Raw genomic sequence first — 59734 nt, 5'->3', positions numbered from 1 at the left:
ACACCCTTCATGTGTTGCGATGAGCGTATATTGACACCATACAGATAGTGACGTTCACGTCAGATTTCTCTCGCTGTTAGAAGTCACTGTCCAACGTTGTATTGTGCTATTTTGCGTTTATTTAGGCAATGTAAGACTTTTGTGCGATACCAGGCTTTGTTGGTCACTTCAATTTCAAGACGGTGTTCCCACCATGAGCTTGGATTGCACAATCTCATACACTTAACATCAAATTAGTTCCCTATTAATTTGTTTGATACTGAGCTACAAAACCATCCAATGATCACGTTGATGCGTGCCGTCGAGTCGTGATGCGTAGCGGGTTCGATCTCTAATCATTGTCAAGCTCATCTCAGCCTGGAAACAAATCAGACGATGTTGACTTTCTAAAAGTTAATTACGGACACCTTCTGTTTTGTTTTTTGTGTGGTTCCCATTGTTTAAAGGTCATAATCAACGGGTTTAGAGTGCGTAGTCAGCCGAGCTCACCCTGTGATAAAATTGGTCTCCTTGATGCGGGAAATGTATTTGCCCATTTTTCCACTGCTCATTAGTCATTTTGTATCCTCATTGGGTTTTTTGCATATATTTAAACAAAAAGAACATTCTGTATGCTACCACAGTTGTACCCAACCGCGGCTAAAGCTAATACGTCTACGGCCACGGCCACACAGTTCCATCATGTTGTTCCACCGCGCCTTTATACGCGTAGAGTTTCTCTCCTGACGTCACTCAGAGCGACTGGTCATAACGTTGAGTATTAACTTGTTTCCTCCCCCAAGAAATACACACATAATAAGTCAAAAGTGATAATTCACATTGTGTCGCTGCAGAAACCTTATTCCTGAGTGACTTAAACACAGTTCACACACTCAAATCTTCAGAAAATAAAATTAGCTGTTGCAAACAACTTACCAAACAAATGGACCAATGGTATAAATGCAAAAAATAGTTAATGTCCTGACGTTTCGACCCTAGCAGAGTCTTTCTCGAACGCTAAATGAAAACACAACAAACATGAACAGGTAACTAAGCAAAACATAAACAGTGAAGTGGAAATACATGAATGGGGTTAGAAAGCGCGCAGAAAAAAGCAAGGTGTAAACAATGAATAGGGGGACAAAAGGGGGGGGGGGTGAAGGGAAGGGACTGGCTTGACCACAAGAAGATGGAAACACCCAAAGGACAATATCAAGGTTGGGAAGAGGTGGGGGAAAATGTAATTAATTAGTAAATCTTCTCAAACTTTAACTTTAAGTTGGAACACCACCGGTTCTATTCAGAATCACCATGTAGCTCAAATAAGATTTCTGTACAAATTGTTTAACTACAATGTATTGCCTTTCCCACTCTCCCCGACGCCATTTGTAGCAGTTGCACTATCGGTTTTTGTGACGTTGGCTTACCAACGGATCAGAGGTATAACGGATAATCAAGGCAGAGCAAGAGGTTATCAAGAAACCTAATCATCTAATTTCTTTGAAACCTTTTGACCAGCCCATAAACACGTCATCATCAATGGTTTCTTTTGACACAAGACCATTGTATAGACCGGGAAACTCCCTTTGCAGTTAGTGCATTGTATAGTGTGTGTGTTACACAACTTGGTAATCCAAATCGTTAAGTGAACAAAAAACACAACATAAGCCTTGTATGTAAATTGGGGCCCACTCGTTTTGTGAATCAACTTCGTTGAATTGAAACCCCATGGTTGAAATATCTACTTGCTCTATGGAGGGGTATCCACTCATTGTTCATGAGGTCTATTTTTGAAAGATTAGGGGCGAGATTGTGAGATGGTGGGGGGGGGGGGGGTTACTGTTGTTGAATTCATCCAAATTATGATGTGACTCTCGCACAAACCAAGGCTATCGGAGTTAGTGAAGATAGTAGCCCATCATTTTTAGAAGAAGACAACTTTAGGTATATGTAGGCCTATACTCTTTCTCTGGTACCTTTTCAAAGTGTCCACAGATTTACATTAAACTTACAGGGTTTGAAGATAATGATAGTGGAAAGCTTCCCTTCAAATATTATTAACTAAGGTTGTGTAGTTTTTGAGAAATGAGTAAAACAAGTCACAAAATAATGTTGGTCTCATGAGACCAAAATGATTTTAGCATGTAAAATCCCCTTAACCAGTTATGATATTATGAACAAAAACATAGCATAACTGGTTAATACGTTTTTACATGCTAAAACTAAGACGAAAATTATTACCTTTACTCATTTCTCAAAAACTACATCACCTCAGTAGGTAAAATTTCGAGGGAAGCTTTCTACTATCATAATCTTCAAACTGTGTAAGTTTAATGTAAATCTGTATACATTGTGGTTTTTGTTAGGAAAAAGTACATACTACCCTTTAAAGGCACTGACACTATTGGTAGTTAACAAAATAATTGTTAGCATAAAAACTTACTTTGGTAACCAGCAATGGAGAGCTGATGATAGTATAAAACATTGTGAGAAACGGCTCCCTCTAAAGTAACTTAGTTCGAGAAAGAAGTTATTTTCCACTTAAGTATTTGAATTTGATTTCAAGAACTCAGAATTAGATTTTGAGGTCCCGAAATCAATCATCTGATGAAATCACACAAGCGCGTGTGACAGGGGTGTTTTTTCTTCCATTGGTATCTCGCAACTTTGTATAGCCAATTGGGTTCAAATTTCCACAGGTTTGTTGTTTTGTGCATATGTTGAGATACAAGTGAGAAGACTGGTCTTCGACAATTACCAATAGTGTCAAGTGCCTGTATCAGAATCATGAGCGTGCGAGCGGAATGGACTGAAGAAGAAAAGCACTTTATTGACTGACAATGTGTTGGCCTATCTGATCTTGTTTTTTTTAACAAGGTGACTTCTCTCAATAAAGTACAGACTGACTACTTTAAAGCCCTTTCACACAAGAGCAATTTAGGAAGGGTCCCTTGATAAATTGTAGCATGGTTGTATAGTTACAAATTGTACCTCGTGTAAAAGGATAACAATTCTTTCTTTTTTGTCTTGCAAAATCTTGTCACACATTGCTGCATTTTACAAACATGGCTTAAATTAAGCAAGGGACCCCAGTTAAATTTCTGTCGTGTGAATAGCACTTAAGATGCAAGTCTGTTGCACCATGGAGCACTAAACTAGATTGCTCTATGCTTGCACTGAGGTAAGGTCGAATTAGGAGTAGTTGGGTTGTCTCGTGAGAAATGGGAGTGAGTCTTGAAATAACAAGGGACAAGGACTCTAATGTATACAACAACTATTGGGGGAATACTAATATAACGTTGCTGGGAAATATTTCTTACCATGACTTAATAACCATTATAGTTGGCCTTCAGTCAAGGCAGATCCCTGCTGCCTGTATTTCTATAGCGTACAGCACGAACAGCGCCAGCAATGGCTATAACGAAACTTGCGACTCGTACGTTTGTGTCCTAGGTTCTTTGATATTTATTGCATACTTTTTTAAACAAAAGTTGGCCCGAAACAAGGCTAAACACCACTCTTAGTATGGGGCTACAAGAAAACAAAATTATTCAAGATGAAAATAACTCAGGGGATGAAGGTATGAATAGATATTCCTCTTGAAGCCGTCCAGATTGTAGGATTTTAGGGAAACATGCACAAGGCAATGAGTTCAAATTAATTACATGCTGTAAGCTTACGTGAAATTAAGTTGTTGCAATTGCTCGTATGTTCGACATCATCAGCAAAGCCAGGAGTGTATTAAACATGTAATGGATGAGAAGAAGCAGAAAGCCTAGTTTCACGCTCAAATACCCTGAGTGATAGGAGGAACGAGGTCGGGGACACACTGGCGCATGACATAGGCCCTATTTACCATGAAAAGGTCAGTGAGGAAGAGGTTGTAACGTTGATCCAATCCCTTCACCATGGAGATGGAGGTAGACATATTTATACCAACACGATTAACAAAATAATGCGCTGCACTCTATCTACTAAACGATAACTGACAGGTAGAATCTCCTGCCGTAATGTGGCTACAGTATCTCCATTAGGGGACGTATAGTTGGCCTATACGGGGTATAGATAATACCATCGGGAGGTATAAGAACTTCCAGGTCAGATATAGACAACCAACTTGCATGGAAGCACGTTTTACTAAACCACTGATCTTAACTTCTAAAAGTGTCAGCGAAGAAGTTTCTCACGACGACCCAATTCTTCGAAATGAGCTGTGAGGAAACTTTGTTGTTGTTATGTGGGAGGTTTAAGTATCACAAGCTTACGAACTAGTTAGTCATCTTCTTTGAAGGTCAAACTTTCCCCTGTTTCTCTAAATCGTGAGAATGGAGGCTTGAATATGTTGCTGACTAATACAATGTAATTGATTTCGGAAGCAGTGGTAATCCAACCAATTAACACAATGAGCGAATTTCACTTGGCACTTGGATTCATTCTTGGATATCGCCGACACTATGGTAGATTGCTGGGGGACACAAGGGGTGTTTTTTGTTTTATAGTGACTTAAGTTTCCGTTTGCATTTCTTTCACTACATAAGCTTCAGTATTCTTGCTACGCCCTTAAATATAAATTCAGAGAGTCTGACGTGAGTGTTAATAATAAATGTGCGTTCATGTTTCAAACTGTGAAGGGGCAGCGGGGATGGGAAGCAAGGTGGGGGCGGACATCAATATGATGGCGGGGCTTCGTAGAAATATTGTACGCACTTCGATCGGTCTACAGTTAAGGTGTTATTTTGTTTGTTCTTTTGTGTTCTTGAATATCGTAATTAAATTATAACATTCATGAAACATGTTTTTAGAAATGTCTGTACTGTGAGCGAGACTTTATAAATCCAAATCTGGCGCTACCCACAATCGAACAACGGTGTGAGTGCTATATTACAGGTTTAGGTTGTCGAAATAAGGTTATCATGCTAGGGCGCCCTCTTCTTCAACAAATTATGTACAGAAAGGAAGTTTACAGAATGTGAAAAGTTATCTTGTTTAATTCGTAATTGGATTCTTATTTTTGTCCTCATAATACAATACAGAGACTTGATATTATAGGTTACTTAAAGCAAGATTTAAATTAAACAAAGGATTAAACAATTTAACATATATATTTTGTTGGCCTTACGTATTGTCAAATCTGTATAAACGTCATATTATCACGAGTAATAAGCCACTTATCATTAAAAATGATGAATATAATTTTTTAAAGAGATTACCATAATAAAAAACAAAACAAAACCGTTTTTTTCTATAAACAAATTCAGAACACAACACCTAGTAAATAAGTGTAAATTTAGTAAGTATTTCCTTTTAAATTAATGTTTTCAAGAGTTCGTTTTGATTCCATGTGGTATTTAACAAACGGCGTCGGGCTTCGAATTATTTAAAAAAAAATTGTTACACACACACATCAAAGTTTTAACGTCATAAACATATATTTTTCTAATGTTAATTGCTGTATTGTTGAAGTTTAAAGACATTAAAATTGCATTGGGTAGATTAAAAAAATTCACGATTTGCAATATTTTACATGACATTGGTGTATGTGAATAGCACATGATTCCACACAAGGGCAAATAAAGTAAGTATATGTTATTTCATGTACATGTTTACTGCACGACGACGACAAAAACAACAAAACAACAAAATAACAACAACAACAACAACAACAACAACATTAAATACAAAAAAAGTGTTGATGTTATTTTATAGAAAAATGTACAAATCCGCGCTTCATTGGCACTCTAGAATAAAACTGGAATATAAATTGTTGCTGTTCCTTAAATAGGACACGTGATATAATATCAAATACAATTCAAATCCCAAAATAGCCTTCGCTATGCAGATAATTTTGCGTAGCAGAAGCAGAGCCCAATTTCATAAAGCTGTTAAGCAGAAAATACTGCTTGACAAATTTGATGCTTAGCAAATATTGAGTTGGGCACCAGTCACAACAATGTAACCTCACAACTTCATGTAATCTTAGCTGGTAAACCTGTCTCTATTTAGCAACACTTATCTGTGCTTAGCAAGTAAAAGGTACTTATGGACTTTATGAAATTGGGCCCAGGTCATACACCCAACCTAAAGTTTGCTAACTATTTAAATGTGTACCCTGCCAATAAAGATGGCTGCAACTACAGCCGCGCCCACCATCCATGACGTCACATGGGCACCCATTCGGGCTCCCCCGTGCAGTTGAGTGGGTGTGGTTCCAGTACACGCACATTGTAACCCCTCTGTCCACTGTGGGCACGTCCCCCCGGTGCTGCACAGATACGCCTTGTCTGCCTCCCTCTTACCGCTCTGGATGGCCCCCTGGACATGCCCGCTGAACCGTAGACTGGTGTACTCCCCGGCAAAGAGTAGTCTACCGAGACGGGACTGGACCTGTAAATAAGATTTCCAAAGTTTAATACATCCTTTAGTCGAACTAAAAACTTAGGATTCAAACTGTTTCTATTGGGAAATCTCGGTTGCCTGTTGGTATCTCATAATTACAAAGGTCGTCTTGGGTTCGAATCCCACCCGAGTACTATGATTGTGATTGCTTTGTTTAAGAACTCAGGGGAGTACTCCGCACAACTCATAGAGCAATGGAGAGACAAATGCTACATCACATACTCCCAATTAGAGACATGTTTAAATGCACAGCAATACACAAGAAACAGAGTAAGAGACATAATAAGGACAATAAAACAAGCTAAATTGAGATGGGCTAGACACACTGCCCGAAAAAATTACAAAAGATGGACAACAAGAATAATGGATTGGCAACCAAGGACAGGGAAAGGGAAAAGGAAAAAAAAAGCTCGACAGAGAAGAAGATGGAGAGATGACACTATTGTTTATGCACGAACAACATGGACCAGACACAAAACATGAATGGCATTTACACGAGGACGGCTACAGATGAACACAGCCAAAATGATGATGATGATTGTATGAATGGAAATAAAACAAACAAATAAACAAACAAACAAACGAACCTTAGCGAAGCACTTGGGCTCCACAGCCGGTGACCAGAGACTATGCGAGCCCATAAACAGTGGGTTGGAGTTCCAGCCGGATACATACATGTCTAAAGGATCAGGGATTCTGAATGGGAACATCCTACGGAGAGTACGCATGATCTCCTGTTTGGTCCGGGAGACCGATTGGCCGTCAATCCGGCGGGCTTCATCTCCTGTCACCTCGACTAGGAGGACGTGCTTCTCGTGGCGTTGGAGTTCTGGAACTGTGTTTGGAAAACAAAAGTAGTAAAAACAATATTTAGAAACAAATCAAACAACTTTCCGGGCGTTTGTTTGTTCCCCCGGGGGGATGTGCCTCGAATCTTGATAACACAAAAACCATTTGATGATGCTAAAAGACAACATGACACAATAAAAAGTTCGTCGACAAGTTCCTTCGAATTGTCAATAGAGGGCGCTATTTTTATTTACTGGCTTGAATAGCATTCCATCCAAACAAACTTATTGTTAATAGTGGCAAGTGTGCAGTGATCCTGCCCCCCCCCAGAGAATCTGTCTCCGAGATGGCGAACTGTGTACAAACATATTTTCTTGATAGCGCCCTCTTTTGAAACATCCTCCATAAGCTATGGATATGGGTAAGATCATCATGGGGGCTCACTTCATGTAAATCATTGCTGCTCAGTCAACTGCACGTGTACATCTCGATATGTGGAGTTTGTGCAGTAAACCACCAGAACCAGAACCAGCCCATGTTACTTTTTTCATTATAGGGGACAGAATGACACTCCGGTATGGCAGGATATGTTTTCCAATTGTGAGTAGAAATTTCGTCTGATAGCGCTCCTTTTACTCAACTTCCTTCAGCCAATGTTAACTCCGTTTTTTTGGTGGATGTGTGAATACACCGTGTAACAAAATTGCCCGTGGCACAGGGAAAAGGGGCAAGTAGAGCGAGACAACATTGATCCAGTAATCTGCCCTGTTGCTGTTGCCCTGGGCCTATTGCACGCGTTTTAAATTATTCGTACTTTGTTAAGAACCGTATGAAAGGCAAAAAAAAACCAAAACAATTTATGAGGAAAGGAAACAATTGAATTATACAAACAATTTTTCCGAGACGGTCTAGGATCAGGGAGACTGGTTTGTGGTTTTGACTGCCAATCTATCGGGTAAAATATAATAATGAAACGTGCCCACACCCACCCCATAGTGTGGGGGTGTGGCAGGAGATTCTGTTCACAGGATAATCTGGTCCCCCTCCCCCTTACGGAAAATTGTGTACAGACTTCTTATGAAAGCGCCCTCTTTTGAATCAACGTGATCCTCCACCCCATACCAATAATTTCCTTTTCGAAACCACGGCTTCAGCTCCATAATCGGCGCAGGTTCCAGACGAGAGAACGGAGCCTTAAGCCGAATTCAAATCAGAAGCCGTGGTTTTGAAAGGGCCACAATGGGGGACAGGTTTTCTTATGACGGGGCAACTTTGACAACTCACTTCTTGTCTTGAGGTCAGTAAGCAACGGAAAGTGCCCTCTCCTCTCAGCCACACGCAGTATAAACTCCTTGTTTCCCCAAAATGTATTTGGAAACTCCAGGAAGATCTTGGTGTGTGCACCCATGACGAACCGGTTCAATTCTCGTGTCTTCCAGCCGGGGAAAGCCGGCACGAAATTGACGACTTTGTGCTGGAGGACGCCCAGGCTGAAGGTGCTGATGACCCAGTCGGCCTGGTAGACTGTTCCGTCGGTACAGCGGACTGTCACGGAGAGGGGACTTCCGTATTCTACCTGTACCACGTACTTGTTGTAGAGAATTTTACTCCTGCGATGGTCAGAAAAAATGCAATGAAGTTTGAGTTGTTTTCGGAAAGTGACGGAATTGTTGATTTGCAAGCAACTTTATTTGGAAAAGACTTAACTGGTTCCTAACGAACCGCGAATAATTATTTAAATTGCTGATTGGCTTATGGCATACCTCAAGGTTAAACACAAAGGCTGTTAACCTCTTGGCTCAACAAGCTGTAAACTGACGTGCATCCAATATGAAATGCGTTTTTACGGAAACAAGTAAATAAAATGGAGACACACACGTCACTTCGTTTTTACACGTTTCTAAAAAATCAAATAAAACATTGAAGAACAAAATAACTTGACGGGCCCCGGGACTCCCCACATTAAATAGAGTCATTGAATAATATTGTCCATTTACTGTTAAAAGCTGTGAGACTTGTAAGTATTTCTTTGTGTATATTTGAATGTTAGCATTTTGCAATGTGTGCTATGGGAGTTTATTTAGTGGGGGCAGTACCTTCAAAGAAGAAAGCAATATACAAGAACAGCGCCCTCTGTAGCATAAAATCTGCAGTGTGACAGCAACCGCCAAAGCCATTTTCTGAGTTTGTCTGTATTGTATCTGAGTGGCGAAATTACAAGGTTAATTTTCCTTCTATTTTTAACACAACGGCTCCGGCTTTAGTAAAACGCAGCCAACTAACATCTGCCAAACCTAGAACAATTCATTTCCTTATTGAGAAACTTATGTCCATAAAAATAAGTGCACGGTACTGTCACAGTTTATACTGCAACACGAGACAGCACCGTTCTCTATATACTCTTGGTTGATGAACAGTTAATATGCCAGTGTGTTGCCCAAGAACATCACGACTGCTGCTGCACGGCACTCGGTCAGTCACGACACGTGCTCACAACCTTTTACGGAGCATTGGTGGGGTCTTGCTAAGTAATCTCTTGAGGGGGTCCAGGTTGAACCAAAAACATTATATTATGGGGTACATTGTCACATTGTGTAAAAGACCCCACAAGGTCACTCCCGTAAGCATAAGGCTACACGAACTTACCTGTGAGTTGGTGTACGCATAAAGAGAAGCTGTTCGTCAAAGTATGACTTGAAACCTTTTTGATCAGTTACTACTCTCGGTGGGTCGGCGTTGGGTCCTCGCTGTATAATCAACTCTGGTGCGTCAAAGGCATGGGACTTCAATGAAGTTACCTATTACCGGAAAAAGATAAGGTTTTTATTTTGTTTAGGGGCCTAAGTGCACTTCTCAAAAAGGAGCACTTTTTGGGAACCATTAGGAAACTTACTTTCGCACGGGTCCTTATAATGTTCCAACACGCGCGAGAATCGCACGGTCTTCTAGCTGGCATAATAATATGCACAAGACATTTTTCAGAGTTACTACTACGAACTAAGTTTTTCGTTTGTAACTATCATAAGTAATAAACAGTAATACACTATGAAACACAATATTGTCAAGAATGGGTATTTTCGAACTACGCATTCGTGTTCATCTCCGGCTTAGACTCCATCAGCCGTTATAAAATCATGTGCTTTTGAAATGCTACTTCACTGTTCAGGAACGGTGCCTACACGGCAGATGCGAAGTCGAAGCCCGGGTTTTGAAAATGCCATAATCAAAGTGCCCACGAGTATTGTTTCAAGACGTCGCTATCATATACAATCTCATACTCGTTATGTAAGGTCTTGGAACCAAGACTAACCACTTACACGAGGAACGTCTCCCAACTGGTAATCAAAGTGCAGCCATTCCATGGTTCTCTCCAATCCGTTCTTCGGGAACCAGCCAATACTTTTAAGTGCTGCCCTCACCGACATGTCTGAGTCATGTGACTCCCATAATTCCTCTGCAAGGTTTAAGCTTTCGACCACGGCATGTGCAGTCTGTCAATGAGAAATCAAAAGCTTTCTACAGTTACAAATTGAACATTTTACTTAAGCATCACGATCAATAACAACAATATTAACAACTTATAATAGTTAAAACGGCCTATGCAGTGTGGTTTGTATAAGTTAAAGTCATAAAGTGTTTCTACCAGGACAAGAAGTTTAACCCATTTTACCTTCAGTTCCACTGCGTTGAGGGAAACAATTTGGTCAATTTGGGAAAATGATCAGCCAATTTAACCTCCAAGCTATTCTATTTCGCGCAAAATCGAATGCAACTGAAAAGAGTCATTTGATTTCGTTTTATGATTATTCAAATTTAGTGTTGCGTCGTTTGACTTAACAAAGTAGTTATTCAATAACAATTCATCAAAGCAGCATTCAAATTCGCAGACGCTTCTTGAGGCGTGTGTGTCACGAAAAAGAATGACTGTACGCTAAATTGAACAGAGTGTTTGAGGAATTTGACTCAACTCAAAAACGAAATTGAATGGCCGAATTCTGAATTTGAGACGCAGTAACAACTGGAGAGGCAAAACAGCTTTAATTCGAACGCACGATAATGAAATTGACTGCTGATTTGCCGAATTTGACCGAGAAAACCTATTTAAACCACAGCGGAAACATGCTGTTATATAAATGTCAATGATCTCCATTAAAGGCAGTGGACACTATTGGTAATTACTCAAAATAATTATCAGCATAAAACATTATTTTCTTGGTGACGAGTAATGGGGAGAGGTTGATGGTATAAAACATTGTGAGAAACGGCTCCCTCGAAGTGCCATAGTTTTCGAGAAAGAAGTAATTTTCCACGAATTTGATTTTGCCACTATATATTATTCGAAATACCCTCCCGCTGCAAAATTTGTCGGCATCTAAAACATCTTATGACATCATTATGTTTGGTTCATAAATTACTATTTCAGAGTGAAATGTGGCACATGACGTCGTTGGATGTAAACAATTGTAATAGATTTTTACACTCCAAGGAGTATTTGTCAGTTAAACTGTCAAATTCAAGGCCGTTTTGTTATCAAATTTTTGGAATCAACCTAAAACATCCTCGTACAAAAATACTAGAGAACGATTTTTCTCAGAATGATGTCACTAAAATGTTACGGATGCTGACAAACTTTGCACTCTAAATGTGTTGAACACAATGTCAATTTGTGACAGTTTTAGCGTGAAGTTAGACACTTTTAATATGTTCACCACTAACTTGAGGACTCAGTATCTTGGCAAATGAGTACATCACTATAATCATTGAATTTGTAATTTCCCCTTCTCCACTGTCTTGGCCCGCCACTGAGGAAACACTGTAAAACAATGGACACTAGTTACCAGTGTGATCAGTGTGGATTCACTACGTACAAACTAATTGAACCAGCTGAGATCAGAAGGCAACCCAAGTCGATAATAGCAACCCAAAATATTTCACTTGATGCTTCATGTTAAAGGAAAATCACATAATTTTGTTTTGCTAACAAAACAGTTGCTGACAGTGTGACCACTTAATGTAATCCACCATTAACATAAACTGACAAACCTGTAGAAGTTTGAGTTCGATCGACCATCTGAGTCACGAGAAAATAGTGTAAAACCGGTTACACATCTTGCATGACATCGACTAAAACACATTTGAATGAAACGTTCACTGAGCGATAAACTCCGAATGGGAACTAGCTGTTATTTATTTCTCATCAATTTTCAAGGGATAATTTATTCTATCATCATCATTAGACCGTGAAAGTTTGATGTAAATCTGTGATCTTAAACGAGTTTCATTCTGAATTCTGTAAGATACCTTTAAATGTTCGTGGTTGGACTTTGCACTTCGTTAAGGAAAATTACCATCGGAAATATGTGCGCACACCACAGAGTTATATATATAACTCTATGGCGCACACACACTACCTCACGGTGACATTTTGTGCGTCCCCAGGTGAATGCGTTCTGGGTTTCATGAGCTAGGGTTTACTGTTCGACCGTGAATTGGTACAGCATGATACGAAATAAATGGTCCACACCCTTCCTTCAGGGAACCCTGGATCTATATACAACCCGGAAGTGGTTGCCTGTCACTTAACTTTCCAGGGGTTTGATGTATATAGCTGGGCTGTATTTGCATGTAAACTGTGGTGGTTTTAATGCAGAGTTGTAAATATTTATAGATTACATTCTAGAGTGGCTTTCACAAAATACGCAGCTGTCGGTCTCGTCGAATCGATTAGAGCAAAGTTCGACTAGCAACTAAAGACAGAGGTTATTTCTATGCTTTAAACCCTGCAGGTCGACAGCCTATTTTTGACCCACAAAATCTCTCACTTTTTAATAAAAGTAAGCTGGTTTGAATGCAGAGTTGTAAATGTTTATAAATAATATAGATTCCACTCTAAAGTGGCTTTAACAAAGTATGCAGCTGGATGTCTCGATCGTCGAATCGATTAGGGCAAAGTTCGATAAGCAACTCAAGAAAGAGGTTATTCCTATGCTTAAAACCCTGCAGGTCGACAGCCTATTTTTGACACACAAGATCTCTCACTTGTTCGTGACTAATTGCGTTGTTAGAAAAATATGTTCTACTTTTGTATAGTTTATCCTCACATCAGCGCAAAAAACAGGAACAAATCAGGGAAAAAAAGTATCGATTTGTGGGAAACAAAAACAGTCATGTGGTATTTTATGTTTAACTGACAGTTTGAAGATATGTTGAATTTGTTCACAATATCTGTGAGCACAACTGAATGATTTGCTAACATTCGGCCGTCCATGCCGATCAGCGCGGTTTGTTTATCAACGATGGAAAGGTCTAATACGCGTGCATTTTAACTCACAAAATAGCGGACAGGCTAGGCGCGTTTGAAGACAGCACCATTGGTATAACTCAAAATAGTTATTAGCATAAAACCTAACTCGGTAGCGAGTAATGGGGAGAGGTTGATTAGTATACGACATTGTGAGAAACGGCTCCCTCTGAAGTAATGCAGTTTTCGAGAAAGAAGTAATTTTCCACGAATTTGATTTCGAGACCTCAGATCTTGAGGTCTCGAAATAAAGCATCTGAAAGCGCACAACTTCGTGTTACAAAGGTTTCTTTCATTAAGACCTCGCAACTTCGACAACCAATTGAGCTCAAATTTTCACAGGTTTGTTATTTTGTGCATTATGTTGAGATACACCAAGTGAGAAGACTGGTCTTTGACAATTATTACCAATAGTGTCCAGTGCCTTTAAGCGCACTTTTCGCCATAAAATGGATCATTACAAACATGCAAATAACTGAACAATAGTTACCCTAGGCCAGAGGTGTGTGCTCCTGGCGACATTAGTTAAGTTAGTATGTCCTTGCTCACTGATAATGGAGAGAGATTGCCAGTCAGGCTTATGTATCCTCAGCTTTGCACCAAGCCCCCTTATGGCGCTATCCAGGGCGTCCGACTTGGGTCTCGGGGTATCAGCTCCCGCTTCCACCCGGACTCCAGCGAACGGGATGTCACGAACTCGCCCTCCATAGGTAGAGGAAGCCTCGAGAATAAGGAAGTTATGTTCACCTTTATTGACGAGAGTTTCAGCAGCTTGAAGACCCGCTGCCCCGGCACCGAGAATGAGGTATTTCACATGGATTGGTGCAGATGGTTGTAACGGGCGTTGCCCTGCCGGCACCTGTGCTGGGTGGCCCGGTGCTGGTGGGTTTTGTGGTGGTGGGTTTTGTGGTGGTGGGTTCTGTGCTGGAGGTTCCGGCTGCCGGACAACGGGGGTCCGTGGTGGGTTGTGTTGGACCGGTGTCTGCGGTCCCTGTCCAGGCCTGAACCCCTGCCCCTGCCCCTGCCCCTGCGCCATGTTCGGGTAGAAGTTCATCCCTTGCGGTGAGACGAGAACAAATTCAGATAACAGAAATGTCACAAACAGGAGCAACAAATCATGATGTCTCCGCTGCAACATGTTTACAAGAGGTGTTTTACACGGCGACAAGATAACAAAGGGTGCTCTTTGCCTTCAGTAGTTCAATCAGAGCATATCCGAACTCGAATCTCTGTTTGGGATTCAGACAAAAAGCTTACGTCTCTACCAAGAGGGGGAAACCGAGAGAGAGAGAAGGAACAGTTTGTGTTATAAACTAGAAGGAAGTGATTCATATCCATACGATAGTTACTCACCACATCTGCATACAGAGTAATTCTATATTTAGAATAGATTTTCTTCCTTCCTTAACCAAAATACACTGTGATCTAAACTTTAAAAATCGACAACTGTCAAGTTCGTGCGCCATATTTTTAAATGGATGATGTAGAGAGGGGGTTTCGCCTTTGAGTTTAGGGGTCGAAACGTTTGGCACCGTTTCAAAATAAATACACGACAATACACGCTGTGCTATTTATACTAACATCCCCACTGACTGATTTTAATTTGTACATTTACTTAAAGACCAGCTTGAACGAAAACTGCAACAGGTGATCTTAGCTGAAATTCCTTTAAAATGTCACCGATCAGTAAGGAAATTGAGTTCACATGAAAGTAAACAGGTTGTAACTGGTTAAACAAAACGATAATTTTGAGTAAAACGTCCCTGGTGCTTTTCTGAAAGTTACGCGAAGCTAGTCATCCGTCACGCTACGTCATCGTGAGCTCCATTTTGTATAGTCGTTTTTGTTGCATCATGCAGTTATAACAAAGCGAAACAACCTCTTTAAAAAAACAATTCTGAAAAGCCCTCGATGCTTAGAAATCGATGAGAGTATATATAAATACGAACCTCAAAAACTCACCACAAGGCGGGTTTTAAAGATTCAAATTCCCGGCGTGTCAGTTTGTGAATGCTGCGGTCGGAGGTTGCTGTTGGTACCCGCGTTACCTCGGTTATTGTTCTCCACACTAATTATACACTGTATTCAGCTGAAAATTTCTCACGGGCTACCCATCCCAGCATTTAAAAGCACTTATTATATAAATGTTAACTACTTTTATTATTATTATTATTACTAGGGTCTATTATTATGGTTATTGTTAACTTGGAAAAGTTGTTGTGGCTAAATAGACTGTGGATGGTGCTTTAGGGCACGCATAAGAACAGAAAGAAAAAAAAAACTGATTGCAGAAATAAAACGAAAAAGCTAGATTACAGACTATTCTGGCAAGCGATCGCTTCACACCACCCCTTCCCCTCTGCAGGAGGCCCCATGCATGACATTTCTAACAAAAGCTATAAGTAAAAACTTCACCACTAATCCGCGGAAATGGAAATTTATTCTGAGCGGCCTACACATCTAAAATATTTTCATGCAAACTTAATCAGTATGCCAACGTGTTTATAAGAAGAAAACAACCCTTTATGCATTAACCACCTGATGATTTGAATCTAAATAGAAAATTTTTCACCTCCGGTGTCCACTGGGGTTTGGGGGAACAAATCTGCCTTCTATAAACTGTTTAGACTGTGTGTTATTTTACACTTGAACTATGGTTGAAAATATCCCGATGTGCGTGCCTGTAGGTCTGTCTATAATGTGATCAGGATCTGGCTTGCCGTTTGGGATTGATGTGTTCCCCGGGATATATACCCAAATGACTTTGCATATGACTAGACGCTTGTATCGTTGTGATGATATTGTTTTGTATACGTGTGACGGGCACGATCGCCCTGTCCGGTGTGATGATAATTTTGTGGGAGTTTGCACAAAAATGCCCGTAGCCCGGTTCGTACTTCCTTAAAGACAGTGGACACTATTGGTAATTGTCAAAGACTAGTCTTTACAGTTGGTGTTTCTCAACATATGCATAAAATAACAAAGCTGTGAAAATTTAAGCTCAATCGGTCGCCAAAGTTGCGACATATTAATGAAAGAAAAAACACCCTCCGTCACACGAATTTGTGTGCTTTCTGATGCTTGATTTCGAGACCTCAAGTTCTAAACTTGAGGTCTTGAAATCAAATTCGTGGAAAATTACTGATTTCTCGAAAACTACATCACTTCAGAGGGAGCTGTTTCTCACGATGTTTTATACTGTCAACCTCTACCCATTACTCGTAATCAAGAAAGGTTTTATGATGATAATTATTTTGAGTAATTACCAATAGTGTCCACTGCCTTTAACTTATCTTAGCTTCAATGCATGTATAAAGCGCTTTAACACTGTTTCAAAGTGTTGTACAGTAAAAACAAACATTAAAATGCAGGATTAAAAACATGAGCAGAAATAGCAATATGGTTTCAAGATACACAACAGTTACAAAATAAGCACAATTTTAGTATTCCTGCGAATGCGAAACGAATTTTCAAGCTTTCATCTCGTCACCGCTATTATCTCTACCTTTACCCCCTCCAAAACCTACATCCCTGCCAGCAGGTTGTTTCTTCTCCAATTGAGTCAATGTACAACACACAGACTGTATGAGGCTTGAAGGTATAAATAGTCTGGTATCGGGTTAGAAACAGGTGTCAACTTCATTGAAGGTGTCAGGTTGGCGTAATGTGGTATCTAAGCTATAACACCTCTAGGACCCCGTGTGGATTGGGTTTTTAGGTCCTATACCTGACTGCGTGGGTTTATCTTGAAATAATTCTCTGATGTTTTCCTCCCACATCTAAAACTGAATCTTCCTCAATTGTCTTCTCTCTATTGGGGTCTTGGCTTGTATACAGTGATTCAGTTCGCTCTTCTGCGAGTCCTTGGCCTCACAACCAGAATGAATCAATGAAAAACACTAAAGGAAATGAGTGGCTGGGAACTCACACAAATGTCACGACTGCAATGATATAATATAGCCGTAGCCAGAACCTTAGCAAGGGCTGGATAAGGTGTTGAAGCCGAAGCCAACATTGATCAACACGACTTATTATTTTTATCAGCAGGTGTAGGCAAACCCTCGACTCCCCACTAACCAATCCGGCCACTTTAATTAATTAGTTCCTTATCAGGCCATCTCCAGATTGGCAGAGTTTGTTGTGACATTTCCATCCCAACCTAGCATGCATCAACTTCATTTGAACCGATGTAAGAATAAATAATAAATCAAGAAATGAATATAATTAAAACCAATAATTGATGATTTAATTGGGTTTTGTTTTGCAAAGGATTCCGCGCAATAATTTGATCGCATTGTGACGACCACTTTAAAAAGTGTAAAACAAGTAAAACAAACCGGTTTTGATTTAACTGACAGTATTATTATTATTCAATTGGATTTTGATTAAAGTCGGTGAATTAATCGGTGAATGACTTTTTTAGAGGAAAAAAAGGTGAAAATCACAAAGCATAGTTTTCAGGAGAGTCACGTATAAAGTATGTTGTTAGTGCTATTTTCGTGAAACTGTTTTACTCATTGTTGTTAAACTACAGCACCTCAGCAAGATTTTGAGGAAAGCTTTCAGCCATCATTATCCCTCAAACCTGTAAGTAGAATGTAAATCTGTGGAATTTGTGTCGTGCAAAAAGCACCCAAACCCTTTAAAAAGCTACCTGAGCGGAATGTTTTCAACAGAAATGGTATTTTTACTTGTTTATAATGCACTTGTTCACCATTTTAACGTAATTTTGATATGTGTACACTTCTGAACTTTTTGTAATTATCGAGTAAAAAATCAGGCCCCTACCTAAAGGTTTTTTGAAAACTAAAAACACTTCTGCCGTTGAGAGCGGGCGTCAAAGGACAATGCCGCTGACGTCATTTGTGGGAGTTTGCTTTGTTATACATCCACGCTGCAACAAAGCGGCTTTATCTACTTATGACGTTTTGAGAGTGATTACGTAACGGGGCTTTTCGCAAATCTCGCAGAAAAGCTCTGGACAAGGGCATACAAAATGATTGTTTTTTTACACAATTGAAACCTATTTATAATCATATGACTCGATTTCCTTATTCATCGAAAACATTTTAAGTGGAATTCAGTAAAGTTCACGACTTGACATTTTCGTTCAAGCAGGTCTTTAAAGAAAAAACAGACATTGTCAAAGTAAATTAACACTGTAATTGTTATGATGTACGGAAATTTGTCAGTGAAAGTGCTCTTTTACGGTCAACATTAAATTTAACTGCCCGATAGGCTGCGTCCTAAATTTGTGGGTTGCTCGGCAATCAAAAGTTCCCCTAGAGACAAGTTACACGCCAATCACCCGAACCTGTTCAAGCCTACATAAAACGTGCCTAGAAAAGGAACTTACGTAGTTAGCCTACTTCTTTTTATTATAGTGTTAATATTTATTTGGTTATTTCTCAAAAATCAATCAAACAAACAGCTAGAAAGAGTCTTGGTGTAGGATACAAATTAAAACAGTCTATTTTAAAAGGCGCATGATTTCGACAGCTGGTTACGACGATAATCTTTTCGTACTGATTTGTGTTTCGAATCGTTTTACTGAAGTCGATTAACATTATTCAAACATCAAAAGTTGATGAACATGCTTTCATGAGGATGGTCCCTGCCTCTCGGTTTTTAAGACAGTGGACACTATTGGTAATTACTTTAAATAATTGTAAGCATAAAAACTTACTCTGTAACGGTGAGCACTGTTGAGCTTTTGACAGTATAAAACATTGTGATAAACGGCTCCCTCTGAAGTGATGTAGTTTTCGAGAAAGAAGTAATTTTACACGAATTTGATTTAGAGACATCGGATTTATAATTTGAGGTCTCGAAATCAAGCATCTAAAAGCACACAACTTCGTGTGACAAGGATGTTTTTTCTTTCATAGTTATCTATTAACTTCGACGACCAATTGAGCTCAAATTTTCACAGGTTTATTATTTTACGCATGTTGAGATTCATCAAGTGAGAAGACTGGTCTTTGAAATGCCAATAGTGTTCAGTGTCTCGAAGTTAACTCGAAATAGGATTAATTCTAGCATTTCGTGATTCGGCTGATGTGCTTTTAATGTGGACACACTGGCGTCAATATGTCATCGATGCTATGATTTAATACAACTAGAGTCCATATTAATCTGAGGCAATTCACCCAGCGCCATGTGAGTTTCTATAATCAGTAGGAAAAGAAAAGGAAACCGGAGAACATATCGTGTGATTCACTTGACTCTAAAACTTTGATTTATTAAATCTGCATGTATGGTGTAAAACACTATCTGTCTGGTGGAACATTATTTGAATAATTTGGGGGTCAACATTGCAGACGATCTACGTGTCTTTGCGTCTTTCGCTTTACTTTATCTTCAATGTTTTCAGCTGGGACCGATTTCACAAAGCGTTTTAAAAAGACTGATATTAACTGTAAATCAATCGTAGTTTCTCAGTAACGTGTTACGTCACAATACAAATCACTATGGTAATACTGACATATTGTCTTGGGATGAAATGATTGCTTTGCGAAATCGGCCCTGGAACATAGTTAAACTAATTACCACACAACATTAAGGGGACACTACAACACATCACCAACCAGTTGTGTATTTATAACAATTACAAATTCTGCTTGAACCGAATAAATAAAGTGCACCGTTAACAAAGGACAACTTTCATTATACAGTTTACAATACTGTGCCAAAAACTTCATTAACCACGTATACATACAACCTTATAACTAAGTCAGCCCTTTACGTGCATACTCACGAATGATTTATTAATGTGTACCAACCTTATGTTATATTGACTAAGGCAAACACAGTTTGCTTACACCGGCGCCCTTTATCGGTCATTGTCATTGCACATTGGCATTGCAGTAATAATGGAATGACGAACTATTAGATTACTACATAGTGAATGTAACAAAGAGAGATAAATGTGCGTGTTTTAACGCTACGTGTTTTAACGCTACGTACGAAGTTTGCACCTGAGAACAGAAGAAGTCCACATGATGTAGGGACTTCAAAAACACGTCCACCCAGTGATATTTACAGTGTTGAAGAATTGGATTTTCAGAACTGGAATGCCCACGTAGTGATTGCAACACAGAGCTGCGTAGGTGCACATTGTGTGAGAAATGTATGATTTTTGCATTTTCACTGCCCTACTCTTTGTTTGCTGTCACATTTGCAAGTTAAGTTTAAAGGAACGTTACAGAGTTGGTAAGAAACAAAATCGTGAAATCACATTTTTGTTTTGGCATCGATGCAATGCAAAATTTGTAGTCGGTTTTTCACTGTCCTTTCGTGACTCAGATGGCCGATCGATCTCGAACTTCTACAGGTTCGTCAATTTATACTTATACTGCCAGCAACCTTTTTTTGCTAGCAAAACCAATTCTCTATAATGTTGACTTTGTTTCATATCGGGGTCGAGGTTGTAGTTCAACGACCACATCCTTACTGGCCTGAACATCTGACGTCACACTTCGAGGCTCGTGAATAACGCCAGAGACCTGCCTCCAAACCGGCGTGTATATTCACCTTTGACCTACATTCATTTCACACAGAGGCACGCAGTCAAATACTATTGCGGACCTGACAGAAGTGTGCTGTTATGTCACTGCACGTATCCAATGAATATCATTGTATCCAATGGAACCACTGAGTCTGAATAGCAGGTACCTGTAAAGACAGGAGCCCAGTCTACATCCTAACTCCCCACTCATTGAACCCGACCTCTTGGCTCGATTTCATAATAAGACGAGTTACCAGTACCGCCATAGTGATTTTTATTGTGACGTGACACTTGGCAGTTCGATGAAGATTGATTTGAAATCTGTGCGATATACATTGGATCAAATTTACGAAACTTACTAAAAACCAGTCCCAAGCTTAATATATTAAAGATGGAATTCTGTTTCTATGCTATGTATACAGGACTCATTTTTTTCTTATCTGTTCATCAAAATTGCCATCCTCAAAAATTGTCTTGATAATTTGGTTAAGGATTATTTAAAAGCACTACGACAGTGACAATTTTGATGTACATACAAAACATTGCATACCGGACTGGTCACGCTAAGCACATATCTATCATGTGCATGTAGAGCATCGACTTTATGCTTCATTTGTAATAATATTTCATCCATTTGGTTGATTTTGTATTATTGCATTACCGTGCTAATATAGAGTTACAAGGCTTCTATATTCACGCGGTTGTCCTCACTTTGAGGCTCTCACGCCAATTGGCTGACCGTGCAATGGGTGAATATGACGGCCATCCATTTTTACCCAAACGACCTACAAAAAGTGCCCCAGGTATAACCCGATCCTGATTTCCTCATTATTTGAAATCGAAAACCGTCCAAAACGATTGAAATGAAGATTTGACATTTTCTCCTGGATCCCCCCCCCCCCACTTTCTGTATAGGCATAGGCTATGATTCTGAATCTAGTTTTACAGGACGGGTTAACATTGTGATGTTGACGCGTGTCGTGGTTGAGAGGGATAATAGCACCTGACTCAAGCTCTTGGGTCGATTTCACAAAGGATCAGGACTAGTCCTAGGAGATGTTACAAACTTAAGGCTCTTCCTAAGTTAGGATGAGTAACTCGTCTTAACTCGAGATAAGACTAATCTTAACTTTTTGTGTGAAATCCATCCCTGGTGTTTCTGATCAGCAGAGTGTGGGTTCGAGTCTCTGTCTTGACATGGTGTGTTGTGGCCGAGTGGTTAAGAGCATCGGACTCAAGCTCTTGTGTTTCCGATCAGCAGTGTGTGGGTTTAAGTCCATATACATGCTATGTCTTTTTGACGAGATTTCAGCCGTAGGTCCCGTGTACAGAATTGGTACTGCGCGTTGGTGTAAATGACCATCCAGCGTGCATCCATTCGTGGGTTCGTTTGTATTCTGTCGATACATTTATAATAATACAAGGATCTTATAGAAAGTGCCTTACTCAAGGCCCTGGAGCAAAACGAATTATTTCTAGCCAGATTTACAAGACTCACCGTAGCACCTTTACAAAAATGTGTTCCGCACACACACTTAGCAGCCGCTGCCAGAAAAACCGGAGCAAACCCCATCTCTTAGCAGACCCGTCTATTAGCAATAAGTGTAACTGAATTACGTTATCAATATAAACCACAAGGGAATTACTTTACGTACATTACACAACACATGGGGACCGACCGTTTGATGTCCAATCCGAAGGACGAAACAAACATGATTTAAGTGTGTTGCACGTACTTAGCAGCCACTGCCATACCCCATGTTATCTTTAGCGATAAGTGTAACTGGGTTCTCTTACGTAAGGGTACATTACACAACAAAAGAGACCGACAGCTGCTTTATGTCCCATCCGAAGGACGAAAAACGCGAATAAGTTGTCTTGCTTATGGATTCAAGTGTCAAGACCAGAGGTATAAAGCCCACACTCTGCTGATCAGTTAACACCAGATATTAAGTCCGGAGTGCTTGCCCGCTTGGCCACGACACGCCACGCCATTAAATCATACATACATCACTTTCCTTTGGATAATTTTACTTCGCTAAGAAACACATTCATAACGCACACTCTACCCGACCCTACCCACGAGCTATCAAAAGTTATACAACTGTTGCAGCCAATGCTGCTGTCGACTCATGCAGTCGACTCATGCAGTCAACTGCTGCTGTCGACTCATGCAGTCGACTCTTGTAGTCAACTGCTGCTGTCGACTCATGCAGTCGACTCATGCAGTCAACTGCTGTCGACTCATGCAGTCAACTGCTGTCGACTCATGCAGTCGACTCATGCAGTCAACTATTGCTGTCGACTCATGCACACCTTCTCTCATTCAAAATCCACTGCATGGGATGTTGCCGTGTTAAGCGACGACTTCATCTCTCCGTCTTTGTCCTTGTTTACTCTTTTTCTCCTGTATGTCCTTGGTCATTATTCTGCTGCCACGCATTCTTGCTTAGTTCCCCGCCCATCTCAATTTCATGTTCTTCATCTGCTAGAAGTGGTAGATATCAATGACCAAGTTTTATTTTGTGCAATTCCCACTTTGCCCAGTAATGAATGATGATAAACTAGTTATACACTTTGATACCTTTAAATTAGTACTTATAAAAATTTGCACATTCCAAGTAATATCAATTTCTCTTGGCTTATCGGGTCCGTATACATTTTGTTAAGACTCTATAAATTAATGTCATATCAGCTTTGGAAATGCATTTCGTAAAACAAATTTTCACTTTGAACCGCCTCGATTAGGAAAAATACTTATACTTTTATCCCAAATAATTTGCATCTAAGAAGCATTCACACAGTTGTTGTGAATTCCAACTACAGAATATTCTTCCGCCATGGATAAAACATCTCTGTGTTGTTTGCAATATCTCAAAAACGCTATAGCACCCTTAGAAATGAAATTTTCACAGGTATGTTAATATAATAATAGTAATATCTACGGCCATTATAGGACTGAAACAAACAGTGGGTTTCACCAGATATAAACAACACTTTACGCTTTGTTATACTTGATGGAATAGGCAACCGGCTTTAGGTGTTGATTTTAAAACTTGACTCATTACGACTTGTTACATAGTGACGCGTCACTGGTGGCACATTTCTAACTGAAAAACTGATTTATAAAACATAAAACAAGTGGTACAATAACACTGCAATTTTTCTTTCCTTTTCCCCCACTTTTTTTTAACACGACAGCTGCAAATTGGTTTAAAATATCCAAAACGGTATCGGCAAAAGTGTTCAGCCGTTTACAAAGATTTGCTAAACTCTGCAGAAACTTTGAAACAGGTGTTTACTGTTAGATGGATTGTGTATGACGTCATTGACCACAATCTTTGATGAAACGTGTACGCAGGAAAGGCTATCATTGGCTGAGGGTTGTGGGCAGCGCGTACACGCATGCAGTTTTCCAATGTTTATCATCAAATATGGCGGTCGATGACGTGTTGTGCACACATGACGTCACCATCACATTAATCTTGGTTGCGCCATTTTAGGAGTTAATGTCAGTGTGTGTTAAACCAGTGAGGTAGATACAGTGCGATGTGCATTTTAGGCAACAGAAGGGATACACGCACACTGCGTAACCTGAGGCGTTTTGACATCATGGGTGTTGCCACATAGATATACCACAATACACACGTGTGTTAAAATAACATAAATTTAGAATGTGTGTTGTTTTAACACCTTAAGGTGTAAATTTGGATAATTTTGGTATCCCGAGGAGTTAATTTTAACTCCCAGATGGTGAGGCTGGTAAGGTCACTGTTGTGATAGGTCAATAGGTCAACACTATTATAGAGTGTGTGGTAATACTCGTTACAACTAATTAGTGATCATAAGTTATTCTTTGTCAATAGTAGAATTAGCAATAAATACATGTTGGTGATAGAAACTTTAGGGTTTAGGGTTTTAGGGCTTGGACCCGTTCTGGTTCAGTAACACTCTCCACCGCACCGTCGCCATAGTGCATGGACATTCCCATAGCAGCCACAGTGGTACCCGGCATCCCACCATCCATGCAGTAAGAGCAGCATGGGAACAGTTTACATATTGTCCTCTTATACGCCACCCTGAAGTCCTTCCCATATGCATAAATAAAGGGATTCACAGCCGAATTCACATGCGACAATACGATTACCACATTAAATACAGTCGCAGAGGGCGGAGTGCAATCGGGACACAGTGCAGTCCTGGAGTTAATGATTGAGAGTGGTAACCAACAGAACGCGAACACCAGTATGATGACGCCTACGGATTTTACGGCTTTGACGTCACGTTTGTAGGCCGAGAAGCGACGTTTCCGACGCACATTGGCGTTACCCACTGTCGTGACTCCACTAATAGTGCTTGGTGGGTTGGATAACATACCACCCGAAATACCAACACGGCGTAGCTGAAAAAAGGTGGAAAAGAAAAACAGGAATTATTCATCAATCAATAACGTCGACTGCATGCCGAAAACAGTATGCCTTTTGATAGAGTTAGACTCTCAGGTGTTATTTTCAAATTATGCAAACCCAATTGAGTTTTGTACTGTGTAAACAGCTCGTATATTCGCAAGTAATTGTTTTACACACACCCCAGAGAAAAACGACCAAAGTAACCTTTTTTTCGCAAAGATGAACTTCAGCTCCACACAAACTAAACGTTCCAAAAGTAACTTTCCTAATGTAAAGCCGTGTCCTTTAATGACCGTACGGCTGTCGCTCAAGTTTGATCGTGACGTGAACACATGTTGAAGCAAAACAACCAATTGTATGAAGTATTCTGTTTAATCGACAGTTTGTAGAAAGCGTTGAATTTGATCACTTCCATGGTTAATTGTGACGTAAAGCATCCCAAGGGAACACTTGGTGGCGCCCTATATTGTGCAGCTTCCGCATTCCAAGACCCGTGCCAAAGGTCATTCGCAGCCTTCAATCATAACCAGTTTTGGTTCAAAAGCCTTGATCTCACTGACACTCACCGGATATATCCAAAGGTAATTGAAAGTGGTTAAACGACACCTTCACATAATTTGTAAAAGCTTAACAAACATAATGGCACTAGAAGTCGTGTTAACTGTTTACTATGGTAGCATCGATCACTTACCATCCAAAACCAATTCAAAACTGTACGTCCACTTATAATTCAGGTGTAGGACTATTTGTTTTCTGAAAAGTAAATGATGATTCTTTCCTTTTCAATAAACACATCGTTCATTAAAAGCGCGTGTGATGCAGACATGTTGTCAAAGAATGGTATTTGTTAATTAAAAGCAGTGGACACTATTGGTAATTACTTAAAATAATAATTGGCATAAAACCGTACTTGGTAAAGAGTAATGGGTAGAGGTTGATAGTATACAACATGTTGAGAAACGGCTCCCTCTGAATGACGAAGTTTTAGAGAAAGAAGTAATTTTCCACGAATTTGATTTCGAGACCTTAGATTTTTACTCTACGTTGCCTTTAAATACTTGGTACTTGGGTACTTGGTAGATTTTCCTCCTGATGCTTCCGCTGGGGAACTTAACAAGGAGGTCAGGAGAGCGTTACTAATTCGGTTTTATGTTGTTGTCGTTTAGGCCAAGATTGTGCATAGTACCACTTTGGAAGATGTGGTGGGATTTGGAATTTATGAGGGATTGTGGAAGATTATTCCATAGTTTCAGATTGTTCGTAGATGGTAGATGAGATGCTGGGTAATTTGAACTGATTGTCATTGCCCTTTCTTGCCCTCTGCGGTTTAGGTTCTAAAATGTGGCTGTGGTCTGATATCACTTTCAATTGCTTACTTATTGCGTGGATGTTGTTTCTGCAATGAGCGTGAGTTGTAACTGTCACAATATTTTCACTGGCTTGATGAATCTGGTTACTAAAGCAATTACTAGCCCGAATCGTGGGGCTTATGGAAATGACGCCACCCTGAGGTCAAAGTTCACACTACAGTAGCTGTGTATGGTGGTAGACTTGTCCCAAGACTTTTTACGCATTCAAGCACTCCACATTGAATTCACCACGTAGCATGAATCACGCGTTGAACGAGGAACTGCACGGTACCGCATGCAGTACTTGATATACATTATACCGTCGGGTCGAAGCTCGATTTTTCAACCTCGTACATTTAAGCTAAAAACGAAGCCGCAACAGGCTTCGGCTTTGGACAAGGCTGTTACGGTGATAGCTCAGTCGGTAAGATATCCATCAGGCGCCTCTTGAGTGCAGTTGGATTTGTCAGTATTTGCGATGCGGTGACTATCTGCCATTAGATGAAATTAACATTGCAATGTTAATACATAGAGGCTGATGTGTAAATAGTGGTTTTAAAATCGCCCCGAACGATTTCACTTTCATCGGACCAAGTAGGGTTGCCATTAAAAAATGAATCAAAATTCAACACGGAATTATCTTATTGGCGTTAATACTGTATCAGTAACTTACGCGCTATCAACATTGTGTTAGGTAATTAAACGTATAAAAGGAAACTTTTGGCAAGGAACCCTGTAGTTTTTATCTCAAATCCTACGTGTTAGAAGGCATTAATAAGCACCCTGCCAAACCATTTCTTATAAAGTGCCATTGTTGGTTAGAAATCAACACGAGTATAAAATAAAAATGTCCAAGTATTTAAATCACCAAAGAATCGCATGTTTGGTGTATGATGTAATCTGAGAAATTAATGTTTAATTCCAAGAATAATTTAATTAAACTGCTCACAAAAAGTAAGGAAACTTTTTTTCAATCCAGTATATTGTTATTATTTAATACTCTCTTTGTATATGGTATATATCAATGCAAAGCTGAACTGTTCCTCTTTAAAATGATACCACATTTGCAATGATTACATGTTGCTGGACTTGCCTACATGAATAACAATGAAGCAAAGTCACAAATCAAATGTGCCAAATCTACCATGGTCTGTGAATGGTCAATAGGTAATGCTCATTAATCAAACCGATCAAGCTTTTCAGAACCATTACACAGTGATTTTCACCAGTGAGCTCATCGGACACAATTTGCCCTCATCTCATGAAAAACACCTTGTTTGATGGGTATTTGCAAGACGATATTCTACAGCCGGATGCAGTCCCATACTTGCAGACTTTGGACCAAACTCCATCTTTCAAGATGACAACGCTCGCCCCCTTCGAGCCCGACTGGTGACTGACTACCTGAAAAATGTTGGGGTGCACCGGATGGATTGGCCTGCTAACAGTCCAGACCTGGATCCCATGGAACACCGTGGCTGACCTAACCAGGTTCCTTTAATGAAGAATGGAACGCCAATTCCTCATCATCAGCGCATCACAAGACTTGTGTGCAGCATGAGAAGAAAGTGCCATGCTGTCATCAACGCCTTCGGATCATCCACTCGTTACTGAACTTTTTGTATCAATAAAGTGTATTACGATCAGTAAGTTGTCTTGCTCTATACCAAATTTTTTGTCTCAATCAAGTGGATTAAGATCAGTAAGTTGTCTTGCTTGTTTGAATTACAGTGTCAATTCATACAGTAACACAAAAATATTGCTTATTTTGGCACATTTGATTTGTGACTTTGTCTCATTCTCATTAACGTGGTCATGTCCAGCAACATGTAATCATTGCGATTGTGGTATCATTTTGAAGAGGAAGAGTTCAGCTTTGCAATGATACATACCATATACAAAAAGAGTATTAAATAATAACAAATATACTGGATTAAAACAAGTTTCCTTACTTTTTGTGAGCAGTTTACTTTCCTGTCTGTCTCTCCACTTACTCGAAATAGTTATTATTTATTATTCAAATATATTATCCCGAGTGTGGCCGTCCAGGGAAGAGCAAAGGTAAACTAAATAGAAATAGGTTGTGCCCTTCAAACTTAAACACAAATCTATGAAACTAGTGGCCCATTCATTTTCGTTTAAAAAGGAATGCTCCGTTGAATCAATATTGAACGGGTCAAAACAAGTAAATCGATATCGCCAGTTTAGATTCATTGCTAAGAAATTATTATTACAATATAATTGGACCACAAGACTCGTTTAAGGCCAGCAGCAAAAACTGTGTGGTCAACCATTCAATTTCGTTAAATGTAAATAGGTAGTACAATTCAACTTGAGAATGGTCAATTGAATGGTCTTGGTTGCCTATAAATTGAATAGAATGACTGAATTGAATATGAATGGGACAAACGAAATCAAGCGTGCATGAAAACGAAGACGATTTCATTAGTAGCTAAAACGAAACCACAATAGATGTAAAAGAGTGAACAAAACACTCGTTTTGTACGCCAACCGCTTTTTACAAAGAGCCATTATGGCGGACAACTTCTTTTGGAGTAAAAGACGGTTAATTTCAACTCGATTTAAAGTGAAGTTCGTTCCAATTTCACTTAAAAAGAGTGACACAAATTGACTTTTACTCTCAACAGAGCGAAACTAACGCCACCCCGACAAGATAGTGACATTGTCACTCTTTTACATCAAGAGATATGGCGTCAATATGGATGGACTAATCAATGGAAACGTCCAATCTGAACTACACGGGTTCGAGCAGGTGATGATAGTGTAGGGTCTTAAGCGTCTGGTGCGTGTCCAGACCTGGGGACGTCTCAACCCCAAAAATTGATGCCGCGTTGAAAAGTTGGCAAGAGTTTGTAGTACAAATAGGCTGTTAATTTCACCTCGCGTGTCTTCCTTCGATTGTCTATATTTAGACGGGGGAGGCACTTTACGGTTACTGCTGGTGCTAATGAAATATAAAATGGAACAAACTACAATTTTCTTTTTTAATTCCATGTATTTGTTGACAAAGTGCATTTTGATATTTAAAGGCATTGGACACTATTGGTAACTACTCAAAGTAATTTTGAGCGTAAACACTTTGTTATTTGAGTGAGAAAGAGGTAATTTCTCACTCGTTAAAAAGACTTCTTTTGGGCATTTGAAAGCACACAGTTTATGCAACAATGATGTTTTTTTATCATTTTTCTCTTTAACTTCGACCAATTGAGTTCAAACGTTTGGACACACCAAGTGAGATACTATTTACCAGATGTGTATGACGAGTTTTAGTTATGTTTTGTTTTACTATTGTAAAGTGAAAATTGGATAAAGGAATAGAGGAAGTTTCAGCAAACGAATTGACGGATTTTGTGTCTCCATCAACACGTTCATGTATGCTGCTAATTATTTTATGATGACAGATAAAATTATAAGACCGCGGTGAATTTAAACACTTATGAAGGACAACATCGTTTAATTGATATCAATTACATTAACAGCCCCAAAATACGGTTCTCATCTCTTATGACATTGTATATACGCAGAGTGCAAAGGCATCGGTCCCCGTACCAATCTAAACCCTTCAGGGACGAATAATCAACACGGCATACTTTTGAAAACACATCATCAACCTTTCACAATCAAATTAAAATTTAGACATTGCCCTTGTAAACTAAACGATTTATTACCGGTGATGTGACTCATTTTGCTTTCTACACAACATAGTGAATAAAAAGAAAACAATTTCACAGAGCTAGGCGCCAGCGAGCTTTTGAATGAAAGAACAAACATAGTAGGTGATTGAATAAATTGACGACGACGTCTGCAAGGGGGAGGTTTCAATGCGCGTTGCCCATTGACGTATAAAGGTGGCTTCTCCGGGGATACCACGTAGTGGAAAGTGGATAGCAAAATAACAACCTAGCAATTTTATAGGCACTGTCTAACTTATGAATCGATGTATGTTAGCACTGTACGCAGTACTTTCATGAGTTCTGTTAAAAACTGCTCGGCTTTCAAAAGTTATGTGACACGATGCGTAAGCACACCATGCCGACGGATGAAAATTGTTTTATTTGTTCCGTACATCAAAGAACGTTATATCCTTTAAAGTATGTTTTTTTTAAACAGAAAGCCGCGTTCAATTAGTCCTGGTGCTCTTCGGGAAACCTTTGATGGAACATAATACCATTTCGTTAAAAAAAAAAACCTGGCATGTTGTTACGAGGTTGTTGGCGTAGTATAATGTCGTATATCAACACTTGATGTTCAATGTGTATGTTAGTGGGAGGGGTGGGGTGGGGGGGGGGGGTTGGCCATGGTTTTTAAATTTAAACTTTTAGGTTGTTTTTAATTTTTTGGGAGATTCACCAATACAAGTGAGCCTGAAATCCTGTAAGAAAACGAAAGAAAAAAAAGAAAAAAAAAAAAAAAGTTCAGAACGGATGAAATCGCCTCTACCATGGCACTAGTCTTGCGATGGCGGTTGTTTTCTGATCGAATTAAACGTGACATGTCTCCGAAAGATTTGCTCTCTCAGATTATTTTCTCTTCAAATACAGTGAAGTTGTTTCATATTGATACAAGGGACGAATGGAGTTTGCTTTCTGTATACACAAATCTCGGAAGGTGATTCTTTATTTTGTTTTTCTTCGTCTGGATCTCAGCCTTTGTTTGCTTTCACATTTAATTAACTTCACAAAAAAGTTCATTGCTTAACGGTTTCAAGTTTCATGGGCTGCATATTCGCAGAAATAAATTCGTTTTAGAATGTTTGGTTTTTCCCCTCTGAACGAGGTTTGACAGCTTGTGCTGCCAAAACGAAAGACATTTTTCCAATTATGAGCACATTGGGACACCATCGCGATGCATCTGGTGTGATAAGGTGCTCTGTAAGATCTTTGTTGTGTATTATTATGGGGTAAAACCAAATTAGCATTCTTTATCCCCGATGCAAATTTCCATATATTAACTCGTTGCCGTACCCAATCCAAAAGCATATGATTCGAACTGCCTTTAGCTACCGGACAATCTCGGTGGTCTAGTTAGGCACCGCTCTTGAACTGCAAGGGTCGTGGGGAATTATTATTCTGTATATTATCCCCGACGCAAGTGTCCATCTATTCTTCGTTTTTTAGGTTTAATATAAACATCTTTTTACTGTGGTTTAAATTCGAAGATATTTGACGCGTCGACCCCGATCACTTGTTTATCCAACCCACATTATCAGGATTGTTCATTAAATTATCAACCGTCGATTTCAAACAAATTCTAGGAAAAGAAAAAAAAACCTGAACAAACAAACACAAGGAGAACAACCTGACAAAAAACCCACATGTAACATATTGATTGAATCTTGCTTTGCTGTTGGGTAACATTTAAGTTAAGCCAGGGAAATGTTCGTGTTGCTGCGATGCATACACTGTAAAATAGCATCGCATTCCGAATGGCGCAAGAAGAAACAATGACTATCCATAACAAAACATTGCTTGGTTCTCTACAAAACACGCACTAGAGCGCTCGTACTTTTTGCTGCTTGGGTTTTCAGAATCAGTCTTCATTAACGAAAGTTATTCCTCCTTTGTTTAAAGACACTGGACACCTTTGGTATTGTCAACGTGGTGTATCTCAACATATGCACAAAATAACAAATCGGAAAAATGTGAACTCATCAGTTGGTCTTCGAAGTTGCGAGATAATAATATGAAAAAGCACCCTTGTCACACGAAGTTGTGTGCTTAATTTCGGGACCTCAACATCTAGTTCTGAGGTCTCGAAATCAAATTAAAACATTTTAGTGGAAAATTACTTCTTTATCGAAAACTACGTTACTTCAGAGGGAGCCGTTTCTCATAATGTTTAATACTATCAACAGCTCTCTATTGATTGTTGGCAAGTAAGTTTTTATGCTAACAACTATTTTGAGTAATTACCAATAGTGTTGTCTTGATCATTTATAATTGTGTAGAGGAGTTGACTCCACACACATACAACATGTCCATTTTATTAGGTCAGCGGTCGATTTCACAAATCTCTATTAGGAAATATTTCGTGAGATGGGTCGTCACTTGTCGGCGTTTTAGTAACTTCTACTGTGACATCACACTTTGCTTCACACCGTACTTGAACTGAAGATCAAGATCTTAAAATGTTTGTGAAGTGGAGCATTGAAAAATGAAACATGTCATGGTCTGAAAAAATTATGCGATTCATTTTAAAGATTCCTTATGTGTTATTCCATTCACAAAGTATCAATTATGAAAATTGCTGCAGATAAATCCTCAACTACAGCTAACGGGTTGTATCAATTTTACTTGGAACAATACAGAACACTCATTCGCCCAAAACAAGGTTTAAAGCCACTCTTGGCATTGAGCTACAAGAAAAACACATTTAATGCGAAAATAACTGCAGGGGAGCTGAAGGTAGGAATTGATATTCCTCTTGAAACAGTATTGATTCTAGGACGGATGGAAACATGCTCAAGGCAAAGGAGTTCCAGGGAGGCAAAGTTATAGGTGCCCCCTCACACGAAAAGGCTGTTGGAATGACTCTGTGTTCTTCACCGCAGCAAAGTGCATAATTGTAGGTGAGAATAGTATACAGAACGCCTGGTTTGACACTCAAACACCCTGCATGGAGGCACAAGGTCGGACACACTGGTTGCACTCATTTTCCTGAAAATGTATGTGGGAAGGACAGAGTATGGCTATGCCTACAGTGAGATAGAGGTTGTACTGTTGATCCCATCATTGAGCTGCTTAAGCACAACATTTGTGTAAGCTAAACAAACTCTTGCTTCGTAAAATTAGATTAACGGCCAAGACTCCACTCAATTATTGTGCTAAGTATTAACAACAGCTAAATACCAGTCACAAGCAATGTATGTACGTGACATGGAATTTTGGCCAGTATATTGTGTGAAATAAGCAAGCTTTTTTCGTGCTTAAGCAAATTCTGTGCAGCTCTATGAAATTGGCCCCTGGGTCCAATGTCTTAAAATGTTTAAGCAGAAAATACTGCTTAGTCAGTTTCTGTGCTTAGTAAAAAAAAGTAGTGGGCACCAGTTGCGATAATGTAAATTGTATAGAGTGTCAGCTGGTAACAAGGATCTGTTCAGCAAGATTTTTCTGTGCTTAGCAAGTTTGTTATGCTTACAGGCTTTATGAAATTTGCCCATAGCAAACAATAGATGGACTGCACATGACGTCATTGACCACCAGTGAAAGGCTATCATTTGCTGAGAGTTGTGCGCAACGCGGACACCCGTGCACATTGCATATTGTTTGTCATCTATTAAGATGGCGGTCAATCTAGACAATGACAGGCACAAGCTCCAGCCCAGGGCCAAATTTCATAGAGCTATTTCAGCATGAAAATTGGCTTGGCATGACATTTCTTCCTTTTTGATAAAAATAGGATTACCAACCAAATTTTCATATGTTGCATATTGCTTGTTACTTGTATATTCAACTGTTGTTTGCTTATCTTGAAAATCACGTAGACATTTGCTTCGTAATCCTGTTTTTATCAGGGCAAAAATGTCATGCTAAGCACTGTTTTGTGCTTAGCAGCTCTATGACAACGGGCACAGATGCGACAACAATATTCCAGTTATAGGGACATGTAGTCTCCGGACACAGGTAGAGTGACATCATACATTGTTTAAACGGGAGACAATCGTCCCCCAAGTAAGAGTAATTAAATATATCATATGTACCCGGCAACCGGTAGACTTGACTCGAGTCCCAATCCTATGAGAGAGTCCTTTTATTTTCAGTCCCATCGCATAATACTGTCAGTATTGCACGAGATCGGGACTTGAATCAAGTCTAGGCAACCGACGCCACGGGTTTGCCAATGGTGGCTTCGCTTCACGTCAAGTATTTATGTCTTCATGGTAATCACTCCTCAAAATTAAATTGGGTTAATTAAAATGGATGTATAATAATTGAAGTCAGCAAACGTTTTTCCATTATGTTATTTCGGGTCTTAATTTAATTAGGACCCTGGTTTCGTTAATGAGTTATGGAAAATCATTTGTGAGTTTGATATAATTTTTGTATAGCTGGATAGTTGGAGCTTTATTACGGCCCGTTAACACACAGGGACAATTCGTGTGGCTTTTTGATAGTATACAGGTATAAATTATTTAAAACCACTGTTTAAAACATTTATATAGGTAATTTGATAACTTGATGTTTGTGTGAGCTTCGTTTTAACCCCACCTAAAAGAAATTAAAGTGTTGGTAATATATTGCAAAAAACAAGCATAAACTACACACAACATCTTTATTAGATAGTTGACAATATAATGATCATGTGATCTTCGTTTGACATAAAGGAAGTTTGGTAATAGTATACAAACAAAATCCAAACCAAACACAAAAAACCGATTGTCTCTTGGATTTATCTGAACCAGTTAAAGAAACATTCAATTTTTTTTTGATTTTGTTGCTAACAAAACAGTTGATGGCAGTGTAATCCACCATATGCATAAACTGACAAACCTGTAGAAGTTTGAGATCGATCGGCCATCTGGGTCACAAGAAAATAGTGAGACAACGATTACACATTTGCATGACATTGATTTAAAAATAAAAATGAATAAAAAACGCTCACTGACGGATGAACTCCAAACGGGAAATTAGTTTTATTTATTTCTCATCAAATGTGACATTTCAGACAGAAATATGTTATGTTTTCTACTATCGTTATCATTAGACCGTAAAGTGTTTTTGGGCGAGTTTTTTGTTCTTACCAATTCTGTAATGTTCCTTGAAGAATTTATCTTCTTCAAGATATATTTCGACAGGTTTATTTGTGTACAGATCGAAACAAGTGTAGGTGGCTACAGATGTTTTCCTCCGTCGGTTGCAATTTGTAATCTTAATATTTCATTGTGAGATCTAAACGAGTGCTTGTGATATTGCTTTCAATATGACATGTCAAAATGCATCAATATATCACTTACTGAACAGACACCGATGTCACCCCATTTAATGTTTGTGTTCAAACACACTCCATATGATTTGTGCGACCTAACCAGAAGTTCATTTTGCATACACCTAAGGAAATTCCATTTTCTTCGCAATGCCACAATTAAAATTAGCATCAACTTGAGGATGACTCTTTTAAATTTCCTTTTTTAAACAAATTGTTTTTCTGATTGGAAACGACTGTAGAACCAAAATAATTCACCGGACTGATTTTGCAATTAACTGCTGTAGCAACGTTTCAAGACGTCCAGCGTGTACACACATGCCGATTGCAAAGAGCATGGCTAATTTCACAAAGAGATGAAATTGATATTAACTGCAAGTCAATCGTATATAGTTGCTACATAAAATGTGATGTCACAATGCAAATCACTATTGTAATACTGACAAGTTATCTTTAAGTTATGGACACTTTTGGTAATGGTCAAAGACCAGTCTTCTCACTTGGTGTATATCAACGTATGCATAAAATAACAAACCTGTGAAAATTTGAGCTTAATTAATTGGTCGTCGATGTTGTGAGATAATAATGAAAGAAGTACACCCGTGTCACACGAAGGTGTGTGCTTTCGGATGTGTGATTCTAATTATGAGGTCTCGAAATTCGTAAAAAAAATACTTCTCCGTTTCTCAGAATGTTTTATACTAACCACAGCTACCCATTACTCGTTACCAAGTAAGGGTTTATGCTAGCAATTAGTTTGAGTAAATAGTGTCCACTACATTTAAGATGCATTTTTAGTGCTTTGTGAAATCGGCCCTTGTGGCGCACACGCAATTATTTAATTATACATATCTGTTTGGTTTTGTACACACTTCCCAATTGGGAATATTATTTTCGTTCCCGTTGGCGTGTACACTTTCACATGTTTTACAGTAGACTTTAAAACTTGAGACATTTTGAATTCATAGCTTACGAAACTTGACAAAGCTGACGACAGCATGTGATGAAGTGTTACAGCCAGTAAGAAAATGTCCCTCTCCCCAATGAATTTGTCATTATAAATCTCACTAACAAGTTCAACTTTTAAGTCATCTTGATTCCGCCTAACCTTGGGGAGATTCCAATCAGTAACAGAACCCGTTGTAAATGGTTTCACTGACGGCGATTCCGACAGCCTATAGTGACAATGGCTTTATGAAGCTGTCAACAACGCGAACTAACTAATAGCGTCTCACAGCGTCTCACAGTTTCACTCGATCCCGATTCAGTATAATATGAAGATTAGTGATAATATATGAATCTGATATATGAAGGAAATGCACTCTGGTGTTAACTTCTGTAATAGACATGGTGTTTTGCTCCCAACTGGCGTTGAAAAAACAGAGTACTAAACCAGGATGGTTTGAACATGACGTCATTGATTGCCATTTTTGATGACAAACAATAGGAAAGTGTACGCGCTGCCCACGAATCTCGGCCTTTTACGCGTGTTAGCCTTTTAGCCTTTTACGCGTGTACGTTTCATTTGGGCCCAATTTCTTTAAAGCCTGTAAGCACAAAATCTTGCTAAGTACAGAAATCTAATGCTTAACTGAAACAGGCTACCTGTCAAAATTACATTAAAGTTGCCACTCTAGTGCTCTGCTCGGTTTTTGCTTCAAAAAAAGCAAGCGTTTTTTCTTCTGTTCAACAACTTTATGAAATTGGGCCACGGTCATTGCTCTATGGTTTCATCAACGGTGGTGGCTAATGCAAGGGGTAATAGGCTTATCTGCCATTAGGCTTAGGGAATTAGCTACTTCATTGCCAGGAATTGCCTATACGACTCAGCAATGCTGCTGAATAAAACACGTGCAACCACAGCCACCATCCCGTGAACGAACATCACGCCGAGAAACCGGCCCGAGCCCTCGGCCCTGAACTTTAAGCAAGTACCTGGAAGGTGTTAACAAGCAGGAAATTGGCAGCAATGGATCCATTAGGCTTCTTGGCTGAACATTACTCACAAACGGCCCCGGAACTCCGGAACTATCATTCATATCCGGTGGTTCCTTAATCATCCATGCTCATCAATCCAGCAGGAATCCCGGAGTAACTGCGTAAAGTGGGGGAATGATTTACAACGAGGGGAAGGGGGTGTACTCGAGGGGGTACCCCACTCCTCACTCGTCCGGGTTGTGTTTGGGGGGATCCTTACTTGTCGTGTGTTTACGTCTTGTATTGCAATACACAAGCCATACTTCGTAAAGTTGGGGAGGTAGTGCTTTATGCTCTATCAGCCACTCAGGCTTCTGATGGATGATACCCAAGCCTACATCCGCATGGACTGTAAGGGCTGGATGAGTAGTTGGCAATGGCCCCTGGGAAAAGGGTTGATTGTATCCCATACCTTGAACTGGCCTTCAGACCTTGAGTGTCTGGCGACTTGCATAAACAAATAATAATAATAGTCATACTTGTAAACAAAGGGTGACAAGGGGAATGTCACTATGACATTTTCTGATTTTGAAACTCATCCTTGCCCACCCGTACCTATAGGTATATTTTTTGCCAGCAGCAGGTATCTGTCATCTTGTTTAATAATACCTCATCTGTATTCTAAAAACCCTCAGGTCAGAATTGACCCGGTTTCCGTGTCCCCAGGGAGCTTGTCTCTTTGCTGGGTCATGCTGACCCGAAAGATAGTTTTAGAAGTTTGGCTTGGATCTGTCGGACAGGGTTTCGGATAGTTTTGATACAGATTTTGGGTCACATTGACCTAGAAATGACCCGGGACACTGGTCACTATTTCAGGAGATATTTGTGTTTACAGTGTATACCTTTTTTTATGTGTTTGACTGCGGCACGTGCGCTGCCAACCGACAATTAGTACATACTACAACGTTGTTAAGTTTGTTTTGTACGACACAAAACAAACTTTCACAGATTTACGTTACGATTTCAAGATAATGATGGTAGAAAGCTTACCTTAAAATATTACTTGCTGAGGTGCTGTAGTTTTGGAGAAATTAGTAAAACAATGTCACGAAAGTAAATTATTTGTTTTTTTCGTCTCGAATAATAATTTAGCATGTACAGCGTATTGATTAGGCGACTCTCAAAAACTTAACGACTTATAAAGCTACAACTTCTAATACATACATCTTCATTAACAGTAGGAATACATGGTATGGTCAAAAACTTAACCTACAAAAGGTATCAAAACCCTTTCAAAGAAAATGTGAGAAACAACCACATAATAATATTATATATTATACTATGCAGCACAGTTAGATGTTTGCTTTACAAAATTAATAATTAACCGAGATAACTCGACCTTGCTGGGTACATTATTGACAATGGGTTTTGAAACCTTCGTTTAACATTACGAAATTGACTCGGCCTTTTGGTAGGACCGTTGAAGACAGAATTCGGGAAATTAAATTATTGCTTTGATATTGACCTACATGTGGTCCGGGTGGTGATTGTTTATGCTTGAGTCAGAACTGATTAAAAACAAACAAACAAACGATTGTTTTTCAAGCTGCTCTGGTTTGATCCACGTCATTCGAAACATTAAGCGAGAGAGCTGTGTCTAATACTTGTGTTCGTACAAAACATGTACAATGTTGATAATCTCGGCTAAATGATCCCCCTTTTGACATGTGGTTAATTCTACCCATTATATTGACTCATCTAGGCTGAAAGCACAACACGTTTGTGACAAGGGTGTTTTTTCTTTCATTATTCTCTCGCAACTTCGACGACCAATTGAGCTCAAATTTTTACAGGTTCGTTATTAATTTGTATGCACATGTTGAGATACCTTCAAGTGAGAAGACTGCTCTTTTTGACATTTTCCTAAGGGGTCCAGTGCCTTTAAGAGAGAACACAACACGCAGACTATTTCAGTGAAAAGGTGGGCTTGTATCAGACAAGGGATACAGATGTTTTGACAGAGCGAGTACGTCCTCGCTTCAATTCCATTCAACTCGATTCAGTTCAATGCCATTCAATTCAGCCCCGCATACATTTACGCCATAATTATAGGCTTCTTTATTATTTTCAAAACAATACATAGCCTCAACAATTTAATTTAAGAAGTAAGTAACCAAAAATGCATTTTGTTGAACAACGCAGTATTTTAAATAAACATAGAGGGACAAAAATAAGTTTAAAATATATTCAACGTTTTCGGAGAACAATCAAAGAGATGTCCTCGATCTACGGGAACATCATGTGTATTGATTGGGCCGTGTACCCGAGTTTTGGGGTCGAGATTGCCGAGGCTCCTGTATTCCATGCTTAACAGACAAAAGTGAACTGAGAAACAAGTTTATAAGTTATCAATTTATATTGTGTATGCTCTATGTAACTATATAGAATACAATTCAGTTATATTCTGTATATAAAATGTTTACAATAAAGCTATACACAGTTAATGGGAGCCCTCTACTCGACAAGAGCAGCTCTTTGGAGAGCACTTACCCATTGATTCTTTATTCATATCCCAGTGCGTGCATGACGATCAAAATGATTGATTGGAAACAGGGTATAGACTTTGTATATTATTTGCATGTTCGCCACTCATGACAAACTGAAGTTTAAGAGATCGGGTTCTCTCCTCTGATCAACTCTGCAGTCCATCTTGACCTAAAGTGCAATCGTTAACATCGTCATCTGGTATCTCTGTAAGACTGCCCTGAAGGGATATCGCAAATAGTATGTGTACATTAATTTGCATTACAAAAAAATCATGACATCGTTAATAATGCGTATAAATACATTCATACACCAGCATTTACAGCAGGCGCCCCTTTCCTAAGCGCCAACAGAAGATGCGTAAAAACTAAATCAAAACCAAAGATGTTCCAATGTAAGGTGAAATAAAACAGTCAAGTATTTCAGTATAAATGAGTCTTAAGTTGTTTCTTGATTTGTCCGGGTGTAGTTGCATGGTGAAGATGTAATTGTGAGTTCTATTATTATTATTATTATTATATTATTCAGTGGTTTAATAAAATTCTATTCAATTCGCTGCCAGCAGCAGAATTACATGAACAGTTGCATAGTTAAAAATTTGGAGTAAAACATTACATTACTATTTAAAATTGCCTAAATCTTACACAGAAAACTGAGAGGGAGAAGTACGGTACACTCCTATAGGGAGGAGAACAGTTACTCAAAATTAATTAATTAAACATATGAGTAAAACATTACAATCAAAATTAAAATGGCATATAAACTATTACACTCTAAAACGGAGATTATTTAGAAAATAGTTCACTCTCAATGGGAGGGATTTAAAGTCAATCCAAAGGACCGCAGTCAGGGACCAATCCACTTCATGCACCAAAATAAAACAGTGGCACTGAAAAATTAAATGTTTACCCCTAAATCAAAAATGGACCGGTCTCAAACTGCAATCCCCCAGACCAATCTTTTAATAAAAGCATGGCAAGAATATCGACACAAACATTAACCTCCAAAAGATTTCACGTAGGGAGTAACAAAAACAAATGCAAACAAAACAAATACTAGGCCAAATTGAAGTAAAAAGAAAAAAAGAAAAAAAAAAGCTGATTAAGACAAACATTTAAAATCAAACATGGCACGAAAACATAAATAGATACAAAATAAACTGGATATGCTGGGCAGGCATGAGAGAAAACAAAAAGTTTAGTGACTATCATTCCACTTCTTAGTCATGTATATAAGAGGGCTTGTTTGGCATCGCTTGGTCTTGCAGATGGGTACACTTGACAAGAGCATTTTCATAGCTCAAGTACTCTCTGCCCATCATTATCTTACAGGCTCTACGTTGGATTTTTTCTAGCATGGCACTTTCCCCAGAAGTGAGGCCTCATCTTTAGGGTTACCTGCATTAACACCTGGAGGAGGGTTGATGGTCGTATATTTCTTGTCCATTGTCATGATTTTGATGTGTTTGTACCATTCAGCTGGATTTGATTTCTTGTGTTGCTGTACTCGATTCTTGTAGTAGTGTTCCCTGTTTTGTTTAATTGCTCGGCGTACCTTATTACGAAGCTGTTTCCATTTTGAAGAGCGGTGTTCGGTGTGGAATAGTTGCTGTCTTTGGAGGATGAGGCTTTTTGTGTATGCAGTTATCCATGGTTTATCCTTTGAGTGGACCTTGATTGTCTTTGTCGGGACGTGAGTGTTAATGGCCTCCTGCAGAATAGCATAAAATGCTGTGCATTTATCTGTAGCACTTGATTTGCTATAAACCTCCTCCCAGTCACGGTTAGCAATCCATGAACCAAAGTCACGGATTGATGAGTCCTTCATGGGTCGGACGACTCCATACATATGGAGCAGCAGCAGTAAAATACACATGCAGTCTATATAGACGGTGCGATTTTCGGCAAAGAGGTTCTCTGAGGAAGAGCGTATAGGGAACGCAGTGCGGACCTAATGGAAGTAGTATGTCAGATATGTATGAGGTTGACTGGTGAGCAAGGGATCTAAAGACATGTAAACAAAGTTTGAAATAATTCGTATGTGAAAATTCTTGCATCGCATATAAACATTCACATTGGTTGCGAGACGCCCCTTGGGCTACCATAGCTAACAAGCTCACAGCTTTCTTCTTGGATTGCCGTCGAAATAAGCCCCATATATACACCCTTCACTAACACGTCTACAACAAATTAATGGAAAACTGATGGCTCTGTCCAATTCAGTGATACTCAACAAGACTTACTATTGCCATGAGATACGTCAAATTGTAAAAGTGCTTTTCCTTTTATAGGATTTACGTCATGGTATAATTACACCAAGTTCGTTTGTTGTTGCCATACTGACAGTGTGGTAATTGCAATCATTTGTTGTTGTTTTCACTAAGCCAACAGCGGAAACACCTAATTGGGGATTTTTTTGTATTAATAATTCAAATATCCGGAGAAGCTGTTATTGCTATTTATTTTAGGAGGGATTACCAAAAACGTATCCCTTCCCTAAGTCACAATCTACGTCATATTCTCTTCACAACCAAGATTGCTTGACCACGCAACAATCCGGTCGGGTCGTATGCAGTAGACTTCACCCAAAAGTATAATCTGCAACTCATATTGCCACAATTAAGACTCTGTATTAGAGCAGATACAGTAATCAACCCCACAGAAGCTATGAATCGACCTGGAAGTAACACGGCATGTAACTATTAAAACAACACATTCCGTTGGTCATCACGCGAGCCTGGAATTTAATTTCAATTTGTAATTACATATTGTTGTCAATGATTTGAGTTTCACAGTTACTGAGTCCCATTCAAAATTGGCTTCAATCAACTGTTAACTTGCCTTGGCTTTTGAACCAATAAACAGAAACCCTTACTGTTTAAAGGCAAAGTTTATCTTTTTATGGAACGGTTCTCTTGCTACTTTATGACCATTACATTTCAAAAGGTGGTAGCAATTTTGAGATATTGCGGAAAATCCGGAGCGGTTATAATAATGTCCACACAGGAAGACTAATCAGTAATCTTAGTACACAATGAGAAACTTAAAGACACTAGATACAACTGGTAATTGTAAAGGACTAGTCTTCACAGTTGGTGTATGTCAACATATGCATCAAAAAATAAACCTGTGAAAATTTGAACTCAATTGGTCATCAAAGTTGCGAGATAATAATGGAAGAAGAAAACACCCTTGTCACACGAAGTTGTGTGCGTTTAATAGATGGTTGATTTCGAGACCTCGAGTGCTAAATCTGAGTTCTGAGTTCTAAAATTGTATCTCACAATGTTTTATATATACCATTAACCTCTCCCCATTACTCATGACCAAGTAAGGTTTTATGCTAATAATTGTTTTGAGTAGTTACTAATAGTGTCCACTGCCTTTAAGTACTTCTCAAATTCAAATTCTCCAAAATATTTTGGGATCCTGGTTTTTCCTGATAGCCACATTACTTCGAAGTGAAATGGTATTTAAAATGGGTTTAAAATACTATCGAAAGCTGATTCACTTATCCAAGTAAATTGTTATTGACGTACGTTTTAAAAGTGATTACCAAACGTATATACATTCCCTTTACGTCAAGTCACCATAAACTAATTGACTTTACGGAGTTCACTCTGACCTCAAGAAACGCAATCTTCTATTGATTGAGATTTTACACAAGCAATCCCACATGATAACTCAAATAATTGATTTTTCACAGTCACTGAATCCTATTTGGAAATATATTCATTCAACCGGTTAATTTGCATCTGCATTAGCAACAAAAACAAATAGACCTCGTTTTTTAATAGTATTTGTTGTGTAGGCCTTAGACATACTAGTTGGACTAACTGAATTTTCTGTGAAGTCTGCTTTGGACTCGTACCCAACCACCGTGTTCTGCTGTCGTCCCCACGGACGAACAACACCGCAGAGGTGTGTTTTGCCAAGTTTGTAAATATCGCGATATTGGCTTGGGAGTGGAATACGATCTTGACAGTGCCTCCTTGCTTGGCTGATACTTTGTAATGCTTGGTGATGGCTAACTTCCGCTAGTGGCTAATACAAAGTGTGTTGTTCATCCCTTCGACAAAATGAAAGTGGTTATTTTATATCGAGGAGTTCTTGTGTACAAAAACAGATTTAGTATTTGGTGTCGCATTCCTTCGAGTTCTTTTCGCTATAAGCCCCTATAAGTATTGCATTACATAGCGATGGAACCTTGGTGTATTCTTAGTGTGATATGACATTATTTTCGGAGATATCATGGTGGATAAATGTTGTGTCCATACGACTTAATAAAGACACTGGACACCTTTGGCAATTGTCAAAGACCAGTCTTCTCACTTGGTGAAAAGTAAAGTGATGCTTGGTGATGCATAAAGTAACAAATCTGTGAAAACTGAACATCCACCCTTGATGCACAAATGTGTGTGCTTTTAAGAAGGCTTACTGACTTACGAAGGTGATGCTAAGTAACCCCTTCCCACTGAAATGAATTCATATTCGAGAAAACAACATCTGACAAGTTAAAACAAGAAAATTGAAAAATGTGGATCAATCTTGCCACACAATCCTGATAAAATCCCAGTTGATATAAAACAAAACAAATAATAATAATAAAACAGCAACAACTTGTATGTAATATGTTTGTTTTTATTTATGTTGTGATGTCTATACATGTAGTCGCTTTACCAACTTTGCACAGCATAATTGAGTCAATATTGAAGAGCAGACGTAGAAATTTGACTGTAATTGGCAGCTTCAAATTGCCGCAAGGCAGTTGTTAGAAAATCCAATTCAAGTCAAATCACGACCACCTTTATCAAACAGTTGGAACAAGTTGCAATTCAGAAATCGTTAAAGCCTAGCCAATACAATCCAATAATGCGATGAATTCATCATGTTAAGGGAATCACCTTTGTCGGAACAAAGTATTGGTTTAGACCTATTCAGGGTTGAACTGCACTTTCAATTTGTATTGTATAACTTGTTTTATTGACCAAGATTACCAAAGCAAATGTTTCAATTTGTCATTGGAGCACAACCATTTATAATAAAATAAAATATAAAAAAACTTAAAAAAAAAAAAAAAAAAATCGGTGGAAGTATTCTTATGCATTCCAACCGGAACCTGCCGAGACTTTCACTATAAGTTTTAGTATACCTCATTGACTGTAATAATATCATCATCATTAAAGACAATAGACACTATTGGTAATTGTCAAAGACCAGTCTTTTCACTTGGTGTGTCTCAAGATTATGCACAAAATAACAAACCTCTGAAAATTTGAGCTCAATTGGTTATTGAAGTTACGAGATAATAATGAAATAAAAAACACCCTAGTCACACGAAGTGTGTGTGCTTTCAGATGCTTGATTTCGAGACCTCCATTCTAAACTTGGGGTCTCGAAATCAAACTCGCGGAAAATTACTTCTTTCTCGAAAACTACGTCAATTCAGAGGGAGCCGTTTCTCACAATGTTTTATACTATCAACCTCTCCCCATTAAAGTACCAAGTAAGGTTTTATGCTAATAATTATTTTGAGTTATTACCAATAGTGTCCACTGCCTTTAAGTCAAACCAGCACTGCATTTTTGATGGATTTTGATTGATCTTTAGGGTTAGTTTAGATAAGCCCCCACACGCTTAAAGCCAGTGGACACTATTGGTAATTGTCAAAGACTAGCCTTCACAGTTGGTGTATCTCAACATATGCATGAAATAACAAACCTGTGAAAGTTTGAGTTCAATTGGTCATCAAAGTTGCGAGATAATAATGAAAGAAGAAAACAACCTAGTCACACGAAGTTCTGTGCGTTTAGATGGTTGATTTTGAAACCTCAAATTCTAAACTTGAGGTCTCGAAATCAAATACGCGGAAAATTACTTCTTTCTCGAAAACTACGTCATTTCAGAGGGAGCCGTTTCTCACAATGTCTTATACCACCAAACTCTCCCCATTACTCGTTACCAAGTAAGGTTTTATGCTAATAATTATTTTGAGTGATTACCAATAGTGTCCACTGCCTTAAAGTCAAACCAGCACTGCATTTTTGATGGATTTTGATTGATCTTTAGGGTTAGTTTAGATAAGCCCCCACACGCTTAACAACCTAGAATAATCTATAACACTTTACGTTGAGCAGTTTCTCCAGTAAACAACTTTAAGTGATCGTGTTTATATTGATACTTTGTGCAAGCAAAATAACCACCCTGCATTTATTTATAACATAAACATTACAGGCACTGGACCTTTTTGGTAATTATTCAAAACAATTATTAGCATAAAACACTTATTTGGGAACGAGCAACGGAGAGCTGTTGATATAAAAAATTGTGAGAAACGGCTCCCTCTGAGGAAATTTTTAAGAAAGAGGTATGTTCCCACCCAATAAAAAGACTTCAGGCCTTTTTATAGGCATCTGAAACGCACAAACTTGTAAAACAAGGGTGTTTTTTCTTTCATTATTATTCTCTTGCAACTTCGATGACCAACTGAGGCAGATTTTCACATTGTTATCTTATGCATGCTGTGATCACAAAGTGAGAACACTGGTCTTTGACAGTTCCAAGGTATCCAGTGCCATTGAGTTATAGTCTCACACGCATTCAATATATATTGTATGAATTCCTCCTGCAATTATAGAGAGTGTTATTACAAAATCGCTCCATCATCAAGATGATAAATGGCCCCTTGAGCCACCTTTGAAACAAGTGTTGTTTCGTCCACAGCCTATTTGTCTGAAGAGAGAAAGGACACACTCTATGATTTGGCTAGTACCGGTTCTGGTGAATTACTGCACATTCTCCACATATCGAGATGTACACGTGCAGGTGACTGAGCAGCAATGATTTACATGAAGTGAGCCCCCCCCCCCTGATGATGTTACCCATATCCATATTGAAGTTTACTCTTAAAAATACTAATAGTTGGTGCGTCGCGAACATCCTGTGATAGTTTGTTCCATTCTGCAAAGGATCTTGGGAGGAAGGAGACTTTTTTAACAGTGTTGGTTTGCAGTAGGCTTGATGAAGGCAGGTTGCAGCCTGTTGTCTAGTCATTATGGATACACTTTTAAAGTTCAGGCCAATATGGATGTTTTTCATTCGAGCTGCTGCTATGTTTATGTTCTTAGCTATTCTTCTTAAGACGAATATTTTCACTTTGCTCAGGGTCACTACAAGGCAAAGTGCATTTTGGCTAGTTATGTAAACATGGATATTCCTTATTATTATTAATATGTGAGATTTATCATACACTTAAAGACAGTGGACACTATTGGCAATTTGAGCTCAATAGGTCGTCGAACTTGCGAGATAATAATGACAGAAAAAAACACCCTTGTCACACGAAGTTGTGTGCGTTTAGATGGTTGATTTCGAGACCTCGCTTGAGGTCTCGAAATCAAATTCGTGGAAAATAACTTCTTTCTCGAAAACTATTGCACTTCAGAGGGAGCCGCGTTTCTCACAATGTTTTATACCATCAGCCTCACCCCATTACTCGCTTCCAAGTAAGGTTTTATGCTAATAATTATTTTGACAATTACCGATAGTGTCCACTGCCTTTAACTGGCGTGCTGGGGCTGAGTGTTTATAGCCTACAGAAATAAAGTTCTTGTGGCTGCGTCAATGTAATGTGGATTCGACTTTTCGTTTCAGCCCTCGTGCCCTCGATGAGCATGACACTTAAAAAGAGGTGTTATCATTTGCGCGCATGAAAATATGTGAGACTGGAAAATCCTTGACTGTGACAGAATATATTTGTATCTGCAGTGGAATTGTTTCGCCATGATACCGTTTCAGTTAAAGGGTCTGCCTCCCTCGATTTCACACATATAGTCCTAACCTTGGACTAGTCCTAGGGCTCTGAGTTATTTTTTTTATAAAACTTAAGTAAGACTAGTCACCATATTGGTCACCTATTGGTCATGTTCCCTGTTTCCAGTAACAGTAATGAGTGCTACATTCATTGCGCAAACATGGCACCAGATTATTGTTTTGTCCAGCCTCAGTTTGGTTATAGGCCTACAATGAGTTCGTGGATTGGAGTAAAACCAAGATGGCAACCCCATTATAAAGGTCTATTTAAGACGAGTAACTCGTCCTAATTCAAGACAAGACTAATATCATACATTTTAAGAACGAAAACTGTGACATCAAAGTACTGCAATTATCCCCAGCAATTTGAGAATCTGAGAAGCGTTACTGATAGTAACGCTTCTCAGATTGTGTATACCAATTTCAGATTAGTCTTCATGCACGGACAGGCGCTCCAGATTTTCGGAAATATTATGTAAAAACCTACAACTCTTTTCAATGAAACTTCCACAGAACAGTTCCATGGTATCATTTTCTACAACATGATTGAAACAAACACTTGGTCCCGAACTACCAAACATAAACAAGACAACAATTGATTTGTCATCGTTTCAGATTATCATCATTTTAACGTGGAGTTTTATTACAGCAAGGTAAATCCGACAGCTTAAAAATCAGCACCGTATCTTAAAGTTCAGTAGTCAGGGACGCACAAGTTAAAATCAGTCTTTAGAACGATAGTACCCCACTAACACATTCTTATCTAAATAACCACACAGCATTTGCCAAAGCATACATTACTTTCCTTTAACCATACTTACTCATATGGCGTTTATATTCTTGCATGGGCACTGCCGAGTAAATGGAGTGGACGAAGTAGAACTAAATACATTAGTGGTGAAGATTGTTCTTGATTTTACGTCCTGCAGCACTGATTGATCGTTGCCTCCTGAAAGAACTTTTCCGATCAATAAGTTTCTCTAGATATTGGTCTGATCCACCGACGGCTATGAGGACTATCGGGAACCAGGCTTCCCCTGCACAATGTAACATCATTACAGGTTGCACTTATTAGGTTCCGAAGTTGGTGTGCCCGATATGACGGAAGCACGTCACGAAATTATGTTTGGGGCTACATTTAGGTCAGGCTACATTTTAGGGCTCGGGCTACATTTCGGTGCCGCACAACCGGCGGCAAACAGATTGATAACGTGCAATATTCTGAGAACACCGAAAGAGAATTGTGTAACCGTTTATGCCGTTGAGCCCATATTGAGTCATTATTTGGGAAATGTGAATTCTGCATGAGATTTGGAGTAACTTTCTAGCAACCACTCGATAATCATATATAACTCGTTCTTATAATAGCGTATTTGAATAGAACAAATCAGTGAAAATGTTTGTCCTCTGGTAATTTCTTCAATCAAATGTAATAGTGCAAATTGGCAAGCATAAATATAAGAAAGTTAAAGAGACTTGGTCAACATCTTGGAATCACTGTAACTAATTTTATCAGATGTTAAGGCCTACAGTATGTGTGTTTATGCCTGTATGCTTCGTTCTTGAAAGGGCGAGGGCATGAAGGCTTTTTCTCCTTGGTAAAGGGCACCCTAGGAATTGGAATTGTAAGTTTCTTCTGTGTAGCGTTTCAAGGGCACAGAGGCAATGACCATGGGGCACAGAGGCAATCTACCAGGCCTGTGCTGCAACCAACCCACTATTGAAATGGTGTACCTGGAGAATTTGAATGTCCATGGTCTACTCCACAGCCACCCATTCATAACTGGTTGACAATCCAATGCATAAGAATTAAGTAGTAGAGTACCATTTGATTCATTATGAACAGTTTGCCTTACAAATTATTACCTAAAATTTACGAAGGAAATAGTGTATGATTTCGAAAAAAAAAAAAAAAAAAAAAACTTAACCTTTTATAGCAAAGCATCCGACAGAGAATACAAACAAAGGAAATTAATTTACAAAACTGTCTGCCGCGAAAACAGGGTCAAACAGGGAAACAGGGAAAACAGGGTTCGAGAAATACAATAAAAGATTCAGTCTGTCTAGTTAACCCATTTACTTGCTTTGGTGACAATAAAATGTTGCCATACTATTCCCATGCGGTTTAGTCTTCAATCAAAATAGTCATAATTTCATTCATAGATACAATAAATATTTTATTATATAAACCATAAACGAATAAGCATTCACATAAAAGCACAGAATGCAGTTTGTTTTACACAAGCGTCAGTAATTGCCTCGTGGAAAAAGTACACTTCCAATGAACACATATCAGGCCGTTGCAATGTTCATCAAGTTAGGCTTTTGAACAACTCATGCTTCGCCATGACATTTTGTTTGCGTTCATGTTAGCTGTTCCGGCTGATAAATTACAACGGGGAAATCTTAGGAACATTGGTATGGCTGTATGTGTTATGAACTCTCACCTAGTTACTGCACGCGCGCTGGCCGTAATTCTTTAGAAACAAGGGAGAAAAGTCAATCATTAATAATTTATCATCCGTCATCACAATCATCTATCGTACAAATTAAGTTAGATTTTCTCTTTTAAACGTTTGTTTATAGGTTATCGTGCCTCCCCCAGAGGTGTGAGTTCTTTATTTTGTTGGTATTGTGTCACTCATTGTTTATTGTTTGTTTTGCATTGTATTTTGTTGTATAATAATTGTCTTTTAGATATAGTGATCTTGTTTGCGTTTTAGTCATCCCCAAGCTTTCGATTGTTTTTGGTTGAAAATATTTTGTTTTGCCTTGACATTTTTAAAGCTTGAACAAATAAGTGAATAATATAAATAAATGACTAGATGATAGACAAATTGTCAGTATCACCATTTGTATTGTGACGTCACACTTGACTTAGCAGCTACGATTGAATTTGCAGTTAAGATCAATCCTAGCTCTTTGTGAAACTCATCCCCTGAAGTATATCGTCACTCCTGAGGAGTTTTACAGCTCTTTCGGCCAACTTGGCTGAAATGAACGAACAATAAATCACCCCGTGACGAGAAACACTTAAAGCTAAAAGGGCTTGCTAATGGACGCGTACAAGTGCATTGAACCATCTTGAACCCAAACTCACAGGTTGGACACCAACATGAAATTTTGATGAGTGAACGCACAAACTCTGAGAAAAATCTCCAATCAGTGGTGCATGTACTTCTAAATCCCACTCCTTCAGCAGAGGGCTTTGTTGGATAATTGCATTTTTAATTGAAATAGCGAAGAAACTTTTGCCGTCTCATGGGGGCCCTTGTGATGTGCTGATACTCTGGAGGCAATCGCAGATGTACTTTAAAGCTTTTCAAAATACACTAAAAGTCATAACCATATAACTATTTAAAAAATAATCTTTTAGCATGCATTTCAATCTTACCTGTTTTCGTATAGCTCTGTAAATAAATCCATACAGCACCAGCATCACAGTGAATGGAACAAAAATGACCACTAGACAGTTAAAAGCCATGTACTTCATGTCGATGACCTGCATGAAGATACACCGCGGGACCTCCGGCTCTCCTCTGTTCCATCCAACTACCGGAAGAAAACCAACAATCCCGGCCAGGATCCACGACCCAACGATGGTCGCGAGAGCCCGTCGTGTCGTCATGATTGCCGGGTACTTCAATGGGAAGGCCACGGCGATGTACCGGTCCACCGTGACCCCGATCAGGCTGAAGGTTGAGGTGGCACACAGCCACAATAAGAAAGTCAGCATGATCAGACAGCCGTAGAAGTTATGAGGTTGCCCCTCCCCCGTGAGGAGAGCAAAGGGCACACCCACGAGTCCAACTAAAAAGTCCGCGATCGCCAGCGAGACGATAAAGTAATTAGTGACCGTCTGGAGACGCGATGACCGGGCGTAGGCCACCAGGACTAAACTGTTACCAACCACTGCTGTGATTGCGATGACAATCTCCGCTAGGAAATATGGTACGCTGACTTGCATGATGCTTGTTATGCTTCAAGCCGACTTTGAAAAAACACCCCAAATTGTGCCTGCCGATTTATACTCAGTTCATCTTTGCAGATCAGAGTAAACCGAACTTGGATGTGGTACCAGTGATACCAAAGAGCAATGAAATGAAGGAGTGACAACCAGACCCACTATCTTACAGCCTCTCAAGGCGTTGAAACATCCCATGGCAGGCCTCGAACGCAATAACGCACGTACATCTGAAATCAAATAAACATATTGTTTTGCCAAATTGAGGGCCCAATTGCTGTATCATATCAAATTCACCATTAAGCCCAGCGTTTGTGACCGTAACTTGAGATTAATCAAATAAAAGAGCTTCATGGTTATCTTGTACAAAATCTATTGGGACAAAAATTTGACTAGTGCCACGTCAAATTATAGTTCCAATATTGATCCCATGACAGATCTTTGAATGACAATACCAATATATTGTTTCCTATACATTGAATAGATTGATTTTCGCATTAGTAGAACATTCGTTCCAATACTTTTTATTTCGTTTTGATTAAACACACCACGCAAACAAGTCGTGTCAATATCATCAAACAAAGAGTAACGCTTATTTTTAGCCCCAGGAGAACTTGATTTATTTATAGATTTGTAACTATTATTATCAAAAGGTATTCATCACGAATTCACTACTACTGTAACTTGTTGTTCGTTCGTACAAAATGATGTTTACCATTTACGTATTATACAAAGCTGGATATGGCAAATCTTCGAAGGACATGACTGGCGGGGGGGGGGGGGGCTTGTACACCTAGGTCAATCAGTCAACCAATTAGTCAATCAGTCAACCAATCAAGGCACCAATGCATAAAGCTAATAACATAAAGTCAATACAAATACGATTTGAAGTAATTATGCCTGTGCCATATAGGTAGGCCTGTGCTTGGACCAGAAAATCATCAAAGATCTGTAGGGGGCTAGAAAAATAAAGTAAAGATCCAAGAAATACATCTCTGAAATGTTGGTATTAACACTGGTGCCAAATGAAACCCCCCATTCTCCTCCACCCCGCCCCCCTAAAAAATCCTTAACAAAACGAACAAACAAACATTAAAAAAACAGAAAACAACAACAACAACAAACAAACAAACAACAAACAAACAAACAAACAAACAAACAAACAAACAAACAAACAAACAAACAAACAAACAAACAAACAAACAAACAAACAAACAAACGATCAAACACCCTCCAAAAACCCAACCTCCAGAAAGGAAGAAAAGGGAATACCAAACTAACAAAACAAACGAGCAAACAAAAACAACAACAACAACATAAAAACCAAAACAAAACAGAACAAGACCAAAAGCACAATAATAAAAAACATATAACACGTTTTTAACTTAGGTTTAATCATCCTTACCTTAAAGCGTTTACTATAATTTTCCACACATCATCGTGAGAAAACGAGGTCCAAAAATGACTAGTTACAAGGAGTCCTTGGAACAGAAGATGTATCCCGAGACACAATTCCAGTCTGCTCTTCTCAATCTACAAGAGTCAATTGGTTAGTGACTCTACTACCGAAACCCTATACGGAGAAGCTCTTCCCGTAGTAGTGTCCACATAATCCTCTCATCATTGGCTAACGTTGTCGACTACATTTCCCCAGTGATGTTCGAGGTTGAAAAGGATACGAAGGATGCTATCAGTCCAAACCATCAGCAGAATAACCAAAGGGGTCGACCAAATTAAATGCCGATTTCGTCGAAAGTCTTTAAGCTAGGGTATCGTTGAATCGAACGAGGGAAGGTGTCGTATAGTAACACCCGACAGTATAGTGCATGAGTTGGGGAAAAACCAGACATGGAGCTGTAACCAGTTGGTTGTTGATCTGTACACGGTCCGTATTTTAATTTTATTTTGACGCGATGTCAAAACTAGTCTTTCTTTCTGACGTTCTTAGTCGACGGCTATGAAGGAGGTCATACAAAACGTCACATTTTATAGTGAATGAGTTAGGAACATTCCAGACTTGTGGAGCTGTAACCAGTTGGTCGTTGACGTGTGCACAGTCCGTATTTTGATGCAACATCAAAACACTTATTGGTCTCTATTCCAGACGCTATAGACGGGAATTGTTGGTACCCGTCTCAATCCATCATCACCTCAATGGCAATGAAGGAGGACAGATTTGACCTTGGTAACCCGTTACGGCATACGTGACTTTCACTAAATGCGATCTCACTATACCCTTCGCTCTACGGAGGTTGACTTGCAGTAAGCGGAGAAGTCACCCGGGTGCATTGTTTTATTCCTCTGTAGTAAAGAAGTGCCATCTAAAAAAAATCCTGATTCTGTTTTGAAGGATTCCCTTTTCTGAATCGATTTTGAAGAAAAAAATGATTCTCTCTATTGGAGAGCACTTCGGCAGAAACAATGTTGATGTACAGAAACAAAAAAATGCTCCCGGGCTAGGCCTACGTGTGAGCATTGTGGTAATGTAATCGAAGTTGGATGTGCTTTAGACACATGAATCGTGCAGTGGTTGTTGTTCACACTGAATGATGTCATAAATCATTGACTTTATAAACACTTAGTGAGTTGAAGAGTTCATCCGTTTGGAATATGTTGATGAATGATTCTTGAATGTTATACTATCTTGCTTATTGTTCTTACTGTATTTATAATACACACTATAAACAGCTGCTAGACTAAACTCAATGTATAGCTAACCGTTCGGTTGTACGATACTTTGAATCAACATAATCAATCTGTAAGGTGGTTATGGAAAGAGATGTCAGTTTTTATCCCCCAAAATGTGAATCTTAGAAACGTTTTAAAGTGTCACTGGAAACGTACGTGACTCAGGTTGCGTCTGCCAACTATGGATTATTCTTCATGCATGCGTGCACATAATCGCTGTGGATTTTCGGCACTACTCAAAAACTCAAAAACGGCGACCATTTTTCGGAATTTTTTTTTCAGTTTTTATCCCCCCCCCCCCCAAAAAAAAAGGGGCATGATGAAAAAGAATAAGATACATTTTTTAAGTGCATACGTGTCTCAAGTTGTGTATTCCAACTCTGGACTATTCTTCCTGCATGCGTCCACACCTTTCGCACAGGATTTTCGCCCCTACTCAAAAACGCGACCTTTTTTTTGACACCCCCCCCGAAAAAAAGTATGAAGTTCAGGTACGTGACACAGACTGTGTATTCCAACTATGGATTATTCTTCCTGCGTGCACGTGCACAATCGCTCCCGATTGTCGGTGATATCTAAAGAAAATGTGACATTTTGGAATGAAGTGCTCTCATCTTAGTTTATTGTTTGAGTTACATCTACATTTATATAGTATTAAAACAGTCGAGCGGTTCTCGGAACCAACATGTGTTTACTTTGCCGTTAATGCATAATTATGAAGGAAAGCAGAAGGAAAGCAGAAAGAAAGTGGTATTTTGGCAACGACTTAAGGCCTTATACATACAATTTGAGTCCAAGTGCATTTTCTTTCGAGCATCGTGTTCATGACTTCGAGAACAGATTAATTTTCAGTTGGTCTAGACTTCGAGTTAACCTTTATAACCTTTGGTCACTTTAGACAGCTTGTGTTGAAAATGATGACCCGAATTAACCCATATTATAGACTATAGAACATGAAGTTCCTATGGGTTGCTATGAGAGTATTTTCAGCCCCTTTACCAGATCACAAGGTTAATAAATAAACACCAAGTGTACTATTACATCGTACTGCATTGAAGAGTTTCCCCAAGTATCAGTAGTTGGTGAGAGTTTCATAATCAGATGAATATTCTAGACTAAGTTGGTCGGTTACATTTTGAATTGTCAATAATTGAAGTTTGCCTTTAAAAAGTATGTCCTATTGCTAAAGAAAAACGTTTTTAAAATACCCTGGCCACTAAACCAGATACTAAACTCAACTTTTGTAAATAATATGCAAACCTTAAAGGTAGTGGACACTATTGGTAATTACTCAAAATAATGATTAGCGTGAAACCTTACTTGGTGACAAGTAATGGGGAGAGGTTGATGGTATAAAACATGTGAGAAACAGCTCCCTCTGAAGAGGAGTACTTGAGAAAGAAGTAATTTTCCACGAATTTGATTTCGAGAACTTAGATTAGACTTTGAAGTCTCGAAATCAAGGATATTAAAGCACACAACTTCGTGTGACAAGTAGACTTGTAGACAAGTCGTTAAATCGGCCCCACGCGCTGAGATAGTGCTCCCCCGAGATCACTGCTCTCGCGCGAACTGATTAATGAGGAGTCAAAATCGGGGAGCCATCAGTTCGCGCGAGAGCAGTGATCTCGCGAGAGCACTATCTCAGCGCGAGGGGGCCGATTTAACGACTTGTCCACAAGTCTATGTGACAAGGGGTGTTTTTTTTTTTATTATTATCTCGCAACTTCGATGACCGATTGAGCCCAAATTGTCACAGGTTTGTTATTTTGTGCATAGTTAAGATACAGCAAGTGAGAAGACTGGTCTTTGACAATTACCAATCATGTGAGTGTCCAGTGTCTTTAAAAGAAATAAAACAATCAAAGAGGTTCATAAAACGCTGAAGGTGTTGTGGTTTTGAAAACAACAAATCACACCTCACTTTTTGTAGCATATACTGTTTTATGCCAAATATGTCACAAAGTGGAGATGAGATCAGCAAATTACCAAATGCGGAGAAATCAATCAGCGTTCCTTAAAATTAATGACAACCCAAATCAATCCAGATTATTATAGCAATTTCATTTCATGTGAATAATTTGATAGCCTGACAGCCTCTTTTCTTGTCATTTATTGGAAATAGGTCACTCGCTTCTTATAAGGCTGGTAAATAAACACCAATTCTGGCTGCTCGAAAGGAGCTTTAAATTAAACAGAGGGAAAAGAAAGTCTTGCATTGTCACAAAAGTCTCCGAGAGTTCGACCCTTTCATTCATATTTTATTACTTCGCTCCATCCCTCCATTCGCCGACTTCATCATTTCTTTGACTGCATTTATTATTAAATTTTCTGCTGCATTCAACCCTAACTTGTTCATACCTTTTGGCTCTGTAATGTCAAATTTGGTTCTGTGACTGTATTAATGTTAACAAGATCGAGGATTTATTTTAGTTTTTGTGAGAGGCTTTTTTCAACCCCATCCCATACTCATTCATTCATTCATTCATTTGCTCATTTTATATATTTTTGGGTTCTGATCAGTTTTGTGACTGTTCTAATTTTGAAAAAGATTGAGTAGTTATGATTTATGACAGAGGCCATTAACTATTTACTATTAGGTCTCGAAATCAATCGTCTAAAAGCACACAACTTCGTGTGACAAGGGTTTTTATTTTATTTCATTCATATCTCGCAACTTCGCCCTTTTAAAACTTGGGATATTGTAGGTACCAACTATCAATGTGTCAAAGTATTATTTAAAAACGGAACATGTTGTTGGAACACTAAATCCCAGACGCAGCATAAAGTTCGTATAAGTGAATTGTGATTACGCCTTTCCCATTCCGGGGGGACGCTGAACCCGACTTGACTTGTAATTAGTCAATCACATAATATACACCCGGTCTTAGGCCTTTCCCAATTTGGATGGGTGGTCGGTTAATCAAATCACGTCGTGGTTTCTACATTATACAGTCAACTATAAGAGGTACCATATTTTTTTTTCCTGGCACCCCTATCACGATCTTTTGAGGGGAGGCAAGATTATCCGAGCATAGAGAAAGTGTGAAGATCCCAGATCTGTTTTGCTATTTTTAGATTCTCTATAGAACCTTTATTTCATTTATTAATTCTGTGTGTGATGTCAGGAACCCTAAAGAAAGAGCTTAACTTAATCACCTAGGCCTACACATAGCCACGAACGAAACGGAGAGAAAAGCATTTGTAGTGTGATACCCCCTCTGTTGACTTCAAAATTTAAATGATTTTGATTCAACACAAAATATGATAGAGGGCGCAATCTTACTGCAAGTTCCAGCTAGCTTGGAAATGAATTTGGTTTAATGTATTTGGCAGACCTAATGGCAGCATCTTATTTTGACAGGGTCAGTTGGTCGCTTGGTCGGGGGAAGTCATTCTAAGCCGATTCTATTTAAAATTGTGTATTTTCCTTTTGAGTTTGTAAAAATGTTTTCCAGCTTTCCATAAATATATAAGTAAACAATTACATACATCAACTCGTTAAACGCAGTGGACACTATTGGTAATTACTCAAAATAATTATCTGCATATAAAACCACACTTGGTAACGAGTATTGGGGAGAGGTTGATAGTATAAAACATTGTGAGAAACGGCTCCCTCTGAAGTGACGTAGTTTTCGAGAAAGAAGTGATTTTCCACGAATTTGATTTCGAGACCTCAAGTTTAGAATTTGAGGTCTCAAAATCAATCATCTAAAAGCACACAACTTCGTGTGACAAGGGTTTTTATTTTATTTCATTCATATCTCGCAACTTCGACGCCCAATTGAGTTCAAATTTCCACGGGTTTATTATTTTATGCACATGTTTAGATACACGAATTGAGAAGACTAGTCTTTGACAATTACCAATAATGTCTACCCTAACTGTCTTTAATCAACGTTTCGAAACGAACTGTATTAATTACTATTATCGATACTCTAACCAAGATAACATAAGTAATGCGTTAGTGTAGATCTTGTTCAACATTGATCAATAATGATTGATCAATTCTCGTCTGATCAATAATGTAATGTTTATCCAGAGATTGCTTTAGTTCAGATTAAAACGATTTCTTGGGGAAAAAAGTTTCTGTGATTCACTCCATCGGTCTCATCCTAGACCATTATCGTGCTGTGATAATAAGCTTGTATAAAAGTATTGGGTGGTGGTGCTGCTGGTAAAAGTCCACCGATTCCCACAATTTCTTTTTCAAAAACGTAAAATGTTCGTATAATAATAAATTTTCTTTTTAGTGGGATTTGAAACTTTGCACGCGGTGGAAACACCAAGAAGGTTTAAAGATATTTATGTTTAATTAAAGTGGTGGTTCTTAAAAGAACCGGTGGTTAAAGATTCAATGTTTTCATCAGAATGCTGTGATCGTCTTCAAGATAATTATTTTTTTTTTCACGCTTTGTTTTGATACTTGCAAATTTTGCATTGAGTCATTGTTACTTATTTCATTTTAAAGGATCTCGTTGATAGTTTTTGACAAGTGACCGGAAGCTGACCACAGTCGGTCGGAAATGAGGACTTAAGTTTAGCCTTTTTTATTCGGACAGGTTCCAACGGTGAACAAAAAGCCACACAAGTGCTTTCATTGGAACCTCCTACTCACTCATGAATAACGGCGTAGGGGCCTACCCTGTTTGCTCTCCATCGAACAATTTTCTTTCGATTTTCTTAACTGAAGTTGGCATCATTAATGTTTTGTACTGAAATAATTTACATTTCTAGAAATGTGGACGAGTATAAAGAGACGAACGGACTGACTAGTACTCTACTGCAGAGTGGGCTTTTGTATTCGCTCTCGGCTGCAAATAGCTGTGAATGTCATGTTTTATTAATTTGTCGTGTGGTGGGATGGTTTCATTTAACATTGAATGTTTATTATATCACCAGATGTCGTATCTCATCGCATACTTTTTGCTGCATAGGCTCATATTGCATACACCAACATTGTCGTCCAGGGCGTGTGGCTACCGGTGTCCCAGTGAAATAAATCTGTCCGCCGGAGATTCGATTAGAAGTTAACGTGGGCTGCAGGAGAATCTTTCAACAGAGGGCGCTATAGAAAAACAAGTGTAGCCAGTCCCCTAGACTGGGCCCCTGTCTTTATCCGCATGGATAAAGA

At 38.9% G+C, this 59734-nt stretch overlaps 2 protein-coding genes across 2 annotated transcripts; both read right to left on the bottom strand.

Moving 5' to 3' along the window:
• Positions 1–4774: 4774 nt before the first annotated feature.
• Positions 4775–14765, bottom strand: LOC117290988 (polyamine oxidase 1-like). Its single transcript, XM_033772584.1, has 6 exons — positions 13956–14765; positions 10482–10655; positions 9811–9962; positions 8449–8774; positions 6963–7210; positions 4775–6363 (listed from the first exon to the last, which is right to left on the bottom strand). Exons 1-6 carry the CDS (start codon positions 14601–14603, stop codon positions 6076–6078), a joined length of 1836 nt encoding a protein of 611 aa, XP_033628475.1. The 5' UTR covers positions 14604–14765; the 3' UTR covers positions 4775–6075.
• Positions 14766–22182: 7417 nt separating this feature from the next.
• Positions 22183–53787, bottom strand: LOC117290971 (probable G-protein coupled receptor No9). The gene is made up of 3 exons (XM_033772560.1): positions 53315–53787; positions 51340–52139; positions 22183–25374 (listed from the first exon to the last, which is right to left on the bottom strand). Exons 2-3 carry the CDS (start codon positions 51910–51912, stop codon positions 24883–24885), a joined length of 1065 nt encoding a protein of 354 aa, XP_033628451.1. The 5' UTR covers positions 51913–52139; positions 53315–53787; the 3' UTR covers positions 22183–24882.
• Between the last annotated feature and the right edge of the window lie 5947 nt (positions 53788–59734).

The sequence above is a fragment of the Asterias rubens genome, chromosome 5 (genome assembly GCF_902459465.1).
Source record: "Asterias rubens chromosome 5, eAstRub1.3, whole genome shotgun sequence".
NCBI classification, from domain to species: domain Eukaryota; kingdom Metazoa; phylum Echinodermata; class Asteroidea; order Forcipulatida; family Asteriidae; genus Asterias; species Asterias rubens.
The sequence above is the reverse complement of the archived record's forward strand: the minus strand, read 5'-3'. Positions and strand labels throughout refer to the sequence as shown.

Coding starts and splice junctions, on each gene's coding strand:
- LOC117290988 (XM_033772584.1), bottom strand. CDS start 14,603: ATGTTGCAGCGGAGACATCATGATTTGTTGCTCCTGTTTGTGACATTT. Junction 9,963..10,481: donor AGTTGGGAGACGTTCCTCGT/GTAAGTGGTTAG, acceptor TTCCGGTAATAG/GTAACTTCATTGAAGTCCCA. Junction 6,364..6,962: donor AGCCCAAGTGCTTCGCTAAG/GTTCGTTTGTTT, acceptor TCTTATTTACAG/GTCCAGTCCCGTCTCGGTAG.
- LOC117290971 (XM_033772560.1), bottom strand. CDS start 51,912: ATGCAAGTCAGCGTACCATATTTCCTAGCGGAGATTGTCATCGCAATC. Junction 25,375..51,339: donor ACAGAGCTATACGAAAACAG/GTAAGATTGAAA, acceptor ACCTTTTTTCAG/CTACGCCGTGTTGGTATTTC.